Source organism: Phalacrocorax carbo, chromosome 10 (assembly GCF_963921805.1).
Source record: "Phalacrocorax carbo chromosome 10, bPhaCar2.1, whole genome shotgun sequence".
In the NCBI taxonomy this organism is placed as follows: Eukaryota; Metazoa; Chordata; class Aves; order Suliformes; family Phalacrocoracidae; genus Phalacrocorax; species Phalacrocorax carbo.
The window spans coordinates 7,777,660-7,849,748 of NC_087522.1; the positions used below are offsets into that span (position 1 = coordinate 7,777,660).

A 72,089-nucleotide genomic window follows, 5' to 3' on the forward strand; every position below is an offset into this window, starting at 1 on the left:
CAGCAATGCAACTGAACCTGTGACCCACCACCACCTGCCTGCTTAGAAGTAAAAAATAAATGAGACACAGAAACTTTCTCTTCATTTTCCTTGTCCCTATCATCTCCACGCACTTATCAACATTAGCATTGTTCTGTGCAAATGGTAGGGGTGGGAGGGTGAAACAGATGCAAGCATGTGTGAATTTAGGTATGAGCTTGGTAGGACATAGAGGAATGGCAAATTCAGCAATGCAGGATTAAGCAAATCAAAAAATTGAGCAAATGCAGAAGACAGACTGAAAGGGGAGCAACACCTCATGCTAAATATGCACTTAAAATGAGTGGGGGAAAAATATAAATATTACTGAACAGCTGCTGTTGGACTACAAATACAATGTCCTGTGAGAACAGCAGTGTGCACTTCTTCAGTACATGATTCCAACATCACCACCTGTTGTGGTCAGGGAGGTTGAATTAAACCTGAACAAGAGGAAAAATGACTACTTAGTATGCCCAGATTTCAAGGCACTGAGGAAGGATAATATCCAAGTCATGTCTGTTGGGCAGAGACCAGGAGAGAGAATATGTTGGCAAGACAGCTTTAGTTCCTCAATTACCATCCCAGGGGAGATGCCTCCAGCCTTTTGGTTGAGCAGAGCAGCCTCAAAATGTCATTGCCCATGATTGCTAAAAGCTGCACGCTTCACAAGCCATCCCCTGAATTTCTGCTCTATTTTTATCTTGTGCTGGTTGCTTCCTACCCCTGATATGAATATTGAAACAGAGTGATAACGGTGTGAGCTGGAATATATGTTGGGAATGTTGAAAGGAGTAAACGTGGGTTAGCAGCTTGGCTGGGGCAGAAAAACTGTGAGAAGCAAGGTGATGCTGTAGTAACTGGGAGTGAAGATAGAATCATAGAATCATTAAGGTTGGAAAAGACCTCTAAGGTCATCAAGTCCAACCATAAACCAAACACCACCAGGCCTCATAAACCATGCCCTGAAGTGCCACGTCTACACGTGTTTTGAACACCTCCAGGGATGGAGACTCAACCACCTCTCTGGGCAGCCTGTTCCAGTACCTGACCACTCTTTCAGTGAAGACATTTTTCCTAATATCTAATCTAAACCTCCCCTGACGCAGCTTGAGGTGATTTCCTCTCATCCTATCACTAGTGACTTGGGAGAAGAGACCAACCACCACCTCACCACAACCTCCTTTCAGGTAGTTGTAGAGAGCAATAAGGTCTCCCCTCAGCCTCCTCTTCTCCAGGCTAAACACACCCAGCTCCCTCAGCTGCTCCCCAGCACACTTGTTCTCCAGACCCTTCCCCAGCTCCGTTGCCCTTCCCTGGACACGCTCCAGCACCTCAATGTCCTTCTTGTCCTGAGGGGCCCAAAACTGAACACAGTATTTGAGGTGGGGCCTCACCAGTGCCGAGCACAGGGGCATGATCCCTGCCCTGCTCCTGCTGGCCACACTATTGCTGACACAAGCCGTGATGCTGTTGGCCTTCTTGGCCACCTGGGCACACTCTGCTGGCTCATGCTCAGCCGGCTGCCGACCAGCACCCCCAGGGCCTTCTCTGCTGGGCAGATTTCCAGCCATTCTTCCCCAAGCCTGTGGCATTGCCTGGAGTTGTTGTGACGCAAGTGCAGGACCCAGCACTTGGCCTTGTTAAATCTCATACAACTGGCCTTGGCCCATCGATCCAGCCTGTCCAGGTCCCTCTGCAGAGCCTTCCTACCCTTGGGCAGATCAACACTCCTGCTCAATTTCGTCTCATCTGCACTCGATCCCCTCATCCAGATCATTGATAAAGATATTAAACAAGACTGGCCCCGAAACTGAGCCCTGGGGAGCCCCGCCCGTGACCAGCTGCCAACTGGATTTAGCTCCGTTCACCACAACTCTCTGGGCTCGGCCATCCAAAGAGTTTTTTACCCAGCAGGTGAACAAAAAGATGGTGGTGCAAAGGAAACAGAAGAGAAAATGCAGGCTGTTTACATTCAGAAAAGCTGATTGACAACAAAGGGGTTGGCGTAGGGTGAACTGATAATAGAAGGCAACTGAGAGACTGAATTAATGGCTGAGCGAGGCAGCTCATTTTGGGGTTGTCACAAACACAAGATGGATAGAGCATGGAAATATCTATCAGTCAATGCATTATTTTGGGAAATTGTGAGGGAAGATGATAGACTATGGGAAGATAATTGATTAGAGAATACTGTAGAAGAGGAGAAATTGGGATGGAAGATACTGAGCATCAGAACCCACCTGAGAAGAATAGCAGAAATTAAATTAATAGGAATGGGAAGGAGGAGGAGTTGGAAGGAGGTGAAGTAATATGAAGGTATCAGAGATATGGGAACAGCACAGTCATACAACCAACAGAAAAAGGGTATTGGGGAGCAAAACCAGTAATTGGTAGAGTAACTGAGGTTGGAAGAAGGAAAAATGATAAATGTGTGAAACGTGCATGATAGAAAATGGGAGATGAAGCTTGGAGGACATAGTAGGACGTAGTATTTTTGATTTTATCAAAAGAAGATGCTCTTGGAGAAGGAGACAAGAAGGTCAGTACAGAACACTTTTTCATATCTATTTGGTTTAAAGAAAAACAACAAAGCAAAATTAAGAAAAAAGCTTTTAAACATTAACAGAATGGTTGGGACATTATGTTAAGAAAATATCATGCCCTTGTAAGGTTATTTGGAGAAATCTCAAAGGGACTTACATTGTATAGGGCAGTAGCTTAACAGTCGTCATGGAGGAGAAAAAACCTCATCATTTCAAAATACGGAATTTAAAAATGAGAAGCTGGCCCAGATTTCTAAGAATACCTCCACACTGCAGTGTATTATCTACTGTAAGACAAGCTGAAAAGGTTTATTCAAGGGCTATGAAAATTATGTTCTCTTTAAAGTTATTTATATTTAAACACTCAAAAATCATTAGTCACTTAAAAAAAATCTTGGCTACTTTTTGTGTACTACATTTTTCTTTGAGTACTTGTGTATAATGCAAAATATACAGTGTTTCTGAGCCAAGGGCTTTTGGTATAAATTGAGTGGGTTCTAAACTAAAGCAGAATTATAAATAAATGTAATTTATTGCACATCTTATGCTTTCTCTCTTCCCTTCCAACCCTTAGTCAAAAAAACCTAAAATACTGAGGATTGTGTGCTCCAGAGTTTGACAGAGGAGGACTCACAACTCCTGTGTGAAAAGATTTCTTGCGTTTCCATAATTCCCAGTTTGTATTTGCAGGCAATAGTACTGGGCATCCGGATCTTTGATCTTTATGGAGCCAGAAACTTTGAAGGCAGTGAACGACTTCCTATCTGCTGGAAAATCATGCCCATTCTCACTTCATGAATCTACAACAGACAATGAGTTCCTTCACGGCATTTCTATTTATTCCATATAAAATAAGGCTCTGTTGATTTTTGAAGCTCCTGTTTATGAAGCCAGAGCATAACAAGATCTTTCTTATAGCTTAGATCCTCCCTCTCAAAAGACCGTGTCATTTGCACAGGAAACTCTGCAAAAGAAAAATAAGTGTCTCCCAAATTAGTACCTGTCGAGGGAGAAATGCTTATCATCTCCCTTAGGCCTGCACTCACCAGCCCAACTCTTAGTGCGTGTGATGCAGACACAAGGGGGGTTTGGGTCGATGGGGGGTTTTGTGGTTTCGGGTTTTTTTCCTTTTTCTGCCACCTGAACTACCCTTCCATTTCATAGGCTATGTAGTGACACAGAGTAAATATTATCCAGTAGTGCTAGACAAGAAATAAAACAAGAAGAAAAATTAAGAAACACACCCATTTATAAACATACCAAGGTGGACACGTGTTTGTAGCACTACCACATCGTGGATCTGTACCTTCAGACCTTGACAGCCATTAAAAACACCCTCTTTCTCCTCATAAGGAAGGTTCAGTTTTGAGAGTTAATGTGCAGCTCATGCATACACCCAGATGGAAATGCAATGCATTCTGATAACCATATGGTGCAACCTGATAGTCAAGGATAAAGATTATAACAACCCAGAAATTAATTTAGTGTTGAGATTGATCTAGATCCCACTAAAACCCGGTGTAAGCTTCTTCAGTGATGTTTGGGTCAGGTCTTTCAGGTCTTTCTGTGCTCTTTGTGTGTGACTTAAGATTTTTTTTCAACGGTCAGCATAGCTAAGCATGAATAATAGATAGCCTTGACGCATTGCCTCCCTTTAAATCTGCCTACAAATCACCTTTTGGGATTTCAAGGGGTTTTTTTTATTGGTTTGCTCTCCCTAAAACAATAATCAGATAATGCTCCACTTGCAGTTGTAATTTGTACTGGCAGGTAATGAACAGTGACGTGTTCCTCTGTCAATGACCAGGTAAGACAGATGATATATCTGCTGAAGATAAATATATACAAATATAAGAAAAAGTACAGCATATTATAGACTGTCTATGATTCTAGGGCACTCTGTATTCTTTGCAACCAGGAAAATAACATTTGTTATCTAGAAAGCAGCTAATTTCTCCCTAGGTTTTGGGATACCAGTCACTTTCAGATGACTTTGGATCCTTCCTAAGAGCAAGGTGTGGTGATAAAAACACAGGCCTTTAAAAACAGGAGAGGAGCATTGCACAAGTGAAAGCAATTACCAATAGAGAAGCATTAGCTGAGTAAATATTACCACCCAGCTCCACTTAATTAAATACTTTATTAAACACATGCAAGTACTTTTATAGACACTAAATAGGCAGGGGAATGCCAGTTGACTTACTGGATTTTTATTTAGTATTTCCTGTTTTCCAGGTTGAAGTGCCTTAACAGAGCTGCTTTGTTGCACTTCCTTGAGATCTGTTGAATGTTAATGTTCATGGACCACAGTGTTGCTACCAAGCAGGTATGTGGAAAGTATATCAAGGGTTGAGTGAAATGGGGTTTTGCATTCCATGAGGCCCTCAGCAACACCTTCTATGGTCTTTTACAGACAGCATCACACTTCCTATGCTTCTGCATTGGTCTGGGCCTAAAGCGATGGCTGTCTGCCAGTTCCTCTAATGCAACAGCTTCTGTTAATAGTCTGTATCTCTATACTTACCAGTTCATCCCCTCTGACTGTTGCAGAGCAGCAGCCTTTTCCTTGGAAAGGAATGTCTAGATGGTTGAGTTTTAGTCCTGCCATGCTGTGTCTGGGGACCACTGTGATGTGTTGGTTGCAATGACCATGGCACTGCCTTTTACCTGGAATGTCTCTTGCACACAGGTTCCCTCTTTGGTTTTGCCTCCTGTCTGTTTTTAGCTTGTCTTGCCCTGTCTTCTCCAACCAGAGCAGCAGGTTGGGCATTCAGAAATGGTTGCCTTGGACAGGAGCCAACTTTTTGACTAAGAATGATCGATTTAAATGGATATTCATCAGAGTTTAATGATCCTTGTTAGCTCTGCGCCAGGGGCAAGATCGTCTCCTGACACCTCTGTGGGTATTATCACTGTGTGGAGGTAAAAGACAGCAGGAGATATCCTCATCCAGAATGGAGTTTGCAGTCTGACACACAGTCCCTGTTATTAATCACAGTTCACCTGTCTGCATGCAGACAGATTGCCACCTTTCACGTATTTCTAACATGAGTTGTTCAGAAGGTCATAGGTTATTTTTTTCCCTAAAGGGGATTTAAAGTTTATTATGGGCATTTATTATTCCTGAGGATTTCTAGTTTTTATTATGGACACTTGTAAGCAAGCTGCATGTTCCCTTCTAGCTCGGTAACTAGCAGAGTTTGCTCAGGCTGTCTATTTTCAGAAAGCAGACAATGTACCTACCACCCAAAACACATGAACAAACTTGTTCCCAGTTGGATCATAACCTGCAGATGGGGGAGTAATTTTTTCTGCAGTAACTTCAGTTTTCCTTGGAGTCTCATTAACACACATTTTGAAAACCTGCACAGATGCCTGAGTAGGCATTAGGAACCTCAGAAAATCCAACCTTTAGTTTTGTACTTAGTGTGACTTGACTTTTTGTAGTGTATGATAAGGTGGTGAGACTAATTGCTGTCAGAGTTGAATTCATTGGAGTTCTGCAAAACATACAGATTTGTGTGTAGTGTGGCAGTGGGAAATGTTATGCTCTGTGTGCAAGCGCTTGCAGATTCAAGTCTCATCAAATTCAGAATCGGTGTCCTCTTGAACTTGTAAACTTTTCAAAGCTATTAATTTTTTCTCATTTACATATCTATACACCAGGGTCATGGTCTTTAGTGCTTGCCTTTCTGCATCAGGGGTATATTCAAAAGGGCATAAGGATAGAAATGGTCCATAGGGTTTGAGCACTGAAATTACTTTATTTGAAATCTCTACCTCCTACTTTCTCTAGGTTTTCTTGTACACCTTGGCAAAAGAAAGAAGGTGTAACCATCCTTTTTGCTCCTGTCTTTTTTTTTTTTTTTTTTGAATCAACAGTTGAAAGTGATTTGCTCTTATTAAGCTCTCAAGAGTACTTTATGTTACAAGATTGCTGGATTTAAAACAGCGGCTGAATTTTCTGTGTCACTTAATCCCAGCAGAGTTCACGTTTTGCTTTCTAATCCTGAAAGGCCCCTTCTCCCACCTGAATCCCTGCTGTCATTCGTGCTGCTGTGATGGTGATCGAAGTATTGGGTGGGAACTACTGGGAATTTGCAGGGCCGCAGGTGGTATCTTTGGAAACTTAAGTCAAGTCTTCATTCTTCTGAGGTGAATACAACCAAATTCCCCATAATTAATGGTAGATGGGATTTTGCAGCAATAATCTTAAAAGCTGAGAGGATCAGGGAGGACTCACCTGGCACAGGACTGCCCATCAGCTGCGCGCTGCCTTTCTTGCAAGGGCTGGCACGAAGCACACCTGTGTGAAGGGCAGAGAAGAAAGCAGGAGTCCCCTGAGGAAATTGCCTCTAACAGCACAATCGGGAAAGAAAGGGAAGCTTCCCTGGTGTTTGCAGATTTATTGTGGGTGTTGTTTTAGTCCTGGGACAATCTCGAGGTACTCTAGTTTTGTACCCTGCCCTCCATAAGGCTCAGATAAAGCTTGGGCTCTCTGTGGTTTTTAATTCAAGGGGAAAGCAGTACCTCAACCTTGCAGCCTGAAAACTCCTTTAAGGTGTGACAAGTGACAGCGTGTGACTACGTGCATTGTTGTCCTGAAGGTTGACAGTGCTGTCCTTTGCACCCAGACTGCTCCAGGGAGGTTTAATTTCTTCTGATAAATGAAAGACATTAAGAAATGTCTCCTGCCCTTTGAAGATACGACCAAGAAATTTCACTTAGCTTAAGCACAATATAATGGGGTTGTTATTCCCAGAGAATACCCTCAAAATATGCCTTTTAAATGGTTTAAAAGTGCACTGCAGAAAAGTCACCAAAATGGCTTGTTAATAAACAGACATTTCTCATCATACACCAGAACAGAGAGCCTTAATTTCTCGGTGGTTAAATAGTAGCATTAGAGATGAGCTACTCTGTGATTTTGTTTGCAGGGTGAATGAATTTCCAAATATATTTTTACTCAGGAAGAGCTATCTCACCATTGCTGATAAATAAATGCAAATGTTAGAGTCATAATCTTCTTTAACCAAATAACGCACAACAATTAAGTTTTAAATTATTGATGTTATAAAAGGCAAAACAGCCGCTAGGCACAGGAGTTTCCATGACTTCAATACTGAATAATGAAAACTTTTTTTTTTCCCCCATTTTTGTCGAGAGCTTTATTAAAATGCAATGATTCTTTTTTTTTTTTTTTTTTTTTTTTTTTTTTGTCTTTTGAACTTTGAAGTCTATTTAAGCAAGGCCATTGGGGAAAAGTTAATTAAATTGGGAGAGTTAGCTGGCATATTTACCATTTCAGGGGACATACTGTATTTTTGCAGCGAGAGGTGAGTTGGGTTCACATCCGGAAGAGTAACATATACAAAAGTAGCCCTGAACAGCAACAAAGCACAGAGGCAGAATTCAGCTATTGAAAAATAAGTACGTGGCTGGAGAAATTTATATTTTCATTTCATCTTTAAGACTAGTCAGTCGTTTTGTGTATTGATAAATATCTATGAGAAGCCCACCTGGTGTTGTTTCTGTGGGATATCATTTTCTGTACAAGTTGGAAGACAAAGTTTGGGGTACAGTGGATTTTTTGTTTGGCATAGAAAAATTGTAGCAAAGCTTAAGAACTGGAAGCTGAAAGCACGTGAATTCAGACCGAATTAGACGAGTTAATTATGTAACCGAGTACTGAGGAGAGGTCTGAATGCTCCACCTCTACATGTCTTCAGGTCTGCAACACAGGAGTCCAGACTGGGTGACCAAATGGCCCCTAGGAACTGTGGCCAGGACATGCGTGGGCTGGGAGGGATGAGGGGCAGCCAGGGAGGAACAGCATTTTAAGATTTATGGTGCAAAGCTGGAGTTTGTGGCAGCTTGAGAAGGTGGGATCTAGGACAAAGCATGATGTCAGGGCTGCAGCAGGGTCTCACCACCTGCTTTTTCATAAACCTGCGAACGAGCTGTTGCATGTCCCATAAGCATGACCCGGCCTTTGGCAGTATCAGGCCATCAGTATTAACTGCTGCCTTTCGGGTGGCAAAAAAGCTCCATGGCTGGAGGTAGTGGGACCAGCTATAAATCTCTCACAAGAAATAAGTAATGTGTTGGTAATCTTTGATAAGTTTAATTTAGTAACTGTGCCACAACCTCGACGGGGGTTTTGTTTGTTGGAGACTTGTTTATTTTTTCTTTATTTTTTTCATAAGTCTGCTAAATTATTTAGAAGCTGAATTTTAAAATTAGAAGATGCAGCATTAAAAAAGCGATGAATATTTTATGAAGGATTCTGGGATTTTATGGTATCAAAATACATGTTGCAGCCTTGGAGACTCCAGTACAGAGCCACATGAGGCACTTGCTCCCCTCCATCCGACCTGTGGTGCCCATCCCACTGCAGCAGAGAGCAGAGGGGTCCCTTCTTCCCCCAGTGCAGGAGAGAGCCCTGTGTTGTCCAAGGAGCCCAAACTCCTGATCCACCTTGGTTCAAGTTTCAGCAGTCTTCCTTTTTGCTGGTAATTGGGAAAACAGTATTTTATGTCAGTGGGGTTCCTATGTATTATGAGAGAGTGATTTTTACATGGCAAATGTGGGGCTTGTTTTATATACAAAATGGGAGAGGTGAGGGGAGTTGCAAAAGCATTTGAGACTGTTCCCAGCAGCACCATGTGATCAGCAAAGCCACTGGAGAGTTCAGGGGACGCTGGAGGAGCGGGAGCCTGTGCAGAAAATGCAGAAGTGGGAAGCGTGAGCTGGTACAGAGAGAGTCTTGGGAGGTTTCTTTGCAAAGAGAGGAGCAGTAGGAATAAAATTCATGACTCTTTCTTGAGGATGACTGTCAGGTAACCTAGAGGGGTATGTTTGAGCAGGATGCTGCACACTGAGGTCTATCTGTAACTTGGTTGATCCCTTAGCAACCTTTCAAGTCAGACAAGATCTGTAGTGACTACTAATGGCTACAGTCAGGCTTTCTCCAGTGTAATTTACCTGTGTTTAAATGTATGTAAAATAATTTCTGATGACACCTTTTCTTATGAATTAGCAAGTCTTGCTGACACGAATCAGGAACCCAATACAATATTCAGCAACTACATTAAATCTCCTTCTAACATGCTGCATGCTGAGACTCTCTTCATTATTACCTTAAAGTACTAGAAGCTGGAGAAATGCCAGCTTCTCCCCTCTGATGGCAACAACAATGACACAGGCAGACATAATTAGCTCTCTGCTACAAGACTGGCAGGATGATGCTGTTCTTCAAAGCACGTTTCTCTCCCTTTAGCTGCTGTGCAGAAATCCTTGATAATTAATCTGCTCTTGGTGACACTGCATCACTTATAAATCCTCAAGAGTTGCGTTTAATGTGTTGTGCAGATATGGAGACCTCAGTATTGTCAGGACAGTTGTGCTGCAGATTGGGGTAACAGCATGGCCGCGCTGAGGTCAAAGGAACTCAGAGGACTTACCCATGCTGATGATCTGCCTTTGCATGCAATGTCAGAGCAAGTCCTTCTCCTTAAACCTGAGAAAGCAAGAGCCCCTTGGGTTTCCTAGAGTCTTTGACTACAACAGTTGGGAAGAAAATATTTTCTGGCAAAGAGAACCTATTCTGATTCAGTGGATTTTTAAAGGACCTAAATTATTACCCTGAAATACAAGCTGAAACTTTTTATCTTGAATTTTACAAAAATATGACTACTTTTTATTTAATCCCGTTTCATTTTTATACATATCTACCTTTCCTGCTTTGTTTTCCAAAGCAGGATACCCTCAGCTCTGTGCAAGGCTGATCTTGGTGGGATACTCTGGCAAGAAGTTCTGGCAGTAATCTGGGGCACGCACCTGCAAGAGAGCGTCACTATCTGCTGTTAAAGAGGCACTGAGGGCTGACTGCACACCCTTTCTTCTTATCTTTCTTTTTTTCAGGGATGGTTCCTTAAGAAAATGCTAATGAAAGTTCTGCTTGGAAGGTCTGATTCTGGAAAGAGAGAACAACTTCTTGCTGAGAAATGACTTCACTGAGTTCATATCCTAGGACAGGCAAGCTTGTAAGCTCATATGCTTGGCATGAGAGAGCACGTCAAGCTTACCCAAGCATGTCTTTATGATAGCTAAGGCTGGTCGTGGGAATCCTTCATTACTTAATGCCACAAATCAAAGCATCATTTCATAGCACCACAACACAATTCCCTCGACTTGACACAGTCAAGGGGTTAATTTTTTCTCACCAAATTAGGTTGCAATTGTAATCTGCACCAGAGAATAGTTTATTCCTCCATTGTAATGCTGGAGATGGTTTCTCACTTTTACAGCATAAATTTCTCCTACTGTTGGCAAATACTGTAACAAAGAGCAGGAAATGGTTTAAAATGTGTCCATCCTACTGACATGGATTGAAATGGGAGTAGGAAGAGGGCCAACGTTAGCTCTCACGGCGTCAGTAGCATAAGCCTAAGTGCCAAGCCATTTTAATTAATTATGTGCTAATAGTCTCTGGGCTGATACAGTGATCAGCATACTCTGTGTACAAGTTATACTCATCAGTTCTATTTTTTCTTTTTGAATAAAAATTAGCAGTAATCCTTCAATTCTGTGGAAGCCTTCTGTTGCAGTCCAAAAGTCAATGCAGCATTCAGGCTTCATATGTACTTTACCATTCCCTTAGGCCGTTGTTTAGATGGCATTTTTAGGAAAGTTAAACACCATTAGTATGCTGTGTCCTGCTTTGGCACGGCAAAGTCGCTCCGGAGCTGCTATGGATAAGGTTTACAACTACTCTGGGGCACCAGGCAGCCAAAGCAGCAGAAGCACAATGGCAAATAGGATCATAATGCCCACAAATTAATAAGAAAGGCTTTTATTTTGGCAGATACTTTTTCAGATTTTTTAATTATTTTTTTTTAATGCCACCTCTTTCCCTATGGAAAGGCTATCTTGGTCTCTTGGCCATAGACCAATGGAAAGTTTCTTGTTGCAGTGGATGGAGGGATGTCCTCTGTGGACCTTTTTCACTGTATAACCAAATATTTTAGAAGTGCATGGACTGATCTGGAGAACTCTTAGTATGGTAAAATATAGAACTGGAGGGAAAGCAAAACCTGCATGTGGTGCTGTGGCAAAGTCCCTGGAATTGATGATGGTTTCTCTGGTAGAAGACAGTCCTGGAGGAAGGAAGCTCACGATTCAAGGCTGATTTGGAAGGATTTGGGAATTTGCTGTCTGGTTTCTGTTTTAATTGTTGTTTAGCTCTAAACACTCCCTCAGCACAGAGCGGATGGCAAATATCAAAATCAGAATAATTAAATGATTGCAACTACTAATAAAGTTCCTAAATAAGCAATGACATTCAAATGCAGTAGGCTTTAGAACCACGTCAGGTCTTTTTATCTATATGATTGCAGCTTAAAAATGAGATACACACTTCTCCTAGCTTACCAAAGCACAGCTTTTCTTCAGACTAAAATATCTCTTTGTCCAGGCAGGATAGCACTGCAATACTTAGGGTATTTAGTATTATAGTAAATGTACAATAGTCATGGTTATTTTGACTATTCTCTCTCCCAATTAGTATTTATTTTGAAAAGACAGATTATAGCTTTCTGTGCAGGTGTTGTAAGGTAATGTGTGCTATAACCCCATTACTAGATTATATTTATAGCTTTCTCATGCAAGATCACATACATACAACAAGAATAAATTTAAGGTCTTTTCCTTTGGTGGACCTGCTTTTGGCTGTGAAGAATACAAAGAGGGCTCTGGTTAAAAATCTGCCTTCCTGATCCACATATTAGTTCCATATAAAATAAAGCTTGTTTGATTTCAACTCACAGCCCTACCTCAAAGACCGCACTTTGTCCTCTGGGTACACAACCCACCAGTACTTAAATTTTCTCATGAGCACCTGGACCTTTTCATAAAGGCAGGCCTGGTATGTGCCGACAAGATCATGAGGAAATCACTGCCCTGCTCATCGATGGAGGGCTGTAATTTCAGTTAAGGCTGTTCTTTGCTGCTTGAAATGAAGATGAGTAGAGTAGGAGGCTGACTTTGGAAGTTTCTGGTGGTAAATATCCGGAGACACCTACCCCTGTCAAAAGGGATGGACATTTCAACAGCTAGTCAGCCAATTTCACGCTGAAATTAAAGTTGTCAGTCATCAGGTGGCCTGCTTGGTAGATAAGTGATATTACAGTTTCACATACCCAACCTTTTTCCATTGGTCAGAATTGGATTCAGAAGCCTTGCTGGCATGCAATTGACACATAAAATGTAGCAATTATTGCTAGCATTTTTATTCTCAAGGGGTTTTTTTTGTGCACTGAGCTCACATTCCCATTTCCTTGGTTTAATACATGTAAACAATCCAATTTTTCATCAGTTCTGCTCAAGATCTCATCAGTGACTGCATATGGGTGTAATCAAGTAAGCATCGTTTACTAAATTGAAAGCTTAGTTCCTTCATTTCTATCAGTTCCCACTTCTTTTTAAATTTCCTAGAACAGCTACACATTTTTAAATAGTGTTAGTCAGGATTCTTTTTGTTTGTTTGTTTGTTTTACTCTTACCGATATCATTTCAGTTCATTTTTTACTGCTTTGCTTGAAGTGTAATTCTGCTTTCCCACATAATTTCTTTGCAAAGCCAGATGGACAGAAATTGTCCCATGCCATGCAGGAATACTCTGTCGTATTAAAGATAAGCAAGATAAATCTTGCTCCTAAACAATTCTGAAGAATGTGTTCATTATATAATATCTACTGAATTTGTCATTCAGCTCATTCTTATTTCATCTTTCATCATTATTCTGTTCTTCTCTGTACACGTGTACTGGAAAGGGGGCAAAAATAAAAGCTGTAGAGAAGATGATGGCAGGAATCTTATGAGATGGATGAATTTGTCTACCACGGTTTTGCCCCCATGAAAACAAACTTTTTTTTTTTCCTCACCCTTTTTCCTCTTCTCCCTGAAATACACAGAGCGCCCTTGGGTTAAGCAGAAAAGCTGCTTGGTGCCACTGCTGGGGAGCAGGGTACAATGCTTGCTGCTCAGTGCCAGGACTCCCAGCTGACTTGCAGATTTTCTGTGCTCAGGATTTCTTGTCCCTAAATATTCCTGATGTGCATCTGTGGAAATCCATCCATGGAAAAAAAATACATTTATGTCACTGGGAGTGTACCCTAGACTTTTTGGGAACATGTATTCATAGCAAGTTATCTGTGGTACATACCTGATATCTTTACTTTATTCATGTGTGGTTCTTCAAAGCAGTCTTTCAAAGGGCACAAACCCCCAGTGTGGTGCTCAAAGACTGAGGCTTCAAGGCAGAGGGAGTAAAAACCCTCCTGCTGCAGTTAGACATCTCAGTGGATTTCAGTATTTCTTCCTTCTTTCTGCAGTGCCTATTGCTGCACTGTTATGCTAATCACGCTTCTGAAGACAGACTATACTTCTCATTTAGTACAATGTCAAAAAGCCATTGATATGAAGAGGGTGGCTAATTTTTGGACCCCTCTGCCTCCTTTGTCTTTCAAAGCCTCTTGCGTTGTCCATGCCATCACTGATCTCAAAGACCAAAAGAAAGACCATTTTGGCCCTGCAGCACTAACAAAGCGGCACAGTCTTTCTGCTCACACTTTTGTCTCAGCCTAGGAGCAAGGTTGTACGCCAAAGCCTGTGCCCAGACGGGAGATGTGGTGGGGAATTTCTAACAATTTGACTTTCTGCCACAGATCACACATGCCTGGATCAGCACTGTCCTTAACTGAAATCATCCTGTCCTTGGTATGCTAATCCTACCCTTTGTGGGAGTTCCGTCCCCTCCCTTTGCTTTCTGCTTGCGTATTTGCAGCTGAGTGTAACCATTATGGGAAGTGGCATGCTGTCTTCCATTTTTTTCTACCTCTTTGAACTGAAATATTAAGCCTTTTCCCCATAGGCCTTTCTATTTCTCCCATTTACTGCATAAATGTTGTCATCTGGACCCACGTGTTTTGTGATGACTATTAAGAGATATCTTACCAATTACAAATTATCTGTTTTATTGCAAAGGTAAAGAATTCTGCGGTTTCACTTTTTTCCCTTCCCTGGGACAGAGCATCTTCCCATTTATACTTATCTTCTTGACTTCAAGGTGCTTGAAATTCTGCTTCCAACGGCAGAAGTTAAAAATTGAGTTAGAAAAAGAACACCTGTTCCTCCTGTCCTGTAGGATCAGATTCTTCAGCTTACTTTGATCATTGTTTATTTGTTTCACCATGATTCCTCATTTGATCTTACTATTTGCATGCTTTATTTGCCAGTCTATTACATAGGAATGCTGTTTCAAGGTTCACAGTAGCAGGCAGGAAATTACGTTCTCTCCACAATGTTCAGAGTTTCCAGCTCTAAAAGGTCATCTGTAGGAAAAGTCTGTGTGAGGAAGTACAATAAGGATGTGGAAATTATTATCCAAATCAGTGCCACTGGTTCACAGAGGGCACACAAGATTAGCCATCCCTGTTGCTTTTAAGATGGAAGAGGAAGATGCCCCCTAGCTCATGAGTTTCCGTATTAAGCAAAAAGTGTTGTGTCAGTTAGCAGAAGTGCAACATGAGCTTATACTTTTCAAATTACTCATTTTCACCAGTCAGTCCTAAGGCCCTGATTCAGCAAAGCAATAAAGCTGAAATCATTCTCTCCCAGCAAGCCTCACCATCCCGGTTACAACACAGGCATCTCGAGAGCACAGCTCTAACATGTGCTCTAATCATTTGCTATCATGATTAAAGGAAATAACCCAATCCCTTTGACTGCTTCCTAAAATAACTTCAAAAGACTTTTTACATGGAGAATTTTTTGTGGGGACACGCTACAAGCAAACAGCAGTGTGTTTGAGGAGTCCATCTCAGAGATACGGCTGCGTTGCAGCATTAGGACCATGGTAGAGCCTTTACTGTATTGTTCTAGAGGTCAAGCTGAAAACCCTGGTTTGCTTCTTAAATCCTATGTTTATAACTCAATGATAAAAGCATTTTTTGAGCAATTTGTCATTGCAGTGATTTGTTGCTTAAGTGATTGTACAGATAGTTAATTCAGCTTGAATTCTATATTGAGAAAAAATCATATAGTCTATGGAGCGATATGGTTGAAAATTCTTTTGCAATGAGACACTAACATAGCATTTATAATATTGGATGAGCTGGTCATGTAAAAATGGTAATGTAAATGTAGAAAACTACCATTCTTTTATGCTGTTTCCCTCCCAGTCATTATTTATGCACCTGTGTCTTAGACTCCAGTTATTTGTTTAGTAACCATATATATTAGTAACTGTAGTTGTAAAGTACCTTTACCTTTACGGATTGTTAGGCTTGGGTCCAGTACAGAGTAAAAACAGAGCTTTATCCATTTATACTATTTTATATCAATAGACTAAGGCAGACATTTCTTTTGTCCGCCCCCTCATCTTTAGCTATGGGCAAATGTTAATTAGTCAGAAGCAGTGGTGAACAGCACAGTGGAAAGTTCTTATGAATAAACTGTGTGGAAAAAAATGTGACCTTAACAAAACAGAAGTTGGAAGCATTAGGCACCCTGTAAATAGTTTGGTTTTACAGCTGCTAAAAGAGTGAGTGGAAGAATAGATTGCAGTCCCTACGCTAAAGCACTGCCATGGCCAATATTGCTCAGGAACGTAACGAGTGAAAGACCTTCCCTTAAACACCCTAAACAGTGTCTCAGGGGTCGGAGGAATAGACAGGATAGTGCTATGGTTGCTTCCACGCATGGCTATAAGTGTCTGTAAGCTGCAAGGCAAATGTGCAGTGAGAACTGCTACAAGCAAAGGCTATTAAAGTGCTTGGGACCAGAAGAGGTTCTTGCAACATGGACAATGGTTAAACAACATTAAAAAGTGTTAACACATTAATAGAGTGCATGTTTCTTCTCTGAGTTTCAAATACAGCAGTGTAAGATGGGCCCCATATAGCTATAAATAACACAGAGCAGTGGTGGCTGAGGCCTCTAAATGGGTAGGTCAAAATCCAAGAGCTAAGCGGTAAGAACTGCGGCGCTTCTGGTCTTATCAGATGCCCATAAAAACCTGACCTCTTGCTGTGCTAAGATCTGCATTGTTCGTAGCCAAGCATGTGAGAAGGAGAGAGGCTGTTTATTCAATGGATTTAAAAACTATGACTGTTGTTACCACCTTGTTTAACAAAAAGTATGGAGAATTGTTTCCTAAGACTAAATAGCAAATAAACACACGTGTTAGAGCTGTGGCTTGATGACGCTGATAGTTGGTGCTTTAAAAGACACCGGTATTAGCAATTACTCGTAGTTGCTAGGACTTTTTGAAAAACTATTCTTGCCTCACACAATTTGTTGAGACGGCTGTTCTCTGCTGGATCATTCGACCTGAAAAGCTCCTCTCTCTTTTGAAGTTTTCTAAGTAAAGTTTCAGATGCATGAGACAAAAATAAGCAAAAAGAAGCAGTGATTTGTTTGGATGTTTCAGAAAGTTTAAATTCAAGTCAGGGACCTTTTTATATACAAAATGAAACTTCTTGATTGATATGGACCAAGATTTTTTTATTGTTTTTCAGATATTTTTTCTTATTTGCAAAAATGAGTTGACATTATAAAATTGCATCTTGACTTTGACAGAAAAATTGTCTCCTGCCCAAACCTGCCTATTATCTCAATATGATGATAAGGTTTTCATGTCATTCCGTTCTTTGAGAAACAAGTGTCAGCTCACTTTGACTCACCACTGAGTCAAAATACCAGTTCACTTCAAAAGAAATCTGCACAGAGCTGCAGACACGGATGCTGCGAGTTAAGCACAGTGACCCCACCATGCTCAGTCAGGCTGTGATTTTACAACAGTAATGACATGCCCATGTTAGTAGAGAACAGAGAATTCCTGAGCATCTGATCTGTGTCTCTAAGATCTCTTGCTATGTAATTTAAGAAATGAATTCTCTTTCATGAGTAAAGAATATTAATCAGGAGTTTTGAGTTCTGTTATTTTAAACACATTGTAAAAAAAAAAAAAACAAAACACCCCAACCCACAAACACCCAGCCTTTTCTTCCTGATTCCAATTAAGAGCTTAAATAACTTCCTTGAACAGGATTTTCTGTGTTTCTGTCTCAAGTGAATTCCCCCGTTTATATCACCTCACCCTTTGCAGAGGATGGTGCTGAGGTAGTACAGCGCTGCTTCATCTGGAAGCCATCTCACATCTTCATGCCAAATCACTCCCGTGCTGCCTGACGTCCAACCTCCCACCAGCACGCCCAACAGCAGCACACCTGCCTATTGACGTGGTCAGCATCTTGCGTGCGGCAACACGAAGGGAACATAACTCCACTGACCCATGACTGCATTTTACAGATCTCCCTCTCTAACCAGCACTGCCTGTTTTCACTTCTGAGAAATTAGATCAAATAAAAGTTCAATTGTTTTGCAATGAATTGCAGCGAGGCAGCACTGTCAGTTTAATTAACTTTTAACTCCAAACTCAAAGCCTCTAATAAAGGTGCTCAGGAGCAGACAGTTAGTGGAAACAAAACAAATGATGGCAGTGTTCTAATGGAGCTGAGGTGGTGCTCTTCGGAAGGGAACGGTGTACAGAGAATGTCTCTTTACTCACCAAGCCTGTAAGGAGCTGAGCGATCCAGAGCAGAGAGAACAGGGAAATCAGCAGGAAAAGGTTACGTGTTGAGGTGGGCTTCATACATATTATGTTAGGGGGAAAATTCCTCCCATACAAAAGATCAGCTTAAGTTGGAACACAATATAAGCTTTATTTTTCAATGTTTTTAGTGGATTTTTACAACAGAGACCCAGTGATGACCTGTTAAACCATGTCAGATATAATCTTCAAGGATTTTAAAGGAAATATCCCTAAAGGCATGTCCTGGATAATAACAAATCATTCAAGAGGCTTGAATCTGCAGAAGAAGAATTGACTAAAATCATCAAATTCATGGTTGCTTACTTGTTGACCACAGCCCCATGGGCTGTTTCAGCCCCTGCTGTAGGCTCAGAGGGTGGGAATGAAGGCAGGAATTTAATTTCTCTGACAACCCCGTCACTGTCACAGTTTTCTCATAGCGGATGCAACTATAGGCAGTGTGATGGTGAGGGTGACTGAGCACTGGCATCGGTTGCCCAGGGAAGTTGTGGACTCTCCATCCTTGGAGATGCCCAAAAGCCATCTGGACTCAGGCCTGATCAACAGACTTTAGGTGGCTCTGCTTGAGCAGGGGGAATGGACCAGATGACCTCCAGAGGTCCCTTTCAACCTCAACCATTCTGTGATTCTGTGGACTGGAGTAGCGCTCAGTGCAGAACAGGCTCAGAAATCCCTGTTCACTCCTGTAGTAATGAGCTGCTCTACTCAGTCCTAATTTCCTGAAGTGGATCTGCTTTTAGCTGGAAAATCTTGGACATAAGTGACTCTTGTGGTTTAACCCCAGCTGGCAACTAAGCATCGCCCAGCTGCTCACTCACTCCCCCACCCCTAGTGGGAGGAGGGAGAAAATTGGAAGAGTAAAAGTGAGGCAACTCATGGTTTGAGATAACGACAGTTTAATAGGTAAAGCAAAAGCCACACATGAAAGCAAAGCAAAGCAAGGAATTCATTCACTGCTTCCCACGGGCAGGCGTGGGAACACCTGGAGGTGTTCAGCCATCTCCAGGAAAGCAGGGCTCTATCACGCATAACAGTGACTTAGGAAGACAAATGCCATCACTCTGGACATTCCCCTTTCCTTCTTTTTCCCCCAGTTTTTTGTGCTGAACATGACGTTGTATGGTGTGGGATATCCCTTGGGTCAATTGGGGTCAGCTCTCCCAGCTGTGTCCCCTCCCAACTCCTTGTGCATCCCCAGCCCACTCGCTGGTGGGGTGGGGTGAGGAGTACAAAAGGCCTTGACTCTGTGTAAGCCCTGCTCTGCAGTAAGGAAAATATCCCTGTATTATCAGCACTGTTTCCAGCATAAATCCAAAATGTAGCCCCGTACTAGCTACTGTGAAGAAAATTAACTCTTTCCCAGCCAAAACCAACACAGTGACATATTCTGTCATGATGCTGACAGGTGGATGGTTTGGGGAAGTACGAATAAATGTTTCTCTGAAGGAACAGAGAAGCCTTATTCTACTTTTACCTCTCTTCTTTCTCCCTGTAGGGAATAAGTGAGGTGTAGCCAGTCAACTGGGTCACCTCTGTGGATGTCAGAAGAGGGTGAAAAATTAGTAATTTTTATTTTATTCATTTTGCACCTTTTCTCTACCCTGGCCACCTGAAGTTCTACTGAGCAGATGATAACTTCCCTGGAAATGAGTCATCTAGTAAAACCTTCTGCTGACAGTTTTTGGGCTGTAGCTTGTGGAACGTAGACCGTGTAAAACATTTGTTGTTCAAGATTAAAACTGTTTTTTCTGGGCTTTTCAGTCTTGGGCAATACTAAGATGCCCTCACTGGAGGGACAGTAAATGCGTAAATCAGATGTTTACCATGATGAATCATCCATTATGGCTTTTAAAAACTTTGTTTTCTAAAAGTACTTGCTCTCTTTGCTTGAAACATACTGTTCATGCCAACACATTTGCTAAGAAGCTTGCAAAAAACCCAAAGACAAAACAGATACAAAGGAGGAAAAGCATATGTTTTAAACAGGAGACTCATTCTTCCAAAAATATTTCTATGTTTGTCTAAATCTCCAAATGTGAGCAATTTTTTCATTTTACTGAGACAGACTTGCAGCCCAACTAGATTTGACATGAATTAGTAAGAAAGACCCTCCAAAATCTGCTGCTACAGGAGAAACAACATGTTGCTGTATCCAAAACGTCCAGAGAGGAATTATGCAAAGAGATTACTCATCACTGGAGCAAAGTCTTTATTTCAAGTTCCCAGCACTGATTTATGTCTAGGCCACAGCACCAACTTTTCTCCCTGTGTGTGTTCCCTTGTGCAACAGGAAAAGCCTTTTACCTCCCCTGCAACTACTGTTGGCTGAGACTTGAGATTGATCTGACCCATGATGAATATGTGTGTATCTGTGAACGGCAACAGCACAGCGCTGATCTGAGGGTGGTCCTGTAATACCAGCCCAGGCTGGTGACAAGCAAGAAATTGAGCCCTGACTCAAGAACAGAACTATATGCTCACCTTTCAGCTGTGACTTTAGTTGGCCATACGCACGACAACATCTCTTTTGCTGGATGAGAGTAAACTAAACACAGTCAGAGTTCCTGTATAAATGGAGATGATTCAGGATTGCTCTCTGTCACAAACCTTCCGTGAATTTCAGGTATTGACTGACAGTGCCCATTTCTAGAACACGCAGTAAAAACAGTTATTAAAAAAATGCTTTTACTTTGGTGGTTGCAGAGAAAAGTCTGAAAATATGACATTGAAGTATGTGGATGGCTGAAAAAGAGGGGGGAAAGGAAAAAAAAAAATAAATTTTCCTCTCCTAATCCCCTCTAGCAGGTTGGAAGCTGTTCCCTGGGGGCAGGGACATCCGGTTCCCTGGGGGCGGGTACATGCTGCTCCCCTGGGAAAGGGCTGTGCTCTATGGATCAAGGCGCTTGTCTCTGCACGCTGAGGGGGTGGGAGGCCAGGGCATCCTGGGGCAAGTACAGCAGCAGGGAAAAAGGAGTAAGTGAAAGATAGAAAAACAAAACTGAGAAAGGAAGCTTGGAGAGGGAGAAACTATGGCAGCGCTGTCAGGAGCCAGTGACCCAAAGACATCCATCTTTCCCGTGCAAGTTAGGATCTGATAACACACAAGGTGGTTAAAAGCAATGTCTTTGCGCTCTCTCCTGTGTCCTCTAATAGGTATATGAGAGACCTGCAACTCCACAGTTCGCGTTTGGGGTTGTCAGCTCAAGGAGCTTTCACTTCCCATTCATTACTGCCTAAGTGAGCTGCTGGGAAGCCACGGAGCACAAAGCAATGCCACTCATGCTGCCATCGCTCCTATTTTCAGCTCCACAAGCTCCAGAGCAAAGCAATGTGAGGGGAGGATGGAAGAACCAGGCTGCCCGGACACCTCGTCACAGCTGTGACTTACCCTCCTCTAAGGTAGCTGATGGAAGAGGTTATGGCTGGGTTGCTCTGCGTGAGTAGCATTTGGATTTAGAGAATTCACTGGTTTGGACTTGTGTGTTTTATTGAGTATGGAAAAAAAAAAAAAAAGAAAAAAGTCTTTGATTTTCTGCCTGTACAAGCATTTCTGAAAAAAGGCGTAGGGCTAGTAGCAGACTGCAGAGCAAGTGAGAGCCTTTCTGCACCTACTCCATATGGAACTGCAGTGGCACATGCCTTTCTCTCCTGCATTGTTGCAATGGGTCATTTTGCCTGCTTTTTTGGGAAACAGCAGGGTGCTTCTTTTCCCCAGTTACAATTAGAATAATTAGATCTGTTTCACTATTTCAGAGAGATTGCTAAACACTTTAATATCAAGAAATCCAGGACAGCCAGCTCACTTGAGGTGACGCTGTAAGTGGGTTGCAGTTATATGGGTGAAAGAGAAGGGTCTGACTCAGGTCTGTACCAGGAACTTTCTCAGGAGGGGAGTTAATCAGGCTCTTAAATGTGCTCAGGTGGCTTCTGACATGCTCAAAGCTCAGGCTCAGCTGCCTAAGGCCCTCCATTTGCAAAGGTATCTGGTTTCTGAAATTGCCTTTTAGCCAGTCACTGTATTCTGCTTCTATTTATGAGGCAGCCTGAGTTACAGTGCAGGATCAGGCCCTTGTACCTTCTGAAAACTGGGCCTTTATCTTCTACCTGTAAATTAGGAGTCCCAGCACCTCCCTGCTTCAGGGGTGTGCTGCAGACTGAGTGGTGATGGAGGCTGTGAAGTGTCGTGGTGGATAAGGCAAGAGAGATATTGCCGGTATATGTGAATTTACTTTGTTACAGACTCTGCTTTGCTCCGTGCATTGCTGGAGGATGAGGTAAGGAATAAAAAAATTCACTGATAATTTTTTTTTTTTCTGTGGCAATTACTGTACATTTATTGGGTTTATGCTGCTTTCTTTTGGCCCTGTGCTTCTGAGGTTTTGTTTAGTGGCATGGGGCCTCTTGTCCTGCCTTTTGAGATTGAGAGCCATGACTGCTTACAGACTTGTTGATCCAATATGCCCTATGGGGCTTAATTTTGAAGTGCCGTTATTGATTTGTCACTTAGGAGTGAGGTGATAAGCTATCCTTCTTACTAGTCAAGATCTTTCTAGCTCTCTAGCCTCAGCACAGCATCTGCTGCAGTCATGTCTTCTGCAGAAAGTTGAACATCTGTTTGGAGAGAAGTCCCAGGGTTTTCAGGCCAAACCTCATTAGCTCATTTCAACAGGCAGTGAAAACAAAATGTGATGCCCATAGGACTGGGATTTCTTTTGTTACTTGTCCGTGACTCTGGGTGCAGCAAGACCTCGCTCTGCACTTGGGGACCTGAAGCATCATCTGAAGAGCCAAGGGTTCATGAGGCTGCAAGTTACATCCAGAGGTCAGCAGATTCATGCCTAAAGGCCTGCTCAGCTGTATCCACGCTGCTTCTGACTGTCATTTCTGTTATCTGTCCTCAGAAACATCCTCCAACAGAGGCGCTGATGACGCCTTTGGCTGGGGATGTGATGCTCCAGTCTCAGGTACAGTCAGCACTGAGCCAAACCGAGCAGCTTTGCAGTCCTTATGATGTATTTACAGAGTGATACCTAAAGGAAAAAGTTTGAGTTAAAGCAAGAGGTGTTATGATTGGTTTGGGCTTTTTTTCTTGGACAAAAACTATTTGAGGCAAATTTGCAAAATTTCACTCAAGAAAGCTGGTCAAAACTTGGAAAAGAAAACAAAGAGTTTAGTCCTCTTTTTTTTTTTTTTTCATTCCAAAACACTCCATTTTTAAATGTGTCCATGATACATTTTTTTTTTCTCTTTTTGCAGAAGTTCAAACAAACCAAAAGTGTTTCAGCTTGGGGCTGAGCAAGAAATCTTTGATTGGCCCCAAATGATGGTGTTTTGTTGTTCAGTATTTCATCTTCCCGGGGCCAGCAATACAATCATTTGGCATCAATCAAAAAAAACCCAAACTTTCAATTCTTTGTCCATTTGTGGTCTGATAGATCCTCCCTGCTTTCCTAACAGTTTGGCCTGTCACAATGCAGGACCTCCACATTTTCAGGGCTTGTGCCTTCAAGGCTCAACTGCTCTAGGATTAGAGAAGTCAGCATTTCCAGATGCCTGAGGCAGTGGCTCCCCATGCTGTCCGATTCCAACCCCCAGTTTGTTCCAACCATAATTTCTCATGCCCCCATCATGCAGCATGAAGGAATCTCACCCATTAATACAGTAAGAATATTTCTCTTTTCATCACTGCAGGATGTAGTAACTTTAAAAAAAAAAAAACAAACAAAACAAAAAATCCAAACAAAACTTCTCAGAAGGAATTTGTTCCATTGTTATTTAGAATAGTGGTAGTAATAATACTAATGATAAAATATATTAATAACCAGACAAAGCCAGTGCTAGGGGCAGGCAAAATTAATGCAACTGCTGGGAGCAGCAAAATAGCTGTGACCCAGCTGTTTTCTGTCCTGGTTAGCAGATGTCTGTGGAAGAGCCCTGGAAAGCCAATGCTGTTGTGGCTGCTACTTCAGAGAGAAAAAGAAACAGCTGAGGGGCACCAGTGGCTGCCAGAAGCATCATCCATCTTACCCCCCTCGCCATAGGGAGGTAAGAAACTGTTTTGGTTACTTGACTGTGAAGCCTTGAGCTGCTTCCACTTATGCAGTGTTTTGCACTGAGGAGTTTTATAGACTCACATCACAATCCCTAGACCTGAGAACAATAAAGCGGAGCATTTTGCAAATATATCTTTTTTTAATCATTCCCTTTAACATAGGAAGTCAAGTAAAGTAAGGATTAGTTGGCTGACCCTAATGAATCTACCAGGCAAGTGGCAAAGAGGACTGTGACATTAATCTTCATTTATAGAGCCATAAGAGCATCTCTGAGTCAATAGCATTGTATATATTCCCATCCTACAGATAAGAAATGGGACAGTCAGTCGAAGTTTTTCTTTATTTGTATAACAAACTAGAGATATTACTTATTTTGGGGTGTTGTTTTCAAGGTGGGGCAGGGGAAGTGTTAATTTGTAATACATCATCCAAATATTAGTGTGCTAACTGCAGAAATAACTCGTCAATACTCAGATAACTCAACGTGTAACCTGCAGCAGGAGTGAAGAACACTGTCATGTTACATGGTGGAGTGGAAGGGGAAGGGAGTTGTGCAATTAAGTGCAGTATGTGATGTAAAGGGCTTTTATTTTCTTCCCAACCCCCGGTCCCTGGACATAGCAAATCTCAGTAGATGTCATGCATGGGCAGGGCGAGGAAATGATCCCTATTTGAATTTTAGGCATAGCTCTCAGTGGGTGGGTTTTTCAAAATTAATCTATATTTGCAGAGAAAGACAAGTGCAGAAAGCTCCTGGGAGTTCAGCTGCACCATGTCCCTCAGCTGGACAGGCTTAACATGACCAAACACATGTGGACAGGATGAGAATTCACAGGCTTAAAATGCCTCTCAGGAAAGTTAGGCTAAACATTAGGAAAAACTTTCTAACAGTGAGGACAGTTGAATATTAACAGAAATTTCCATGGGAGGTTGTGCACCTAGTGTCACTGGAGGTTTTTAAGAACTTGTTAGAAAAACATATGTCAGGAACGATGTAGGTGGAGTTAAATGACCCCCCAAGTTCCCTTTCAGCCCAATTTCCTCTGCTTCTGCACTGTTGGGTAGTAGGGGTTGGCAAATAAATTATATTTCTTTTCTAAAGTAGGTGTTATGAGTTCTCTCTCCAGTGTAGCATGAATACAGGTTTCAGTGAGGAAACATCCATAGGCAAATCTCAGAATTATTAAATAGGCAAGCAAGAAGAGCACCTTTTTTTTTCTTTTTTTCAGAGGGAATGAATTTCCAAGAGGAAAAAGGAGGAGAAAAAAGGCTCCAGAGAAGATGCATCAACTTGTTCATTGTTAAAGTAAGAAAAGAAATCTAGAGTGAATGAAAAGTTCATATCTTTGGGGAGAAAAGAGAGAGAAAGAAGAGGAGGAAAAGCACAGATATCATTAGAACAAACCCCTAAAAGAGGAAAAAGTACTAAACAAATTAAATTATACATCTAACGAGCACAAACAGACATCTACTTTCAAAAGAGATTTAACCCAATTCTTCAAAGAAACAAAACCCAGCAGTAATTAGTGAGTGCTTTTATCTCTTCTGGATTAGAGTATCCAATAAAGCTGAATTCCTAGAGGTGATGTTCCTCCTCCCCAAAATATAAATCGTTAGAAGATGTTGCGCAAGCCTTTTTCTGCTTCAGCCCAATAGGATGCCACCGAAGTCGGGCTCCTTGGGCTGTGTTTTCAGAAAATCAGCTGCGACCAGACTCTGAATGTAAAGCTGAGAAAAAGAACTTCAGGAAACTGGGACTTCTCATTTGATGCTCCCACCAGTTATGAATCAAGCCTTGAAATCCTGCTGATTTTCAGTGGTTTGAAACAATACTACATTTTTGTAATTTCTAGAATTCTGTAACTTTAGGAGAATGAAGTGGCAGCATAATGTGGGAAGGAAATAGGGTAAGCAATAAAATTAATTTTCTGTCTCTCTACTTGGGTGCCTGTACCCTGTCCATGTAGAGTGAAACCAGTCTCTTGCTTGCAAAGTGCACGTCATGCCATGGCCACAACAGGCAAACCGTGTGGCTACAGAGTGCAGACCTTTGTTTCAGATCATTTTAAAATCTGAGTTCAGTGCTCTCAGGCCAAGCAGGATGCAGAACCCTGTTGTAACCTCAAGACCTGGGTAAAGCCCTTATTTACCTTTCGTGGGAAGTTTCATGCCAGGGCTGACCTGCAAGTGACTAGTGCCTGCCACTCAGAGCTCTTTTTATGAGATGAATAAATATGCCATAAATCCCTGAGGGAAAACCCAGTACATCTCACGCTCACATGGCCTCGCACAGTGACTATTTCAAAGTGTATTTGACTTTTCTTTATGCCTTTGAAATTTCTGGAGCATCCCCTTACCCTGTAAGCAAAATGGGAGGCCAGTGGTCCAGGAGTGATTTGCCCCTCAGGTGTGACTGTAGCACGTGGTGCTGCTTATTTTCCATGTGGCAATAGGCGGTGGAGGTGGGAAAACCCAGCTGAGGCTGGGAGCGTGCAGAGCTTTTGCAGTCTGCCTTCCCTCAAGGAAAAAAAATAAAAAGAAAAATGAATCATCACTAGAAATATAGGTTGGGGTGGAAAAATACAACTCAGGAAATGTTTCCAAACTACTTGGGAAAAAGTGAAGATCAGTTCATGTGCTGCTGCCTTTGACTTTTCAGCCAATAGATATGATGCCGGCCACCCAAAATCTGCACGCTGAGCCGAGAGGAGGTTAAGCACCCAGATAAAGAGTGGCAAACATTGCCAGAAATTTTCTCCAGCCAATTCCTCCAGCCCAAACATGCTCATCACTCTTCTATGGATTTAGACATTTCCCAGTGGGCAGCTTCTTTTTCTTTAGTTCCCATGTTTCAAGAGACTAAGTCAATCTGTTTCAGCAGAGGTGGCCAGGCTCTGAGCTGTCAGCAAGGTTTATATTGGTAGCATTAATCATCTGGTAGTCGCTGTTTCTTCATTTCCTTTTGCTAACTTGTGTTCTCAGCTGTCTTTGCTTTGAAGGCAGAGATCTCTCTAACTGACCTATATGAGAAGGAAGAATAAGAAGCAGCTTCAGACTACATGCAAGAAGGGAGACCTGCTGCTGCTGCAAGGGGCCATGCTGGTCCACTGGGGGATTTAGCTGAGCTTGAAATATGGGATGGCTCCAATCATCACAAAATCCTCCCCAGTTAAGCCATTTCTGTGAATTTTGGTGCCTCCTGTTGCTCTGCAGTGCAGGACTTTGCCAGGGGTGGGATGCCATTTCTGAACCGAAAACTTGTCCCTTTCCGTGGCTTGCAAGCACGGAGCCTTGCTGCTGTTCAGAGCGCTGCAGTCTCCTGCGCCGCCAGCCGAGTAGCTCATGGTTCCTGTGAAGCCAAAGAATATCCTCACCTTTCTAGCTTTTTCCTTGCATAAGTACATCAGTGTAAGTTAGAGTTTTGGGGTTGGTGTTTTTTTTTCAGACATATACCTGAGCAAGAAGGCATGCTTAGTTTGGCCACCACAGTTATCACACAGAAGAGATACAGTTCTTCCAGGACACTTGGGCACATTGTTCTTTTTTCTATTTCTACTTCTAATATATTTTTTCTTATTATTGAGATAAATTCTTGAGATTAAATGAGATGAAGTAATCTTGGGAATAATGATTATTGTTATTATATTATTATAAGTTAATAATATTAATATATTAAAATATTAATACTATTGTTATTATAAGCTCCTGTCACTAGTAACAGGGGTAATTAATAGTAATAGTGCCATTTACTGTTTATAAAGTGTTCCATGTGTGCACAGTACTTTCTAAACAAGTGAAAATTATTGTTGTCATTTTATTGAGATAAAATTCACAAACTCTGCAGCTGTGATCACTGCCCTCAGTTTGAGAATGAAATAACATCTTTGTTAAACAATATCCTCTTCCAAACTAAAATGAACCATCATGACACTTTCCAAGCCAAAGGCATGTGTAAAGTGAGTTATGAATCCAGACTGTCCTGGAAGCACGTTTGATCACATTGTGTTTGAGAAGTATAAAGGAGGGAGAACAAATGAGTGAGAAAACATCACAGGAGGAGACAGAAGGAGGAGCAGGCTAGAGCTCAGCACTGACCCTGGGCATACAATGGGGACATGTTTGCACATTTTTTTACTTTCCAGGTCAAAATGCGTAGCAAAACTAGTGGTAATTAATTCATTTCTTTCTGTGCTTTCAGCTTCATGGCCAAAGTAGTGAAAGGCACCAAATGGCAATGTGTGACTGCTGTCTTAATGAAACACAGGGTTGTCTTCATCGGAAACACAGAGATGTATCGCAGCCCAGCTGCATCCAGGTGCGATGAGCGGAGCCTGAGGCCCTGGGTCATTGACCCACTTTTGGTCTGTTTGAACTGCTCCTTTCTCTCCTCCTCTTTCTCCATCCAGCAGGTGTGGCCCATCACGCTGTGCCAGAGGTGACAGCAGCTTGAGGAAAGGTGGAGTGAGGATATCCTGGTGCCAACCTGAGCAGCAAAACGAGAAGTGACAGTGAAAACACTCATTGCTTCACCAGAGCACGTATAAAACTAATGCTCTCTGTTATCATAGGTGTGTCTCTAAAGCAAGGCAGCTTCCAGCTGGAGGAGCCCGTACCCATAAAAGTTACGTTCTTCACTGTCATAAACTGTTGAGCTTGATGTAGCCATCGTTAGGGTTCATTTCCTAGCCGGGGTTATGCAAAGAGGCAGCCAGGACAACCACAGCATTTGGTCCTGCAATTACAGTGTCTGGTATGGAGTGGTTGTCTCAAGTGCCTGGGATTTTTCTTTTTATTTATTTGTATTTCTATTTTTCTTTAGGCATCTCTCCAATACTTTATCAGACCACAGTGGCACTACTTTTAGTACAAGAAAACCAGGTCTCATTTAACTTCGACTGAAGCATAAAATTAATAAATAAAGAACGTTAACAGTAAAGGTCATGAAGGTGAAGGCAGATTGTTGAGGTCTAGTGTTCAGAGGAGTCTGACATACCTACTTTAACTATATTTCAAAATTAAAATGTAGAGAGCCTAAAAATACATTCCTAAAAGCTTTTTCTTATTCCTAGGCCAGCTTCAGAGAGGCAGGAATTTAACTCAGCAGCAGCAAAATGGACTGCCACGTTTCTGAACTGTACTGGGAGCTCCCTTGTTCTGAGGCCAAAGCTGGTCTCAGAAATGCAGACCCAGCAGGGTTAAGCCTTTCCAAGTCCAGTATTTCTCAGAAATGAACTAAAGTCCTGGTGAGTGGTCAGCACTCCTAAGCAATGAGAGGCTGAGCAGTCAGACCAGGTGCTGCCTCTCTTTGCCACATCCCTACATTTATAAAATCTGCAGAAGCCAGTATTTCTGATTCTGCTGCAGCATTAGATAATGCTCAGTGGCTGCTGTTGCTGCTCTCCCATAATTACCAGAAACATTGCTTTAAGAAGTTACAACTTCCTGGAATAATGTGAAAAATGAACCGTTTAAAGCACCAATGAGTAATAGGTAATTGCAGGCTGGAGAATCTTTAATCACTTTCAACCTTAAGTACATTTTTGAAGAGTGCAACTCATTATTACCTTGCAGATCTTGATGGAGTTGTACATTTCTGGTAGCTGAGATTACAAATTAAATAAGAATTTTGTATACAGGTGGTACTGGTTGGCAATTACGGCACAGCCTGGTCCCCAGGCACAGAGGCTTAACTCCCTGCTCTGCTGCAGGCTTTTGTTTGACCATGGAAAGGTTATGGAGACGTTTGTGTGCGGAGAGTGTAGTGCTGCGGTGCCTACCATTTCAGGTCCCCTAAAACCTGGGTCCTGTGAGATCTGATCCCTAAGGCATATAAATGTATAATGAGAAAAAGAGTGACCCATGAGACATTGTGTGTAGACTAAGAATTATGGATGGTAGCCAGCAGAAAAGGTTGCACATCAGCTTCATTGCTGCCCAGAGAAAGTGCTGAACAACTTCTGGGACCTCCAGCCAAGAGCTCGCTGAGTCCTGTTGTTGATTTAGCTCTGCATTTCCTGTGGTACAATTTTTGATCTATAAAATGAAGATAATAAGTATCTTCTTATGTATGCAAGTAAGTACATTGATACAAGGAGCTCAGCTCTAGCTTTCAAGTGGTGTATATGTAGACATTTAATAGAAAAAGGGTGAAATGGACATTTTGATATCCACACAGCATGTTTTGCAGAGCTTGGGCATGCTCTGTCCCTGTGCAATATGGAATCTAGGAGTAACCAGGACTGGAGTGACTGAGTTTCCTTTACAGAAGGCTCCCAGACCCCCCGAGTGATGCCCTTCCCACCCTTTTTCTCAGTGCCTGCCCCTCTCTTCTCCCATCTACTGGCTGCTCTTTCTCCCCCAGCATGAATATCAGCCAGCATGTTCTCAGCTAAGGCAATATTTCAGCCTGAAACTTTGAAAGTGAAGAAACCACACCACTTGGCTGTAGTGAAGAGGAGAGATGAAGCCATGCTCCGGCCGCAGGCAGATGCCCTCAACCTTCATTGCATATTCCTGAGAGGTATGTCTCGAGAAGTAGGACATGTGCAGTCTGCATGCTGCATTCCGACTCATTGGCCTAAAACCTCCGAAGCTGCATTACAATCCCCATTCTTGCTGTTCATCTGCAAATGCCCTGAATTCATTACTACCATGTTGATGAAAACTGTTTTCCTCCTACATAAAATATTTCTGAAAACATTTTCCCATTGTATGCTCAAAACATCTCTTGCCAGCAAAGGGAGTCCTCTTCCCCCTCCTCTTGTGGCAGTGAAAGCCCGAATGGGAAGGACCGATCCTCTGCTTGTAGCAGTGCACGGGGAGGTGTGATGCCACAGGTGAGCCTCTGACTCCCTTATGCTATGTTTCCAGGCATTATATACTGCACAGTGACCTTTAGGTGAGCAAAGGGAGGGACAGCAGCCCAAGGGTTGGATGAATTATGTCTTTAAATAGGACTTATATTGCTGGAGCAAAGGAGGACAGTGTTTAAAGGACTCCGTGCACCTGGAACCTGGCACCATATATGATTGGCATTTGCACTGCTAATGAGACCATTTCTATTTTAATGAGCTCATTACTATTTTTATTGCTATTTTATTTTGCATGTTTCACAAATCATGCAGGGAGGTGCTTTTTATTTCCACTTTCTCTTTCTACCTTGGAAACTCTCAGGGCGATCCCAGTGTCTGCATAACAGATGAATGAATTAGCTCCTGTGGAGATACCGAGGAGCGATGGCTGCTCTTAACTGGTCATAAAGGGAGAAGGACAGGACTGAGTCGTGCCTGGAAACTAATTCAGTAAGGAGTTTCCATGCTGTTCTGAATCCCATGTGGTTCTGAAACCCAGTGACAAGATGTTTTTATGAATATATCTTCTATTCAGAAAAGTATGCATAAAATTAGTCTGTTCCTAAGAGGATGCTTGGCGTATATATTATGCTTTTTGTCAACTGTTTCTTCCAAATATTGATTTGGATCAGACTTTGTTTCTCTGCCATTTTGCAGTATTTTGCTTTAATAAGCTTTGGATATGATAAGGCAAAGAAGTTTTGGCTTTGCAGCAGTGTTCAAGTTCCCGGTGTTGCTCAACTAGTCTGATTCATGTCCCTTGAGATCCTGCTTTCTTATTTTGAGCTCTAAGCATATGTAGGGTAGGGCAGCCCCCAGGGACAGCTCTTGCTGGCTTCCAGTGATCCTGTTGGCTTGGATTGCTTTGGCTTTAGGACCTTACCATTACCTATTCCAGTTGGCTTCTCAGTAGCCACTGCCTCAGCTTTAACTCTCAGTGAAGAGCCAATACCCTGGAAATAATCCTCTGCTGACTTTCAGGTTACTTGGTTTCAATGTTGCACCATGAGATGCAACTCAGAGAGGGAATCAAAAGGGGTGACTGACTCCACCATGACCCTGTGGAGGTTTCCAGACACCTCTGAAGCAGAGTGCAACTGAACCATCCCTGTGAATCGGCTGGTGGAAAATCATGTTGCTATGTCATATTGCTGCCACTAATAGGTGTAAACACACCAGTTTCTGAGGGAGCGCAGAAGAATTTATGATGCATAGTTATGGAGGTGGTACCTGTATCCAACTTCAGAAAAAGATTTATCTGCATGACACCTCTAGACGTTTTTTTTTTTTTGACTTTACAGTTCAGACATATTCTGCACGTCATGTGCAAAGTCCAAGAATTGCTTAAGAATACAAATTGCATCCAAAGGACACTAACTAAAAAAATGTATGTGTGTACATTTGCTTCTTGTTGGCGCTACCAAGCTACATTTTGAATCTCAGGTTTGTTATTTTGTTAGTTTGAAGTTGTAACTCTGACAAGTTCCTTCTGTCCCACCCCTTTCCTCTGTGTCCTCTGGCTGCTGAGACATCATCACTCTTTCAAGCCCAGGGTTAGGGCTGGCCTGTTTTTAATACTCTGTAGACTTCGGTGGCATCTGGCAGTAGTACTGACAGCTGTTGCAGAGAAGATGAAGAAGAAAACAAGACATCAGAGTTAAAAAAAAAAAAAAAATCAGGCGACTGGGTGTGTTCAAAGGCTGTCTCCCAAATTTATATTGAAAGAAAATATGGATGCAAAACTTCCGTGCCTTTCAGATGAACCTTCTGCTACCTTGCTTGGGTAGCTCAAAAAGGGCACAGGAGATAGAAATAATGTAAATATGCGGAGAGACAGAAGTACATGCTGTATCTCCTTCAGGAATTTAATAATTGTTTTAGTGAACCTAGAGCAATTTTCTTCCAGCATCTGAGAAATGTCTGTGGTGGTGTTCTTTTGTGAGCTTTGTGCTGTGCTGGTATTTTATGTTTAATAACGTATGCAGTGAAATGGGAGAATTAGCAAGAATTTTGCTTCTGGCAAGATTATCTACATGATCTGCCTTTGGCTGGATGTAACAAGTGTCTTTTCTGCAGGTGTCTGTGGGTGCTTTGGGGTTTGTGACAAACTGTTGCGGGATTTGAGTGTGGCACAAACCAGCAGGAGTCAGCTGAGGTTGGATCCTTCCTTAGGAAGTTGTGAGAAGGGAAAGGAAAGAGAGGGGAGCAAACTGGCACACTTTAAACAGGTCCTGTGCAACCAAAATCCCAAGGAAGTTTCCCAAAATAATGCAAATAGTCATCCATCAGTCTTTCCTCCATAGAGCTGCTACAAGCTTCAAAAAGGAGCTTTTCCTTTTCAGCTACCCGAGTCTGGTACCTCTTGGTGGGCTCCCATCAACTCATTAGTACTTTGCAAACCAGTGTTGGATACTGAGGTCACTGTATGATATTCATACAAGTTACCTCTCATTGCAGGTTGCTAATAGCTGTAAACAGAAAATAATTTTTTTTAAAAAAAAGGAAAAAAGGAAAAAGAAAATTTAAAAAAGAAAAGAAAAGAGAAAAGAAGAGAAAAGAAAAGATAAGTGAAAAAGAGGAGAAAAGAGAAGGAAAGAAAAATAAAAGAAAAATAAAAAGAAAATAAAAGAAAAAGAAAAAGAAAAGAAAAGAAAAATAAAAAGGAAAATAAAATAAAAGAAAAATAAAAAAGAAAATAAAAGAAAAATAAAAAAGAAAATAAAAGAAAAATAAAAAAGAAAAGAAAAATAAAAAAGAAAAGAAAAGAAAAGAAAAGAAAAGAAAAGAAAAGAAAAGAAAAGAAAAGAAAAGAAAAGAAAAGAAAAGAAAAGAAAAGAAAAGAAAAGAAAAGAAAAGAAAAGAAAAGAAAAGAAAAGAAAAGAAAAAAAGAGAAACTTATCCAGGCTGGGGTTTTGGTATTTTTTTGTGTGTGTGGTTTTTTTGTTTTGGTTTGGGTTGGTTTTTTCTGTGTGTGTGTGTTTGGTTGTTTTTTTTTTCTTTTTTTCCCCACAAACTGGCAAGCGTTTATATGTGAGTGCTATACTGAGAAACTCAGTGTTTGATCCTGGTCGGAATCCAGAAGTATGGGGTAACAGTGTCAAGCTCATCTTTTGCAAACCACAAGAGGGTTTTGGTAAAGGATATGTCAAAGCAGGAAACCAGTATGGAAAAAAACCCCCATGTTAGTGGATGCTGGTTAAGTCTTCCTTTCCATTATTTCTTTGTATATTTATTACAGTTATTACCAAATCTCCCTGAGTTTTCCAGTCCCTGGGGTTCAATATGCCTCACATTGGAACTTATCTGAAATGCTTGTATCACACAGGACACGGGAGTGATGCAGGGGATTAAAGTGACAGGATGGCCAGCATATAAAATGGTCAAGAATTCCAATAACTTGTTGACAGTTGAACTTTATTTTTAGAAAGTGATTGGCAGGTGATGATTGAGTAGTGCTGTGTCCAGTTAGCTCTGATTGACCCAGTAAAACAATGGCGGAGACTCCGACAAACTGATACCATTGCTGACTGAAGACAATATCCTGGCCCTGTATGGCATTTCTGACGTGTAATGATCTGAGTGTCATCTTTTGCTCTTTTTTACGGCTCATTTCTCTTTCTGGTTCTTTTGCCTCCAAGTTCATGACAGAAGGAAGATAAAGTGTCACCCTTTTTCCTTTGAAAGAATGAATGCATTTAACAGAACGAAGGTATTACTCAATGACTGCAGTAAGAGCTGGCCCAAAAACTGGCCTAAAGCACCGATATCAGTGAGTGCTAGTGGGCGTTGATTCTGAACACTCCTTGCGAAGATGAGGGCAAAAGATTAAGTCAAATGAAGAGGCCAAGAACCACCATATTTTTGCAAAGTCAGTTCCCCCTGTGTTTTTGCACAGTTTGTTTTCTTTCCTTTCATTGTCAGTGAGGGAATGTTTTGTTTTCTCTATTCCTCTAAATCACAGTTGTGATTCAGCTGTCATAACAATTTGGATTTGGGACAGTAGAAAATTGCTATGCATTAATGCTTATTGGACTTGACCTGATGAACCATTACTTTGTAGAAGATGGTTTACAGCTTTCATTCATGACCTGGACTGGCCTAATTTTTGCAATTCTAAGAGCAGCAGTATTGTAGTTAGGATGTTAGCTTACATTTGTTTGTTCCTTTTCTGTAGGTCCTCAGCAATGAAGAGATATTGCAGTGCAGCGTTTCTCTGGATTACTCTGCCACATATGTCGAGTCGGAACACCGAGGATATAAATCTGCCATAAACCTTTGGCCTTATTTCAGCCAGTTTATGCATTATCTGAAGTCCGTGTAGCAGCAAATTGCACTGGAAGCTATTCTTCTGGATTTCCTATTTGTGCAATACAAGGTGATGTGAATTTGAATTCACAGCAATGATCTCATCAGGTTTGCTATAGGTAATTATATGCAGACATACAAGATCTTCCTCTAGAACATGTCTATGGATGGTCTGCAAACAAAATTGAAGTTTACCTCCCACAGGTAAGTTGTTTGTTTGTTTGTTTGTTTTAAATATGGCCCTATGCATATGGGCTCCACATTTTGCATACTTAATTTGGCTATTAAAATCAATCATGTCTTGAGTTCCTCCAGACAAAAACCACCTCTCTAAATTGACCCATACTGCGATATTAAGTTGCAATGTTGAATCTCCTAGCTAGCCAACTGTGCTGTTTAATTAGGGTGCCTTTCCAAATCACCTTCAATAGCATCATTGTAACATATGGGTTGAGATTTAGCCATACGGTCCAAACACAGAAACAAAGCACATCGCTAATTGTCTGAACACACAGAGAGGCACAGCACAGGCGCTCAGATAGGCAGAGATAGAATGACATGTCCTGTTTTGTAGGAACAGCATATTTATTTATTTTTAATATAATTTATGCATTTATAATAAACAGCAGTGTTTTATTGCTGGAGAGAGATGTTCAGAGTTTAAAATCCACTTGCATTGCTCACTAGTCTAGTTGACTTAGGCTGTCCTTGGAAATGCAGGGCTGCCTTTGAACTAATCGCCAAAGCACTGTAGGAAGGACGTACATGCAGCAAAGGTTTTACTTTGGGTGGGCCTTTTCCAAAGGTTGTAGTTTCCTTCTACTTGGAGTTTCAGCTGAATGAGTGCGGCCAAGTTGCAAATAATCATTGCCTTTTCCTGTATTCATGGCGGACCAAATCCTACAACCCTCTGCAAAGCACAGTCTGCACTTACTTGTAAACACACCTTGAAAGTGGATGGTTTATTCAACAAGGGAATAATAAGCCTCAAGCAGAACATTTCCTTTCCTTCTTTATGCACAGGCAACCATTTATTTTCTTCCAATATGTAAGATGAAGAGACTGCAGTCCAGTCAGTCACTTTGATAGGATAACAGAGCGAACAGGTAGTGATGTCAAAAAAGAGAAGCTGTTACTTAAATTAAATTAATGACAGTTTTATAAAGAATATGGAACTGTATGAACCACTGAGGTACATAGATCAAAAAATACATTAATCTGAGTAGGTACCAGTCTAGTTTCAGGGGTGATTTGTGTGTCATACACGATCAGCTTGAGATTAAGAAAATATGTATTACTTTTATGTGGGTCATGGTTATCAAAGAAGTCTGAGAGTGTTTCAGGGAGACTGTGTGTCAGTAAATGCCTACAAAAATCTTTTCCTGATTTATTAATTTGAAATAGTGTCCAGAGGTATTAGTCAAGGTCAAGGGCCATTTCTTATTAAGTATTTCTAGACCTCCCTGGTAAAGATGTTAAAAACAAATCTTAATATTATTTACTTCTTACTATAGCAACATAAACTGATCTTCCCCAGCCAGCAAGAGCTAATTAGAGTTTTAATATTGAAAAGTTAATCTTATCTCAGAGTTGTTCATCAGACTCCTCCACTTTAAACTTGTATTGAAAAGAGACACGAAGCACTTGCCATACCTTTCAAAGCCAGAACCTGAGTAAAAATCTGGGATTGTACTTGAGTCAGTCACTTTGGAAGTCTCTGTGTATTCACCAAGGATTTTTCCCTGTTTTAACATTGGTGTCTTTATCTGGACTAAGCCAAAGACAGTAAAAATGTCCCAATTTCAAATTCTCCAAATAACTCCTTCTCTTTGTTTTCCCATTGCTATTAAACACAGACAGCAGTAGAATAGGGGCAACGAAAGCAATCCAAGCTGGAAAGTTTGGCCTTTCAAGGAAGATTAAATTTTGTTTACCTGCAAGGCTGCCAACTGTCCCACATTCAAAGGGCTGTGGGAACCACTGAGTCTTTGTGGCTAGAAATCTCAAATCCCCCTTTACCAAAGAAATAGAGGGCATCACATACAGGCCTCACTTGCATGGGAAGTTTGCTCAAGCCTTCAGTCTCCTGGGACCGGCAAGGAAAGGAGTTTGCATGTGGCCCTGAGAAACAGAAAGCAGGAATGGAGACTCCAGGGACCAAGGATCCCCGCCTGTCCAGGTAAGAAGGAAACATTTGTTCAGTTATATTCAGAAAAAAAAAACAAAACCAAAAACCAAAAAACAAAAAACCTGGGTTTCTTCTCCTTATTGCCCTGGAGTGAAGAAACCAGGATTTCCCTACTCATTTCTTAGGTGTTTTTTTTCAGATAAACAACCCATCTTTCTCCTTTTTCCAATCTCATTGGGAGCTTCATTTAACCTAGCAGTAGTTCAAGGTGTGCCACCATGGGGCTCAGAGGGAGGAAAAGGGGAATAAATCCTTCCAGGAAAAAGAAAGCAAGCAATAGGACTTCATCCAAGGACTTTCCTGAATCCAGAAGGCATATGGTGATTGAGTTCTGTAGCAGCTCATCTGAAGGATATCAAAATGCTTTTTTTTCCAGGAAAATCTCCATGCCAGCAGTATGGAACTTGAAGGTGGGATACACTGGATATATTTGGCGGGTTAATTACTTGTGATTCACCCCCAGTTTCTTTCAAAAGTAAGTCATGTGGAGTGCACATGAAACCATATTTATTTCCTGCCACAGCACATGCTGGTCAAGTTTTTCCTGCTCCACTTCCTTGGCCACAGGAATTGTGCAGTCGTCAACAGATGCGGGTCTTAACTTCACATTTCAGTCACTTCATTACCCTTCCCCTGCCTTTTCAATCAACACAAGCCAGGAAAGCCTTGTTGAATGTGACTAACATTTAAAACATAGCTGGATGTTTCACAAGATTCGTAGCTGTGAGCAGGCTTTCAGTTCAATTAATAATAGACCCCCCCACTCTGACTTGTTTCCACAACCTAATTCAAATTTTAACCCTGTAATGCTGAGGCTGTGGATTTTCTGGCTGATTTTTGGTTTTTGCAGTAACATATTTGTTCAAGGAGAATAGATTTAATCTATAGATCCAAACTGGGATTACTGGAAAAGGTCACACACGCCCCCTCAACTCTGCTCATCCTCACAGTCTCTCATTTCTTTTTGACATCAGAAAAGCCTGAATTTTAATTTATTTGTTATATTTAGAGCAGATGACCTACCCAGTCAGAATCAGGGATTAGGAATTTATTTGGTAAAGTATTATGCAAAAATATAGCAAAAAGTTGACTGACCCTGGCGCAAACTCTTTGAGTCCTCTGGTATGTAACTGTAAAATCATGATCAGAATCTGAAAAGAAGAAAATAAATTGTTGATAGCAGACATTTTTTCATTTAATTACTTCCCCCGCCCTGCCCCCGAGAGCTTCTGTACAAAGAAGCCTTGAGATAGTGGATGGCTTCTTTGCAAATTCTGATATTTTGTACCAAACAAGATTACTCAGGAGCAATAAGAATGACCCCAGCTGTTGTCTGCTGCTAAAAACCTTTTAAATGTATAAGGACATAGAGTCACTCAGTAATTACAAGGAAGGAAGACCACACGACTTAAAGTGACCGGTTAATAACCAATTCCTGCTGTGAAAATTTTTGTCCTAGCTATACAGTATGTTTGGAAAACTGAAAAGCATGTGAAAAAATATTGACATTGCTTCATAAATGGAAAAAATGAAAGTTCATTCAAAAATGAATAATGTGGCTAGCATGGTATGAAATCCCACTGTTTTAAAATAATACCTACTTTAATTGTATTGATCTTTTAAAATAATTAAGAATGTGGAAATAATCAGGTTTTCTTGCATTGTTGAGCTTTTTGTGTGTATTTTGAAATATTTTGTATCTGGTTTTCTTCCACAGCTTCAACTTTAAAGACTGTCTTGTTTTATCAAGATAGTATTCTGTGACAGCTTTTTTAGTATTCTCGGGGGTACAAACAGCACACAGTGGCCGATCTTTCTTCAGAAACAGTAAGGGAAGTAAGTGGTATATACTTATAACCTAAAAATAATGCTTATTGCTTTTGCATCTTAATTTAGCACTGGTTAGCTGATATTTTTCACATATGTATTTAGAACACAAGGAACAGCTCTGGCCGCCTGAGTAGATTTTGTCACTGAGTTTCAGGAAATGAAACAACTTTATTAACCTCAGAAAAAGAGGACAACTGAATGCAAGGAATGCTGCAAAAAAAATGAAATTGTGATTTTAAAATTCAGTGATGTAGAAAATGACAATGAGACTCAAACATACATGAGATGTTAAAGAGCCCAGATTGCCCGTTGGTAGCTGCATACATGAAAAGTCAACACAGAAATCAAATATAAAAATACCAATGTGTTCTGGATTAGTGGAAACAAGTCACCCTTTGAGAAGAGGAGGCAGCATTTCTTCACGCTTTCAACAGCTGCCCACTTGCAGAGCATCACGTACTTTGCGGTATTTCAAAAAAACATTGGCGTGAGGTCTTTTGTGTAAGTAGTAACAGATCTCAGGTTTCTCAGCAGTACTTCCAGCTGTGAAACTTAATTTTTTTCCTCCTTTAAATTCACCTGAAATGGCATTGTCCTTGCTTATAGCCAGTCCTTTCCATCCAATACTAATAGAATTGGCTGCAAGAAGGAGCAAGGCTGAAAAAAGAATTGAGAGGACGGTGTCCCAGGGCATACTGCACTGCCTGTCAGCTGTTCTCTTACCTTCAAAGAGGCAAAGTCAGGAGTAAATGTTTTATAGCACTGGAAAAGTTACCAAAGAAACAGTATGGAGGCTATACCATCATTACAGATCCCCTGTTGGACCTAGCCTTTGAAGAAAGGATGGCGGGACTGAACAGAGGCTGTGGAAATCCTGAGTTGGTTCCCAAGGCCAGCAAAGGCTCTGTGATTCACAGGGAAAAATCTCAGCCTCTCTCTATTCAGTTGCCTATGCATAAAACCCATAAAACTCTTTGAAGTAGAAGAGACCTCCCATTATTTTTGTTTTGGTTTGGTTTTCTTAAGGGAGATTGCCCCTTGGCTGAGCCCTGTTGTGAAATAGTTTGCTTCAGAGCAGTGCACAGACCCCGGTGCTTGTGTTGCCTTGTTCTTAGGACATTTTGAACATTTTACTTTTCTTCAAAGGATGTTTTTTTCTTTGAGATTAAGCCATTTGTTTAAGAGTATTTCATATTCTCTTCTTTCTGCTTGGAAAAGCTCTCAATAAGAGTCATGGTATAAATACGGTTTGTAAATGAAACATAGGCCTGGATCAATACCCTTCTCCTTGCCGCAGGGTAGCATAATAACTGGAAGATGTTCTCATAATTGTTATGAGGACCGGGGATTCTTTCATTTATGCTAGTGAAATGTGTTGTTAAGTCATCTGATCATATGAGTTGAGTCTGAGGTTTCTGTACTTGTGGCAAAATGGCAATATTCCTAAAGCATCTTACAGTCAGCAGTTTCAGAGGACAGGTTATTTGCAAAATAGCCTCCACATTATAATCCACTGACACATAAATCTGCTGCTCCCTAACTTCCAGCTCTGGCCCTTCCAAATCCAAAATTAAATGGCTTCTACCCCAAGAGCTGAATTGTCACCTAAACTGCAGTGCTTGAGAGATTTGCTGTTACTGAGGAAATTGGTCTCCTATATATTTCCATTGGATAATTTCCCAAGGACCTATCTTCAGTGCATGTTAATACAGTATATTGCAACGTTGTAGCTTTTGGGTAGTCTAATAGACATGTAATCTTATTTTAGCAGAAACCCGGATGCTCACAGACTTACTTGTCCAGCGCAGTAATTTGCCCTACAAATAGGCTCCCTGAAATCAATAGGAAACCTTGTGTAGGTATTGTTTAGTATATGAAAGTATATTCACACCTCATTAGCTTATACATATGACTTCAGCAGAGTTACTTCTTGACTTCTATTATGGCAAAGCTCATGCCCTTTTCTAGTGAGCAATGTATTTTTTCTTTGTGTAATAGAAAAAATGCGAAAATTGCATTTGAGCACGGTGACTTTCCAACACATTTCAGGCGTTCTTAACCCATGTTCATGAAATCCCACCTGGTCAGAGGATCTTACTCACAATTACTTATTTCTATAGTTATTCATCCTTAAGGTGAACTCCTTGCTACATATGGCACCACTTCTGCTCCCCCATAGTGAGCTGTTGGCCAATTTTTGTCTTAGACCATTTCAGATAGGAGAGGAAAAAAAATGGTAAATTATGTCTATTTCTTAGTGTAACCATGTTCATTTCTTAGATTGTGCTACCCATCTCGCACTTCCCTGAGAACACTGGAAAAAAGCAGCAGACACCATTTCCCCTAGTTGTCCTCTCACCAGCTTCCTTTTGATCTTCCATAATTGCTTTTTTCGCCCTGAAACTTCTACAGATTTATGGATATGGGGTACACTTTGCTGCTGAACAAATCGAAGTAGGCATCTCTGAAAGACATGACTGCAACTTGTCCCTGGCTTTTATTTGCAGTACAGGATGAAAACTGGGGCAGTGACAAGTATTTACCTCAGCAGGTGGAGTGAAGATCACCCTCTGCTCTGTTGTTTCCCTTACACTCATCACAGGAGCCGCTAACATGAGTGGCTTTTCTTTAGCATTGCTATTGTGCTGTGCAACGCAGTTGTCATGTTCAAATGTTATCACAAGTACCATTCTTGCCATACCTGGACTTTCCACTCATATCAAAGAGGCTTTTCAACACACACCTGTGAACAATCTCAAATGGGACCTTTCCCTGACCTGTGACAAGCAAGCTCACATCTTAACTATCACATGCTGGCACTTGCAATTGCCGGGGGTGCGATGCTTTAGGATCACCTTGGCCTATCAAGAAGGCCAGTGCCCAGCAGTTTCACTCTGATGAGCAAGGCCAGGGACCCTGTATAGTAGTCTGACTATTTGTAGATGCACTGCATGGTCTCAAGCTCGTGTATGCTCAGCTCTCACCCGGATAAAGTAGCCTGTGATGAATTCCACAGCAACAGGCAGTAAAGAGAAGCAGTGTGAATGGGGTTTGGACAACCAGATCAAATAACTCTAGAGAGCACTTGAAGCAGCCTGTCAAGAAAATGTGGCCGTGCATGAGTTTCAGAAGGCTCACTGGCCTCTCTATTGCTCCTTGTAGTAAACTATTCTCTCCTGCAACAAGCGCTCTGCTGGCAAAAGATGTCAAAGCAGGTCAGGTGCCAAAATCAACCCCCACTCCCTTTATTCAGTTTGCCAAATACAGCTATAATAATGAACTGCATTCATTTAGTACAGGTCTCTCTTACCTTGTGTTTGATTTTATGTAATAGATGTACTACAGATAAAATAGGTGCAAATAGTACTTCATTGTAATCCAATGGTATGGAGAACTTAAAATAATACACACTAATAATGAAAGCAGTTTTAGACATGTACAGATTCAAACCCACTTAAGGAAACTAGCTATAAATCTCTTTTATTTGCATTGGTATGGTATATTTTACCCTTATTTATTAGGTAAGGCTCACACTTGTTTGAACTGCCTCTCTTCTATTTATTGTGACTTAGTTCCTTTGCCATAGCCTTAGAGTCTATCTTTATAGAAAGAACTATTGGACTGTGTCCCATTCAGGAAAAGCAAAACACATTAGGATTTTTGCAGCCTCAGTCAGTTGAAACAACAGTAACTCTCCTACCCAGGCATGTATTACCACCTAACACTCACAAATGTAAATGGAGGAGTTTTACCACATACTGTATAGCAAATTATACTGAGATTTTTTTTTTTTTCAGCCAAAATACCTGCGATGGAGAAACAGAAATAAAAATTTCAAGGAAGATATAAAGAAGCAGCAAAGCTTAGGACACAACCTGAACAAATAGTGGCATTGTGGGCTTGCTGAAAGCCAAAACATAGAGCTTTTTTCACTGAGTGCTGGCGCAGGGAGGCTTGGGGTGGTATATAAAAGTACTTTCTCCTATGACTTGATTTCTGTGGTAACAATTAGGATTTTATGTTATTTTCAGATAAATAGAACTACATCAAAGACACCTGACTGTCATAATTTTTTTCTTCTTAGGGAAACAACAAAGTTGTTTTCTGACCTTTAGGGGCACAAAGAAGTAATGTTATTGAGTACCTCACCATATCAATTTCCTGTTTTGTTTGATGGGATGACTATGATTTACAGGATTTCTTTATGTGACCCAATTAAATATAGAATTTATAATATTCATGCAGTTTCTGTGCCAAATATACATAGTGCTGATACAGCAGGGATCTCAAAATATCAACCACCTGCTTGGAAGGAACAGAATTATGAATACATCTCCTTAAACAATAATTCATCATACTCAGAAGCCTAAAGTTAAGCTGCTCTAGAGCCAACACAGCTGCTTTATCATCTTATTTGGGGGATACTGCTGACTTACGATGCTGGTTATCATTCTTGGAACTCATGACTAAGACTGAATTCAAGGATTTAGAAGCCTAGGAAGCAACACTGGCTTTATCATGAAGGATCTTATCTTTCAGAGGGGAATCCTGAGCTGTGAATGGCATGTCCACACTTACTTATACAATACACCTGCAAACCAAATCAGCCAGATCAGGGAACCACCCAAAGTTAACACATTCACAGTGTCTGTGCAAAACTGGGAGAACCTTTGCATACCTCACTGAGGACTGCAGGGAAATACCCCCTCTCCGCAAAGATCCTCATCCTTGAACACCCACCCCACCCCACCCCCCCCAAAAAACCAAAGATGGTTATGGGGTAGGGTCTTTCCTAACTGAGGTCAGCTGAGGTACCAGCTCAAGAGAGTCAGGAAGAGACATTTTTCCCTAGGGAAGGCTGCTTTACTCAGAATAATGAAATTATTTTTAATCTGCATGGCTTTCTCATGAGAGGACTTTGATCTCACATAATTTAGGTTTATGATTTTTTTTTCCCACACAGGCTAGTGCTGTAGAAGTGAGACAGACTGAAAGCACTCACAGCTGAGCTTGGAGGGCTTGCATACAGTCTAGGGGTATATATGTGTGTAGACAAAATGAAATATCAGGACCTGAGTGGGGTTCTGGGGGATAAAAGATAGCACCACAGTATGATAGTGGCTTTAAGTCTATTTTTCACTGCATGGAAGCAGACTACTGCTGTGCCCATTCTAGATAGTTGTTAGTCTAATTGGTCCTTTATAACTTAGATTTTACAGCTTCCCTTAGCAGCCAGGTTCACTGATTAACTATCCTTCATTAGGAAGCTTTTCAAAATCTCTAATTTAAACCTTTGCTGCATGTGGTGCCAGGCACATTTCTTGCCCCTTTGGTGACCAGGACAATATTTCAGAAGCACCTTTGTTGCAGACTTTTTTGAGGATTGGAAGGCTATTATCTTGTCTTTTATTTCAAAGGACTACAAATTCACCACTTTCAGTTTTATCTTTATGAAAAGAAAAATTTTCTTAACTTCTTCATGATGCCTATTGCTCTCCTGGAACCAGGGATACTTTAGCCCTTTCTGTCCCTTTCTCACCTATTAAATGTATTTCAGGATGACCACTTCTGTGAAGTGGTCATTGAAAGCTCTCTTAGTCAATAACTGGGGCGTCATGATGCTTAATGAATGTTGCCAAACTGTAAATATAGTATCCCAGACATACTGGGATAAAAGCCTCCTGAAGAATTTAAAGTAGTCAGAGCATGAGGAAGTCTAACACTGCAAATACAATCTGTTGAGAAATACCAGTCCTATCAGTAGTAACCATGCTTTAGTACAGCTGCTTATAGCAAAAAGGAAAAAAAAAATTAAAATAACCCTAAACCACAGTGCTGCTTATTTTACTTCTAGCAGGCTTAGCTTATTGCTTAATCACCAAACCTTCCTCTTGGGAGCATGTTCCTGACCATGAGCTTTTTAGCCACGTGACGGGTTTGTAGGTGCAGCTCTGAAAGGCACAGACATCTTTGAGGGGATGATTACTAGCTAGTCTTTAAAAACCACTCTGGACCAAATAGATCAAGTCTGTTTATATTAAAGAAAATCTGTGCCGTTGTGAAGGCAGTGACCACCCTCTTATTGTCAGGAAATAACCTTTAGGGTTTTAACAAAAAAGGACAAGGAAGAGTCTTTTCATCCAGACTGTTATTGCCTGAAGCATCCAAATAGACTGAGGGCTGTTTGCAGAAACCAAATGCACAATGGACTTAGGATCGGGTGAGAACACAGCAAGAAAACTTCAGATTTATTTGCGATTACAAGGAGATTTGCTTATCGCATCCAAAAAACTCTTATAATCAGCATCTTCATCTCATCTGCTGTCTCATTTTACCTTTTGCTCCCAAATAGTGCTGGAGGCTTGGTTCTAGGATGGCTCTCTTCAACGTCTGCAATGTCTGCCTTCCCCATTTGACTGAAGCTCCATTTCAGCGATGCAGAAAATTAATTGGGGCATTTTATTTCCTTCGTATGTCAACCTAAATACTGTTTCTAAGGCTGCAAATATGGTAACTCTGTGAATGAGTAAACACAAAATTAGACTCCTTTTGCATGATTTCTGAAGCTGACAGCAAAAACAACCATGAAGGAAATGACACAGAATCTGCTGTTTTAACTGTACTGGAAAAAATTCTATGTAACAATTAGAGAGATTATGTTGCTCAAAGTGACGCAGAGAACTAAATAATCAGGCAAATATACTAATGAGATGTCACTTTATCAGACAAGAGGAAGGAGCGCTCCATAGTGAATGGAAGATGGTCTGTGGGATGCCCATTGGCTCATGCATAAATTTCCTTTTATTCCCATAACTGCTCCTTCTGTGGCCTTTCTTCCAGCCTTTGCTCATGAGTAGCATGACTACCTCCACTGCGCTCAGGGGAAAGGGCTCCTATCTGCATAACGACCAGCCGTTCAGCTGGGCCAGTGGCCATGTGTACTGAGGAGGCGGTGGCTGCCTACAGGTTTATTGACCCCCGGGTCCTGGGCGGCAGCGCTCACCTCATCTGCTCTGCTGAGGCACTGCAACGAAATATTAAAATGTCAGTAGGGAAAACGTGGATTCATGCCCTCAGCTTCACTCATTATAAAGCCCTACATGGCATATCGTGGCGAAAACAACATGCCACTAAAGATACAGAATGCAATAAGGCCAAAGAAGAGGTTAATAAGAACAGAGACAACTAGGCATCATCACCTGTGCTCAGATGTTGTTGTTCAACAAGCCTTTGGAAATATTAGCCATATTTGGCTTTTTAGAAGTCATATATTTCACCAGATGAAAACTTCTGTGATATTAGTACTCCACTACTGAAAAAATAGTTGTTTCCACCCATAGCTAATAAATAAGTTTGACGCTCAAGTTGATCTAATGTGAATTCATGCTCAACTGTGCATGTGATGTTTGGATATAAACATCCTTTTCACATTGTACAATACCACCCCACTGCTATTGTGTGTTTCCTCAGATTTAGTTATGTGTCTTTATGGTATTTTTGTGTCAGTGGCTGATTAGATTACTTAATATGCCTGCATTAAAATCCACTGTCTTTAAATTGGGCGAAAGATGTCAAAGTGTATCTATGTATAGGCCAGTTAAATTACTTTAACTCAGCAAACTTGCTATGAAATGGCACTTTTTCCCGAAATTGGCCAAAAGGTATTCCACTTTGTATTGTTGGCAAGGTTAAAACAAACAACCAAACAAAATCCAGCCCCGGACCCTGCTTACCTGGAAATCGTCTGTGTGATCTTTGCTGGGAATTATTTCAACCATGCGCTGGGACACAAGTTTTGCCCTGCAACCAGTTCAAGGTGGAGCATAAGAGAAAAATGCAGCCCTGCTCAGGATTTCAGCGTACAGTTCCTTTCTGCTCAACTCCAAACATGTGCTGAATGCTCCCCAATCATTTTAGCCATTACTGTGTCCTTGTCTGCTTCAAGACAAGGGAAAGAATTTCAGCCCATTTGAATCATAACAGCTGCAATGACTTCAATAGAGTGATGAGTACTTATTCCAGCAGGAAGTTTTACCCAAAATCTTTCCTAACTGTAAGATCACTCTTATTGCTAAACAGGATATTCCATAACACATTATGCTAATGTAGTGGCATGTTTTCAGCAAGCACAATTCAGTAATTTGTCAAGAGCACCATGGTGACAGTAATGCCCATGATCCCCTAACTCAGACTCATAGCGTATCTAGTAATTGTTAATGCATCTTGAAGTCCTCCATAGGTGCTTTTTTTCAGTGGCCACAGAATTAACAAATCTGTTAAGTTCCACGAGTAAGAATTGTATTCTCAAAAAGGTAAAATATTAGTTAGGGCAGAATCTATCTGGGGACAACTTAACCTATGAAAGACTCATTGTAGTGTGGATACTGTCTTGAATTATAAAGCGCTTTTAAACAAGAAAAGACTACGTAGGGGAAGAAGACAAATATTTTTACAATACCTTTATATTCTCTTTATTAAATATCTAAAAAAATCCCCAACCCCAAAACAAACAACCATTCGTATCAAGCCACATGCCATACTATGGCAATGGACGATTAAACAAAGAAACATTTTTTAAAACTTAAAAAGTATGGGTTTTGTTTAGTAGGTGGAAGGTTCAACAAGAAGGTTCCTATTGACCACCCTTGGGCTTCACATCACCTGGTACTTCTATAACCCGTTTTCATGCTCCCCAGCCAGTCCACCCTGGTTCCCACTGCCCGAGCTTTCGGCTCTCCAGCATCCCCTGCCCAGTTATGGCTCTCCTTGTTTTGTGCAAAGGCAGATTAAGCAGAGCAGTAAGAGTTGAGGGAAAAATGCATCTCTGCAGTACACACAGCCTGCGGACATCAGTTTCTCTCAGCATTGGGTGGAAATTATTTCTGTATAATAGGCAGTCACCTGATGACCCTCTCCTTCAGCATGCAAGGCTTTTACTGTCAAGTGTTAATCCCTTTGTTAGCTAGTCAGCTGCACATTCATTTAGAAGGGCTAATGACTTACACTGTTCCTTCTCTGCATGATTTCAACAGACATGTAATTAGAGGTGAATGGAGTCTTCAGAGGTATGGCAACCACGAAAGCCAGGGGCAAAGTCAAAGCATTTGTCTAATTTTGCAATCGGCTGTTTCAGTGAATGAAACCATGTGGTCAGCTTCACACAAAGGAAAAGAAAGTAGAAAAGGAGAAGCCAAAAAAACAGCCTTTAAAAAAAAAAAAACAAACAGAAGTTGGATTGCCTGACAGTCACAAAGCTCCGAGATGAAAAGGAACATGTTTCAAAATATTTTTGGTCGGGGTGGCAGAGAGCACGTTGTAAGATAAATGCCAGTGAGGAGCCTGTTTTTCTCACACAGATTGAAAAAGTATCTAAAGGTGAAAAGCTTTGTTTCAAAGTGCTTGAGATCCTTAATCATTAGCAGAATAAGAGTGAGAGCTGGAAAGCAATAGAAAAATATGTGAAGGTGAATAGCCACCAGCACTAGCTTGAAGTTTTGAGCATTTTTTATGAAAGTTGTTGGTGTCTGCAACACCTCAGGAAATATCCTTACACCAGGTGAATACGTCCTTTTGAAGCCTAAGAGATTTTTGCATATGTTTTAGCAATGCAGGATGAAGTTGAAAAGTATAATAGGGAGCTATAGTCCTGGTAGACTTTAGATGAAAAAGTCCTCTCAGCTCTGATTTCTGAGTATAGACACACTACAGAGAAAGGCTCATTTTGCTTCAAGCTGTCGCTCCCTTTCCACCATGCAGGGTGAGGCTGGGTCCCAGCAAGAAGGGTTGGCTGCCGGCTGGCCGCTTATGTTGCTTCTACCACAGCAACACACCGTTTTTTTTTTAAAGCTCCTCTTACATTTTCCACCTGCCCATCACTGGTTTCCCTCTACGCTGCCTGGCCATCACTGGTGCACCACCTCCTTGTAGCACAACCCTCAGGCAGGATTTGTTCTCTTGTCTCTTTTGGAGTATGTATTCTCTTTTCTCCATATTGATTATGCAAAGGTGCATTCTTGGATGATACGGTGTTTGCATTAAATAACACCTACTCCTAGTCTTTCAGTTACACAGCAGCCAATCAGAGTGAGGTTTTTATGACTTAAAATAATATATTTTCACTAGCACTTTGAATTCAGGAGCATAATTTCATTAAAAATTAAAAAACCCCATAATAATTAATTAATAATTGTTTTAATTCAGTCTGGGCTTATGAGCTAATATCTCTCACACAGTTGTCTAATACAATTATAAACATAATTTCGTGCTTAATTAAATATAAATGAAGGAATTGAATGGCAAGCTCCAAAGAAATCACCCTATCAATTGGTTGCCCTCCTAACCCTTCCACCTTTAGTTAGCTATTTTATTTGTAATGTAGCTTGAGTTTTGGAAAGGTTTGATTTGAAGCCTCCAAGCAGCAGATAATCCATCATGCCCTTAGGGAAGTAGGTGTGATGGTGAATTGCCCTCACAATGCAAATGGAGTGTCTTATTGCTAATATGAGGCCACTTTATTTTCCCATTCTTGGCCCCAGTAGCACTTGCAATGTTGCAGACCAGCTCTCCAACAACAAAGACCGATCCAAACAGCCTCAGACAACCTGATGTATGCTGGGCTTCAGTTTTCCCACCCAAGCCGATGTGTTCCCTGCTCCACATCTGACTGCCTGGCAGCTGCATGCCTCAACATTTCAGTTCTTTGCAAGAACCGCCTCTTGAGCGAGTGCAGTGTGGCCCATCCTACGCCCCTGCAGCAGCCAAGTCCCATGTTACCTGCAGTGACAGCACACATCCACGAATAGCTCTATTTTCATTGCAGCCTATTTCCCATCACACCAGCAGAGACAGAATGTTTTGCTGCTGGCAACCTTGGGTAAGGTGACTATGGGCAGCTGGTGAGGGTATGTGTTTTTTTGAGTGATTTGGGATCTATTGATAATCAAACAGAGTAAATGTACACTTTGGCTATTTTTTAATTTATCATCTTTATCACTAATACCACTATTCACTTTTTGAATTATAACAGCAATTTCTCTCTCCTTTTGCCTAGCTGGATAGCAATGCCCAGTGGTGTCATTGTGAAAAACCTTGTGTGTAGTTGCATGGCTTGCAGCTACAAAAGGGTAACATGGTAAAATACTTTCTCACTAATTTCTCATGCACGTATTCCAAAAAACTCAGCAGTGCCCATCCTCACTGTGCACCTGCAGAGTGGGAGGGAGAAGGAAAATTGACCCCTTTTGATCAGAGCTGTAATGATCTTAATGGAGGTGGACAAGGTGAGAGGCCACCAAACCTCAGTAATGCTTCCTGTGGCTTGGGTCTGTGCAGTGCACGTAATTTTTATTTTGCTGGGACCTGGATATAATGGAATCAAACCTTGTTGGAAACTTAGCCCAGACCCATTGAAAGCTTCACCCAGCTCAAAACCAGGCAGTTTTCTGGTACAGGTTTAATTATGAATGGTTCACTCAGCCTCAGTAATGACTCATATTCACTAACTATCCTATATATGAGATGTGACAAAAGTGTAGTTCAGATACACAAAGCATAATTATTTAATGATGAAGTAAAGCTGATTAGGAAGCCTTTAAGCTATTACACTCATAGTAGGGTATTTTGCAGTCGCTGAATAAATGAACATAACATAACTCTTTAAAGCTATATAGCTCCTGCTGCTTTTGAAAATGATATGGAGCTAGCAAGTTAGGTTTTTCCCATTATAGAATTCTACATACTACAACAAAGAGCGTACAGAATTCAACATGTTGCCACTAAGAATAGCGAAAACCATTCTTAGCGACTGTCGAGGCTAAAAACAATAGAACTCTCATATCCAGTAACAATCATGAAATCAAGCTTGTAAGCCTGTGGTGTGATGTGAAACCCTAACAAGCTTCCAAGAAGAATCTCTGATTTAAAAAGACATTCTTTCTTTCTGGCTTCTTTTTATTTTTTCCATGAGATGTGCAAGACTGAACAGCATGAGAACAGCATGAGAACGGCTGTGCCATTGAAGGGGTATATTTATATATTATGTAGCTGTGTTCCACTTATGAAATTGATCCATGGATAAAAAAATCCCTTAAGGGTGGCTATTAATGAGATTGCCTGCTCTGAGTGCATCCAGTAATAAGATTAGGTATGCATTTATCCTGAGCAGAGATAAACCAATGACAAGTTTGTGCCAAGATAAGACAGTTTTGAAAGGCAATTAAACATGGGACATAATGTGCATCCATATGTCTGTGGGAGGTTGCAGAATGGAAAGTTGGTTTTCATCTGCAGAGCGCTTCTGAGTGTAACAGGTAGGGAGAAACAGGCTTTCCACAGTAGTGAGATTAAACTGGAGTTTAAAAACCAAAATATTTTAATTTGGAATTTACAGATCAGTTTTACAAAATGTGCAGCCTGGCCTTTTTGGCTTTTCCTCCACTTACAGAATGCTTGAAAGCACCCTTGACAATTACCAGCTGCCCTGTGAGGCAAGACTCAGTCACTGCACTTGGACATATATCATGCTACAGTTCAGAGCATAGCGCACCGTAACAGCATCCAGGTACCTACACAGCCTCTTGCACTGCTTAATGGGGCAAACCAGACAATAACGCTCTGAGATAAAAGATCCCAAGTATTTCCTGCGCGATTTGCTGTAGAAATAACTGTGCCATAGTTGTGGCATCATACGTGGGTCACAAAAGCTTTCACCAGGGATTAAATCTAGACAGTTCAGGTAGTGCTGGAGGAGCAGCCAAAGCAGCACAGAGCTCAGCACATGCAGAAACGCACATAAGGCCAATTGCTCTCAGCGCAGCCATTGCAACTGCTCGGTTACTCATCACGCAGCTACTCAGCTGAAATGTCTCCTAAAATCTTCTTTTAATTTTACATCATTAGGAAAAATTTATCCTTCTTAATCTGTTATTACTGCTGTTGCTCAGGCCATTGTCTTGTAGCATCTCCAATAACTGGTGTACGTGGGGTGCAGAAAGGCTAGAATTCCTCCAGAAGCAGAATCCTCTCTTGCACATAAACTCAAGCTCAAATCAAAATTTGAATCACTGGGCTGATTAACTAGAGCTTAAAATCCTGCCTCTGCTTGACACACTTCATATATCTGAACCAGAGCCAATTAGCCAGAGCCTACGCCTGTGCAGCTGAAACCCCTGGGCATTGCTCTGGACATTGCCAGGCATCAGGTAAAATGTGAAGGAGGAGGACAATTATAACCCAGTTTCTGGAGTAATCCCTAAGGAGATAATGGACAATGGCTGGAGTATAAAGGGTGGGAACGAAAGTGAACAGTGTCATGATTTGTGCTCCCTTCATTTTGTGCCCAGTCAGCTCAAGGCCCCTCTATTAGCACAAATGAGAGCAGCCTGGAGGCTTCTGTAAATCACATCAGTTGGCAAAGTCTTTAAACAGGAAGGTGTGGAGAGAGAGGGGAGCGCTTCCAATAATGAGCATGATCGCCTGTCTCAGGCCATTTGGAAGAATTCTTAAAAGCAAGAATAATATTAATTTGTAATAACAGACTACCTTCAAATATCCTATACTCCAGAAATGTCGGCATTTCAATGATGTGTGAAAGTAAAGGAAATTGAGGTGCATAGGGAATTCCGTTCCTTATTTTTTAAAAATACAAATACCTCCTGTTCAACTGTCAAATATCCAAATTTCTTAAATTAAATTACATAAGAAATTTGGATATTGGACATTTCATCTAGGTGTGATTGATAGGAATAAACAGGTTTTGACTATATATTCACAGAGCTTGAAGGGATGGTTGTAAGTTTTTAAATTTTCCACTAAATGAGGATTCTGGCTATTAAGTGGTGAGTGTATGAAGTATATGCAGAAAGTGTGTGTGACTGGGGAACTCTTGAATGTAGCCGTGTCCTTTTATGAGCCTTCTGTTAAAAAGCTGCAAAAACATATGGTATCTATTAATAAATATATTTAGCATTTTTCCTCCTGAGTAATTTATTCACAGGTAATTATTTGCCTAACTTATTAAAAGTGGCCCAGTTCTTATCTGCTGCAGAAAGCTGTTGTATTTGCACCTCTCTCCAGTAAAACACTGGGATCCTTTCGCCAGCCCATCTCATTTGAGAGAAGCTGTGCATATGGCCAAGCAAAGCCGCCTACTCTTTCTCACTCAGAAATAATTCATAGGCCTGCCTTTCTCTTAGAAACCTTATTACAAAGTACTAAGAAATTCAGTAATTCAGTAAGATACATTGGATTTAGCTGCTCCTCCCATTAGGCTGCCTGTTCCCTGCTAGGACAGCTGGTTCTTCCAAAGACTGTCCTTTGTGTCACACATGGACACGCAGTGCTGAGCAGTGACATAAATTCTCCTAACAGCTATTTTGAATCATCAGCTTTGTTTTGCCTCTTGGGGTCTCTCCTTCAGAATTTTAGAAAATCATCTGTCTTCTAAATTAGCATCAAAGATTTACTAGTTGGGTACAAGATCTCTGAGCTCTTTCTGAAAACTCTGATACTTTTCCTTTTCTTCCTATGTCCTTCCTTCACTGCCCCCTCCTGTAATCAGGATCCTGAAGTATGTACTTTCTGATGACGATTAAGTCATGACCTATGCATAATTGCAGGAAATAAGCCTTTAAAATATGCCTAAGTGCTTTGCTTGTTTGAAGTTACTGATCCTTAAAATAGATGGCTGGAAAAAAATGTGTAATTTCAAATGTTTCTGCAGATATTGTTCCAGTATGTGTAACAAGGAGACACATCAAGCTAAGTTACATCAGTTATGCTCCATTATATCATGAACTGAGCCAAATGAATCCAAATATACAGTAATACTTCAAATGCAAGCCTTGTACAGTTTCTTTCCCTAGCTAGCACTTACAAAGCATTAAAATATTCAGCTTGATTTTGGGGGTTTGTTTTAGCTATTTACCAAAAATCTATTCAGTATAAAAAGTATTTCATGTATTGTGAGAAAGGATGAATAATTGTCCCCTGCTTCTGTTCTCAATATTATTTATGATTTGAAACCCCTGTAGGGTATCCTTTGCCACCAATGGGTATGATGTTCATTCAGCTCACCTCTTATGGACCATTTCGTTCTTCCAGACCCCGCCCTTGTTTTCTTTATCTCCAGCCTGTCTTGTTCCCTTTTTGCCCTTTTCAGAGAAGATGCTCACACGTGGTGCTTGCGAGCTGGTAGGCCACAGATTGATATAATCAAAATTAAGAAATACCATTATTTTATTCTTCAGCACTTTCTGTATTATTCCTAGCATCGTTTCCCTGGTTGATCACCTCTGAGCTTTGAATTGCTTTTGCAATAACTCTATGCAATGACTCAGAGATCTGTTTCTTAAGTTTTTATAGTGAGGCCATGTAGACTAAAAATTGGCTAAACCAGCACAGGAAAATGGGGCAGAGGGTTGTTTCTTTCTCTCCTGTGGCTCAGTGCGCAAGAGCAGTTCTGGGAAGCTCTAGAAACTGGAGAGAATGCAGTGTGACTAAAGCTTCTCCAGGAAACCCGGTTTCCCCCTTTCTGCTCAGAGATGCTGGGAAAAGAATGGTTCTGTTTTTTCGTGTTTTTTTTTTTTTTTCAGGGATCTTTTTTCCTTTTTGAGATATTAGTTATCAAGTGCCACCATTGGAAACTCAGTGAAAGAAGTAAATGCCTTAAAAATCCTAAGGTACACTCTGGCATTTTCAGATCCCTGCATGCTTGCTAAGCTTACTGGCAAAGCTCTTTCACAGTCATTTAATGTATTGACCATATTGGTAGAAGTAGAATAATAATATTACTCCCTCCTCATTAGTGTGTCAAGGTAGTTAGTACATAATCTTCATAGAATGGTTTCGGTTGGAAGGAACCTTAAAGATCACTTAATTCCAACCCCCTGCCATGGGCAGGGACACCTTCCACTAGACCAGGTTGCTCAAAACCCCATCCAACCTGGCCTTTAACACTTCTAGGGATGGGGCATCAACAACTTCTCTGGGCAACCTGCACCAGTGCCTCACCACCCTCAGAGTGAAGAATTTCTTCTTTATATCTAAGCTGAAGCTACCCTCTTTTAGTTTAAAGCTGTTACCCCATGTCCTGTTGCTACATGCCCTTGTAAAAAGTCCCTCTCCAGCTTTCCTGTAGGTCCCCTTCAGGCACTGGAAGGCTGCAATAAGGTCTCCCCGCAGCCTTCTCTTCTCCAGGCTGAACAAACCCAACTCTCTCAGCCTGTCCTCATAGGAGAGGTGCTCCAGCCCTCAGATCATCTTCGTGGCCCTCCTCTGGACTCACTCCAACAGGTCCAAGTACTTTGTATGTTGGGGGCCGCAGCGCTGAATGCAGTATTCCAGGTGGGGTCTCATGAGTGCAGAGAAGAGCAGCAGAATCACCTCCCTCGACCTGCTGGCCATGCTTCTTTTGATGCAGCCCAGGATACAGTTGTCTTTCTGGGCAGCAAGTGCACATTGCCGAGTAATGTTAAGTTTCTCATCAAACACGCCTAAGTCCTCCCTCTCAGGGCTGCTCTTAATCCATGTTCCCCCAGCCTGTATTTGTGCTTGGGATTGCCCTGACCCATGTGCAGGACCTTGCACTTGGCCTCGTTGAACTTCATGAGGTCCACATGGGCCTACCTCTCAAGCCTGTCAAGGCCCCTCTGGATGGCATCCCTTCCCTCCAGCAGGCTGGCCGCACCACACAGCTTGGTGTTGTCTGCCAACTTGCTGCTCAGTCCCACTGTCCGTGTCTCTGACAAAGACGTTAGTGCTGGTCCCAGTGAGGAACACCACTAGTCACTGGTCTCCACTTGGACATAGAGCTGTTGACTGCAGCTCTCTCGAGTGCATCCATCCAGCCAATTCCTTATCCACTGAGTGCTGCATCTATTGAATCCGTGTCTCTCCCATTTAGAGGAAAGGATGTCATGCAGGACAGTGTCAAATGCTTTGCATGAGTCCAGGTAGATGATGTCAGTAGCTCTTCCCTCACCCACCAACGCTGTCATAATTTGCCCTTAGTGAAGCCATTTTGGCTGTCACCAATCACCTTCTTATTTTCCATGTGCCTTAGCGTGGTTTCCAGGACGATCTGCTCCATGATCTTGCTGAGCACAGAGGTAAGACAGACTGACCTGTAGTTCCTTTTTTACTTTTTAAAAAATGGGTAGGTTTGTCCTATTTAATGTTACTTTAATCCTAACCAAGTCAAGATAAGGTCAGATGTTTCACCTTTACTGAAGCTCTCATTCCTCTTATGCCTGTCTGCATACAAACCTATGAGAAAAACATTTCAGTCTTTTCCACAGCAATGATCAAAGAAAATCACAAATGCAATGGACTTCAAAGAAAAGGGCAATGACCTAGACCTAGCTCTGAGGCAGTGTGCACAAAATTGGTGAGATCTGAACTAAATTGCTTAAAAACAGCCCCTAGTTTCCAGCACTGGTTATTTAAAGGGCCTGTGGGTACCTGCGGCTCATCAGCAATGGCAGTGGGCCTGGCTGCAATGCCTGTCCTGCAGCTACAACCACCTCTGGACAGAGAAGCTTCAGGCACCGGGGAATTTTAAATAGTCTGTGTGCTGCAAAGCTCTGACTTCTCAGGTCTGGAAATTGAGGGTCAATGGAAGAAAACAAAAAAGTACAGTCCCAAGAAGAGAAATGGAGTGAAAAAAGAGCTGCCTTTCAGTGCATCACCTATCCCAGTATGATGGATGGATGGATGGATGGATGGATGGATGGATGGATGGATGGATGGATGGATGGATGGATGGATGGATGGATGGATGGATGGATGGATGGATGGACAGGTGGATGAATGGATGGATTGAAATCCAAGGAACTATCACCACCTCTGGGTCTTATTCTGGACCTGTAAAATCCTCTCCCCATTTTCACCAAGAACGTTTATATTCCCACAAGTGATACAAAGGGAGGGAATTTGGGCACTAACTGCCCAGCAGGGTAGTGGGAAGGCAGTCCATGCCCCTCCCCTTCCCTCCCCTCCCCTCCCAACTCTCCCCTCCCCTCCCTTCCCTTCCATTCCCTTCCCAGCTCTGCCAGGCCCAGGGCTCATAGTCACACCAGCCAGCAGATGGAAGAGGAGTGGGGCTCTGCTGCAGGCTGGCATGTATTTGATATCATCTACCAGGGCTGAATAGTTATAGCCTTGAAAAGCTGCAGCTACAGTCTGCTGTGGGCCAGCATGGACAAACCCCTGCAGTAATAGGTCAAATGCAAATTTATTTGCCTGGGTACGCTATTTAAATCCACCCTACTAATGTGCATCACTGACAAAGGCAGTTTTCTGTAGGTGCTTGGAGAACAGGGGAGATGGGAGAAAAGGATGCGTTGGTCCCACTGAGCCAGCCTGGCGAGCTGGGAGGTGAAAACTCAAGAGTTTCATTTAACAGAGTTAAAGACTCCATTTGTGAACATTGTGGTGCCTGCACAATCATGGAGAAATAAATCTTGGTTAAATTTTTTATGAGCTTTTGGCTGTTCTAAATAATTAATTAGGACCTCTCTCATTTGAACATGGGTGCAACTTTTCATGTTTCAAATGCTTCCCGCCTTAATCACAAGGGAATTGGTCAAGTTATTCAGGTCACTTCATATATTTATTTATTTTTAACATCACTAGTCCAAAGAAATTTTGAACCTCCATGCAGGGAAGGGAGAAAGGAGTTTCCTTTTGATCACACTCCAGGTAAATCCCCAGGAGAAGTATGAGTCTCGTTTCTAGTAGCTGAATAATAGAGATTGATAGGTTAATCAGTTCCAATACAACTTACAGAGTAAGAGCGTGCACTCATATCCTAAGTTTTGACATTCCACAAGTCCAGGATGTTTCAAAAACAATACTGCAGGATATCACAGGATAGTTTTTGAAAGACAGATGAATTAATAAGGATACTCCTGTAGCCCCTCATGTAAAGCACAGGAGATTGAGCCTGCTTTTGACAGGCTGATTGGATGGCAGTATTACTACTGAAGTCAGTCCTGCTTCACCACCATGTAACAGCATAGAAAATGAGGTCTTAAAAACACTCATTCTGTCCCTTCATTAAGTGTCAAAAGGAGCTTGGATGTTGTTTTATGTGGAAACCAGGCTATCTTGTGAGTATATAAAGTGGGCATTAAGTATATTAAATACTGGATTCAGTACCCTAATGAGGGACTTTGATCTCCTATCATAAGACTCAGATGTGAAAATTGGACTCTGAAAGCAGATTAGTAAAATAGCTCCTTCCTAACCACTCCATTCTACTGCCACTCGATAAGTCACAGACTGTGCCTGAACTTGTGTAAAAAACCTGCAATACAAAACCAGCAGTATCCAGTCTGCAAGTCCAGTTTTCTGCAAAGGGAAAAGAAGGGACATGCAGGTGAGGTGGTGAAAATTTAGTTTCAAGCCATAATTCACCATAGCTACCTCTGAGCTTCAACAACCCATCCTCAAAAATGGGACTCCCCACACGACCCTGTCTCAGAGACATCATGGAAAACAAACATATCTAAAATTGCAGAGGGCTTCAGGAATATTATAGACGCAGGATCAGATTGCACTCTCAGCTGAATTTCTAACGAAGGTCTACCTGGGGCTTTCAAACTTGTCAATAAAGCCAGGATTAATGATCTCAGTCTGTGCCATTTCGTAACTCATTACTTTAGGCACCAAAGCTAGTGAGCTGTTTTAGTCCTGCATGACTTTCCTTTTTCTATTGATGGTCACTGAAAAATGTAAGCCAGTTAGTTATTTCCCAGGAACCCTGGTTACTGTTGTTTAGCAGTTATCGTAACCAAGTTTCTATATATGCTGCTTTCACTAATTTGTCCCCTTTAGCAGTGAAAACTGTCATAACTGCTTGATTTAAAATGCAGACTGCCTGAGAAAGAGCCTCCTGAGCAGTGACAGGTTCAGAGAAGTACTATGTGTGGAGGAGAGCACTTTCAATTTAAAGTGGGTGCTCTCATGTTTCTGCAATGAGACTGGCAGAGCTACATGTTATTAAAACCAGAGTCTTAGAAGATTTTCTTCAAAAAATGTCCTTTGGTGCTATCCATCTCTTCAACCTGTTTCTCTGAATTGCTTATGTGTGGATGGCTATAGATCAAAATCTATTTCTTTTTTATTTCATGGTGTTGTTGCCAATGCTTATATTTGGCCATAGGTACGGAAAGCATCAACCATGACTGAGAAGTTCAGAAGCAATAGAACTGGGTAAAATCTGCCATAGTTTCACTGTCGCAACAGTTAAGTTTCTTTACTCCAGCTGAGCAGCAAGCCATTAAAAGCTAACTCAGAACCAACATCTCACAAGAGAGGTACTGTGAGATTTTTTTCTTCTGTGACGGCATTGCACAAACACACCATATTTGTGAGCCATACACATGCCACAGAGGGGCGTCAACTGCAAAGCAAGCCAAAGAGCTGCTTTTCTCCAGCAATTACTATGGATATCAGATATGTCCAGCTCAGGCAGGTGGCCACATGCCCACCAGCCTCCCAGCACTAAGGACGCAAATTTGGCCTCAGGTCTCCACATCTGCTTTTCATCTTTGTGTCAGACTCATGTGACCTCTGCAGGTCACAAAGGGCATCTGAGACTCCTCCAAGGTTTCCATCTCGCTCAGCAAGATGCACTAAATATATTTGGAGATCTGGTTTTTAATCTGCCTGTGCCACAATTCCTGATCCTCTACTGTCTGCTTATTTTCTAGTCTAGTGTAAATGCAATCTCCCCACAGCAGCAGCTATCTCTCAAGCTATGTGCTCAGGGCATGACAGTTATTTAGGAGCCACTGCAATCCAAATAAGAAAAACAAACTTCCCCACTATCTCAGTGTCTACATTATCTTGGACAGACTGGATATTAAGAAAAGAATTTTCACCAAAAGGGTTGTCAAGTGCTGGAACAGGCTGCCCAGAGAAGTGGTGGAGTCACCATCCCTAGAGGTATTTAAAGGACATGTAAATGTGGTGCTTAGGGACACACTTTAGTGATAGACTTGGTGGTGTTAGGTTAATGGTTAGACTCCATGGACTTAAGGGTCTTTTCTAACCTAAATGATTTTATGATTCTATGACCTTTTTCAGTCTTTTTGTGGATTAATTTTTATATATCTACATACAATAGGTCATCTACTATTTCTGTGGTCTAATGCATTGTCATATTTTCTATTTCAAGGCCTCTTGAGTGTGATTTATTAAAATCACTGACCACACTAGAGTTTGCAGTGCAGGGCTAATTCATTCCCACTTTTTCATACAGTGCCTCACATCACTTCCAGCATTCTAGAGAATATGTATTTATTTTAATCACGGTGTGCTGCATATATAATTTTTTTCCTAGGTGAAATTTCCTTTTAATGGAGGCTGGGTCATGACAGAGCAATTATATGAGTTATGTGCACGTTACAGAAGAATTTAAAATCAGCTTTCAGGTCAATCTTTTTTAATTATCTATTTTATCAACTGTTTTTGACTAGCAATTTAAATAATTCTATTTGCCTAATACCTGGAAATGTAATTGCTTTTAGATGGCCTTTATTCTGATCTTGGTCTCGGTGTCTTTTTCTGCATACTGTGCATGTTTGCACCTGTCTGCATGGTGACAGATTTGCAGTGACAGCTTGTATAACTTATTTATAAAATGACAAATTATTTTAGAATTTCTTTACATTCACACACTGGGAATATGGAGAAACACCTGCTTGCTGCAGAAAGCTGAAGAGGATCTGCTAAGTCAAAGGGAAACTACATGAATTGGCGAAGAGCACATTTCAAGTGAAATAAAACCCCGTGGGCCATCCTTATGCTGGTCCAGGTTTCAGGGAGGGCTCCATGGATGTAATTTTTTAGCTACAAAGTCCCTGTTGCTGAAGCCAGAGATCACAAGAAATGTTCCCAAAGCTTTTGGGGCATGGAAGTCTCGCCTGGAGTCTGGGGGGAGAAAGAGCCTCCTCCCAGGATCAGTTCAGAGCAGGAGCCACGTGGAAGTTCCTTGAGTGGCGTCTGGCAAACCCACTCCACCAAGCCTAGCTGGGCCCAGGCAGCCTCCTGTGTCCAAAGCATGCTTTCCCCTGTCTTTCTCTGTCCTGCAGGGAAAATACCTCACTGTCCTTCATTTTGTGCTTGCTTGAGCAAAGACTTCAGCAAGTGGCCCAGCGCTGTTTTGATCCCAACATTAAACACGCCAAGCCTGTCGCTGTAATTGCAGTAGGAGTGTCGCTATGAAGCTATCTTGTTAACATAAAAGGATTAGTTCATCAGCAGGCGGTTTCACTAGGTAATGGAGTCTGGGATGTCCAGCTGATGTGTTATAGAAGGAGTAACGAGATCCTCTGATAGCAATTAGTCCTCATTCCCAGCAGTACAAGCAGAAATAAACAAGTGAATTGCCTTGTAGAAGCCATAAGGACAGAGCAAATGCTACAGACACAGACTGCATTGCACAACCAGGTAACAAGTACAGAGCACACCAATAAAGGACCACTAAAGGAGCAGTGCACATACACGGTATGTTCTGACCAGCTGCTACAGCAGCAGTACCCAGGACCACCAGTTTGGGAAGGCCTATGCAGAGCAGGCAGTTTCTATACTTGAAAGAGTCATTGTAATAACTAGCGGTTGGCTTAAATGTAAAAATGTCTGACTAGGTGTTATCCAGAACAGCAAACACTCTTCTCTTTTTCTGTTGCATTTTTGGTATCTATAATGTCTTTTGAGTCATGCCAGTAGTACTGTTGCTGGCTCATTTTAGACAGAGTGATTCCTGGAGTTGTGGCCACAGCTGTACCACCTACTGTGCATCCTCGCGGCACAGCAACAGCAATGTTCAGTGGATGGGTATTAGGACAGACAATGAAAACAATCCTCTATACCCTAGCTGGCGGTGTGGTTCTGTGTTTAAAAAGAAGTTATCACATGTCTGAATGAGGCCTATCTAGACATGCCCTTCTAGATAACCTGTTACACGCCTTTCTCATAAAGTTACTTGCCCAGTCACTTCCATACATAATAAAGTCACTTATCAGCACCACTCAAAAAAAGGCTGTTGTTTGAATTTAGCATCCTGAAATTCTACTCATAGAAACATCCATTTATCAGCTACTTAATGGCCTCCTGGTTGGAGGCAAGCTTCTTTTTGAATGTGATGTACGGTTTCATATCGTCCAGATAAGTTCTTGGTTTCATTAAGCAGCCATGTGTAAGTTAGTATTTCTGGCCCAGAATATTCCAAACTGTATTCAGGCCACCAGTGGACATCAATCTTTACGTTCTGTGCCAGCTCAGATTATTGTTGTGTACTGGTCAGCCTGCTAGGTACGTGGCAAATGACCGCTTTGGTGTTAGTCCAAGTCTGGCCTGGACCTGAATGTTTAATGCTTCAACGCTCATATTAAAGCAATATAACAACATATCAATTACTACAAAATTAGCTGCAGAATTTCTGCTGGATGCAAATGTACATAACATTGACATTTATTTTCCTACCGAGAAAGACTAAATTTTATTTTTGAGAGTGACTAAGATATTGGCATAGCGCTTTGTGCTTTTCAAATTGTCTTTATTTGAAACATGAACTATCCCTCAAGGTAAATTAAATGAACCTTTTTCTTTGTTCTTTCAATCCTTCTGCTAGAAGCCTAGTGCTGTTCAGCTGGAACTGTGTGTAAGTCAGAGATACACAGTTTGCTTCTTTAAGCACTGATTTCCCAAGAAACATAGACACAAAGAAAACCTAGCAGGAGTAAAACTAAACAATTCAGACTCTCTGCATTGTCAGAAGAAATGCAGGTATTTACTGTGCTCGTGAAGGAATATGACTTGGTCAGGCCATGTGATGATGCACTTGATAGCACAATTTCAGGATTAAGAAGAGAGAAAGGGGTATGTGAACTTGCAGAAAGGATGGTGGCAGGGAGTCCCAAAACCTAGACATCACCCCCACACCTGATGTTGTGCCCTTGGAAGGCAAAATTTTGTCTCCATTTGAACTCAGTCATCCTACTTGCAGCATCGTTTTGATGGAACATAGTAGTGTTTCTGAGTAGCTTGTTCCTATTAGAGTTTGCAAATACTGTGGAGTGTTTCTCCATCAACACAAAACCTTCTTCCTGGCTTTATCTGTCTCAGTGAAAAAGAGTGCAATGCACACAGGGTAAATACAGCTTCCTCCCAGCCCAGAACCAGAACTGCCCGAGTGGGCTCACCTTCACATAGTTGCCCTCTGCCTCTTTGGGAATGTTTTCTACCTGCAAACACATTTTCTGCTTGTTCCTGTTGGCATCCTGTTTATCGATGAGACTGAACACGCATGTCTGCACACATATTTGTGCTTTTTTTCCATATATTTGTATATGCAATTTTATGTTTGTATTTCACTTGTAATTGTTTCCTTCCGGCTGCACTGAAAAGCTGTAAATATTCCAATTTCTTCTGGCACATACAAGCAGTTGTGATTACAACCGTGCAAGTTCGGAAATAACAGCTGACACATCCATTTCTGATCACAACTTCTGTGGGAAGCCTGCCTCTCTTAGTCTGTATTTGGTAAGGAAAAATAAGGGTTCTTCAAGAAAGGTAAAACTGTCAGCTTATACTCACCTACGATGTGCTGAGCTCTGAGACAGGTGAGCTTAATGCTAGGATTGAAGTTGCACGTTATTAAGCTGAACGTTACAAATATATTTTTAGGTATGTTTGGATCAGGGAGTTACATGACTCTTGAAAAAAATTCCCGAAGATCTGCCTAAATAGTAGAATGATATAACTAAAGTGAAAATACATTGAAGTGGTATTAAAAAAGCATATACTTACATGGAAAAGGTTTCTTCTGTAATGACACTCTATCTCCATATAAACAGATGTTTTTAGCACTTAGTCCTGAAATGGTGCAAATCTGAAGTGCACCAAAGACCTCAGATTGCTTCATTTTTCTTGGATGTGCAGCTGTATCAATATTTCAGTTACCTCTACATTTTCATATCAAAAGCAGCACTGTGATTAGAAACAGGTCATTTGTAACAGACAGTTCATTGAAAGAACCTCTCTTATTTTTCTTGTTCTTGTACTGTATATGAATACATTGCAGTTTACGTGACTCTAACCCCAGTTTCCTTAGCAAAAACAATGCAGCTAAAAAAAATTAGCAGAACTCAGAAGCTGATATCTGAAATCTGACACCCTAACTGGACTGGAAAGACGTACTGTGACACTGAAATCCCATTGCTGAATGAATGGATAAATGGGTTAAAAGAACAGGTAGCACAGATGATGGAGATTTCAAAGAGAAAGATTTCTCTGACATTTAAAAGGATTTCCCCTCCCACAGCCAGTTGCACTGCCAGGACTTCAGAAGGGAAGCTGTTCCCTGCCTACTCTGCATTTCAACAGTGCTTAATTTAGCTTAACTTCAGCCACTGGACCTGAAACTGCCTCAGGCACTTCAGAGATTCTGTAAGATAAAACATAGATTTGTTTATCTATTTGCTTTATTGTTCATTGCATAAAATAATGAAAATACGTGATTGAAATCAGGCTTCACTAGTTGAAAATAATCATAATTTGTGAAGTGCCCTGCATTTACTGCCCAGCATGAAATCAAAACACATGACCCATGGGTCCTCCATCAGCAGTGAAATGTACATCTCGGCTGCAGATCTGGAGGGCCTGAGGTCAGGATAAAGCACTCAGGAGGTATCCGATTATTACAGGGAGATCCTGGACAACTATCTTGGGCCCATTCCAGCAGGAAGGCTGAGATGCCAATAGGTCTGCCTCACCCTGGGGTCTTTGCCTGCTGCGTGGTATCTGTAAGTATACGTACAAGCATGAGAAATCTCTGTCCCTGTGGGCCGTGATGAGGATCCAGGAGCCAGCAAGGACTGGGGAAGCCAGGACCAGCAAATGAACAGAGCCAGCAACACATCATGAGCTAGTTTTGCCCACAGAGCTCTTGCATGGCTTTTAAAACCACTTCACCCACAAAGGCTTATGGGGAAACAGAGCCACAGTTTCTGGTACTGTTAGCGAGGGTCAAGCTCCTATTTTTTGTTCTAGCAAGCATACTGCAAGCCTGTCCTTGCTGCAGGACCTCAAGTCACACTAAAAGCTGCACTGTGCAACTGTGGTGTGCACCAAACCCCTTGGATGAATAATAGCCCATCCAGGCCCAGACAGAGCCATTATGATATATTAAGTCAATACAGCACAGAGTCCTTCGCATTTTTGTCCTGATCTCCAGACGTTAATTGCATTCATAATAGCTCCAGGGGGCCTGCAGACTAAACGCAGTTTCAATGAACTATTAGAGCTCTTTCTTGGAAAGGACCATTAAGATTGCAGAGCAAGCGCTCAGAATGAGATGCCATTTGTACAAACTGTGTCACAAACAGTGGAGAGGGACTTGCAGTCTCTGTAGCGAAAACAGCATGTGAGGCAGTACACAGCAAACAGCTCTTCTGAAATCCTTCCAGACCACCTTGTTTCTGCGCGGTGTTTGAGTTAGGGCTTAAAAGCAACAGGGTACATGGACAAGTCCCACGGCAAGACCTTTTGGCAAACTGAGGTGGTTTTAAAAAAAGTGGAGCTTAGTAATCAATCCTGTTCCGCTGCTGTGCTATTCACAACCATTTATTCCATCTCCACAGAATTAATAAAAATAGCTACCACTCCTTTGGGATTCAATATTCAAACACAAATAACTCATATGTGATGAACATTCTTTTAGCAGTATCAGAAAGCACTAGCACTGCTTAATCTTTTGCTGATTGAATTTAGTGTTTGGCTTTTAAAATATGGGTATGAAGAGTCCTTAAACTCCAGCAGCACAAACAGCAGGGAAGTGCTTGCAGAGCAGCTTTGCCTACTAACTGCGCCAGTTTGGGTTTGCTGCGATGCATCGCTCTTACGGACAAGAGCATGTGGAGGAAACAGCAGCACTAAAGTATTAGGGGAAAACGTATCTGCATCATCACAGATTTTCAGACTTTCCATACATTTATTTTATGAATATGAAAACAGATTTATATTGTGTTTATAAGCATGTGTGGCTAATTTTCATATGTTGCCTTAAGACAGACACTGGGCCACCTTTGAAGAGACATGAAGGAGGTTACTATGAAAGGGCGGAACAACACGTAGTGGTTTCATATAAGACACTGAGGGTGATGTTCCTTGCATAACAAATTGCCTGTGAGATACTGCGATGAGGCCCTGAGACTGTTTTTGAGGCTTTAAATGAAACAAGGTTAAAATCATAGTGTTAGCTTAGTCATGTTAAATGTGTTTTGTATTACATCTCTGCATATGCTTATAATCCATTCTTTTCCTTTCACAGGCAATATGACCTTGAACAAGAGACATCCTGTAGGACCACAGTAGTGACAATATAAATAATATGAAAACAATTCTGGGTACAAAAAGATAAAGACAAGATCAGTTTTTACTTCCATCTAAAACTTACCTGGCACTCCTTTAATTACTTTACAGGATGCAAAGAGGCATAAATGTTGCCACCTCTCTAAACTTGGAGAAATGCAGAACAGGGTGCATAACTTTGTGAAGTGCAGAAGAATGTGGGTTCAGGTAACGCTGTTCCCATCCCTGCTGTAGTGCTGCAATGTAATGAACAGTTCAAAGGTGTCAAAATCTGCAGTGCGATTAAAGGCCAGGAGCAGTACATATAGCTTGTAAAAAAGTAGAAAACCAGATAAAGCTGCTTCCTATCAAGGGGCAGATCTGGTAGTTTTACAGCCCTGCTTTCTGTACAATTTTAGGTCACATGAACAATTTAATAATGTCTTCTGGATCTTATATGAAAACCTGGAAATTGTGTAAACAGCTTCTCTGTTTCAGAAGGAGCAAATTTCCCAGACACTGGAGGGCTGGATACTCTTCAGACTGAGCACTCACCATTACAGAGACCGGTATTTAAAATATTAGACACCAAGAATTTCCAGTCTTTCTCAATTCCAAATAGATTCCTTTCCTGAATCCTTAATCCCACCATTAGGCACAGAAGTCTATTAAAATAATGTGGGTTTGGACATTCTGACTTTTGCCTGGTTTAAATTATCTATATAAACCATACCAAACCAAAAGTTACTGTCTGAGAGTAACCTGGTTTACACCAGCCTGGATATATTGTCTTCTGCCCTGCAGGTACCGCTTGCGTAGGTACGCTCTGCGCTACCCAATCACCAACTTGGTCAAATACCTTTCCTTAACACTGTACTTAATACCCAAATAAAGAACCAAATCTGCATTGCTCCTCTGAGCTCTCAGTATCTGAAGTTGTGCTGACTTATTTTGGAAGAGGCGATGCTCCTTGGAGGGCAAGAGCACAGATACAGGGTGTGGCGTGGCCGGACAGCACCAGGCTGCAGAGTCATGGTGGGATTGTGGTATATTTTGCTATTGTTTCATCCCTAGGGCATTCGCTTTGCTAAGCAAAGCTGGTGGGTGACAGCCTTATATAGATACAAATTTAATTGCTGATTTGGATACTTACAGTCCAGGTACAGGTATTTTCCTATATTGTTTTTATCAAATAAAGCAAATCTAAGGAAAGAAGAAAAGGCAGGGATAGTCAGTAGCAATGGGAAGCAGAGTTTCCTGCACGGAGGCTTTCCCCAGCCGTGGCTGGAACAGACGCAAACTCACTTGACTCACTCGTGCATCCTCCCACCCGGCCAGCTCCCTCCTGCACCGCCAGGTTGCCACCTTTTCATTCTGCCGCCTGTCAATGTGCTACCAATTCATGTACGACACAAGACTTAGCAAATGACCATGACTGATCCTTTGCATTTTGGGACAAGAGGGGTTAGGAGATGGTAGTGACACTTGAGCACAGTGGCCTGCGTCTGCATATCGATGGCTGGTGCCATATGGGCCTCTTGATTGCAGAGTTTCCCTTCTTGTCTTTTGTTGAATTCACGGTTCAGAAGTGAGTGGCCGCTCCAGCTTTCTTCCACCCGCAGCATTTCATGTGCTACAGAGCCCATCACTGCTGTCAGATGCCAGGCAAAATTCATTCCCTTTCGTAAAAGCTAATCTCTTTATAACAGCATTTATACATAAATTAATGAAAGATCAGAATATAAAGATGTTCATTTTTTATTATTTGCCCATTTACAGGAAATTCAGTTAGAACTGTTTAGTTTTATCATCACTAGACAAAATAAGCATGACAGGATATTCTAGCCTCTGGATTATGTAGATAACACACAGAAATGTCATTTACATTTTCATTCTTTTCACAGAGCAACAAACCCGTGCTTGCAAGCAAATTAAAATTCAGAACTTAATTGGATTTTTATATTCTCTTTAAACAGGTAATATTGTTTTTCTTCTTTTTATTATTGTATCTGAACACTGGATTTCATTTTGAGAGTGTGCTACTGAAGGTGAGAGGCCCTCTGTGCTAAATGGTTCATTTAACACCGTTAAAATCTACCTTTCTTCTACACGTTTGAGGATTTAGATTGTTGAATGCCAGTGTTTCAGTATTATTGTTAAACAAGAGAAAGGCTATGGAAAATTATTTCCTTGGGTGTATGCATGAACATGCATATGTGTATATATATCCGCACAAGCACATACAGCTATATATTTGCACGCATGTGCACAAATACACTTATACACATTTATATGTAGATCTATGCATGAAAATGTAGAGAAAAGGTTCCCGTAATTTATCTCTGCATGCTCGGATTTTTGCCATCATCTGACAAAATATTTGAGAAAAAAAAATAAAAGCATAATTTGTTTGAGTCTTTCTGAAAATTTACTATGGTATGAAAACAATGGAAATCATTCACTATTTCACTGGGGTTTTTTCTGCTTATCATGAGCTTCACCAAGATGACACTCTCTGATACTGCATTTAAGACCCTATCTCTGATGTTGGCCAACAAGGTCCAAGCAGCTGCTCTGAAACTGCAGATTATGAAGCACAGGTCTCCCACTATGGGTGAATGGCATGCCCTAGCTAGGGGAAAGATCCTTATTAGGGCAGAATAAGAAATATCCTGGAGAAAACTTCACAAAGCTTTTCATATTTTTGTTGAAGAACATACTGAGAATGGGTGTCTGGAAGGAAACAGTATTTGTAAGGGTGACCAGAGGGAAAAGTCATCTTGATGAACTCCATGCTACCTGGCCACTACTGACTCCATTTCAGAGAGGAGCGCTGCAGTGCCAGGCACCCTGCACTTAAGACCTCCCCACACATTTCTGTTTTGTGGCACTGGAAATCAAGGTTTCACTTCACACAAGTCATTTGCTATCAGGAAATGATGAAAATGTTGAATGATGAGAAAAGCATTTCTTGGCCAGCACTTCTCGCTGCTCCCTTTGAGCGCTCTCAGCACAGTGGGAGAGCGGGAAGGCATGAGGCCATTCCCGTTGTGTCCCCAGGCAACACGGTCATGCTTTATCCCAGGGTGACAAAGGTCTTCTTGCAAAAATACATATTCTCATTCATCTAATGAATACTTCATGAGCCTGAAGAATTCACTGAAGTGGAAGCTTGATTCAAAAATCCCCAGTGCTAAACAAACACACTTGGACTAATCCCAGTTCTTCATTTACTCCAGTTACTTCTGGTCAATGTGTGTCAGACATCACACCCACAACTGAAAACCTCCACACTGCAAATCTTTGTGGGGTGAGGCATGAGCAGAAAGGCAGTGTTAACTGAGGGCCTAATTATAAAACTGCCGTTACCTTTGGGAAATAATTGACCACAAATGTCCCCAAATGGCAGCTAATCAGCAGGGGCAGGAGCATTCCTGCTGAAGGGCAAAATTCTCTACATTAACTCTCTGCATTTCACATTGTATCGTTTTAAAGTGCATGACTTAAAACTGATAATGCTAGACACCTTACCATACCTTTTTGCGTTTTCCCTTCATCAGTGCCACCAGTTTCGACACCTGCCACAAGATACGTATGTAAATTAAAAATGTACTTTGCCTACTCTGTGTTCACCTTCCTCACAGACTGTCAGTTGCACTTACATCTACCTAAGACAGAACCTCCACACATTCAGTGCAGCAAATCCCTTGCATCATTTGAAGGTTTGCCCCTCATCTTATAAGTTATGTTTATTATGGATTGCAACTTGAGTAAGGATTTGGAATAACTTTTCAGAAATGAACCTTTTCCACACAAATCCATACCTAAGTAATAAGGAAGTAATTGAGGAATGAGTCACAGTTTGGTGTTACTTGTTCTTCAGGCTTTTGTCTGGCTAGATCGCTGCATTCCCTGGGTGTTCAGAAGCAAATGTATAAGTCTGTCAAAAAGCCATTTTCGTGTTATTTCTGCCCAACCTAGAGTAAAAAAAAATCATTAAATGAACATATAATGGGAAAACCTACTCCCACTGGAATATCAAGTCCAGCTTTGTAGACATCAAAGGTTTGTCTAATTCAAATTACTTCGGCAGAGCTGTCAAAATTTGCTCTGCCATGCTTATTTATCTCAGCCATGTGGCACTTTTCTCTTCTGATTAGCCCAGTGATGAACCTGGCCAGCCTCACTCACACGTGATTTCCAGGACAGCACTGTGTGCGCAAGATGCAAACATAAACTGCTCTTCCCCAGCCTCTGTGCTAGCCTTGTTCTCTGCTGAAATGTCCAGAGGACGCAGACATGAAAGGGGCCCACAGAAACAGCCGCAAAGAAAGCAATTTTTGATTATGAAAGAGTTGTCTAAGTGTTTTTTTCACACTCTCATTTTCTTTGTATTTAATGCTCTCTTTAAAGCACAACCTCCTCTGAAGTTAAAAAATAAAACACAGCTGGTAAAAGAATTTTTCATTTGTATCTCCTGCGTATCCTGTGCAACGATAGCCAAAGACACATTTCTACCAGAAGTATTTTTGATGTATAGCTGTTGTTTTGAGTAAATAAATAAACTGAAGAAAGTACTGGGTTTTGGCATAAAATTCTGACTTTTCTGTTGAATGCCAACACTTCCCCCTTCCATAGGGAAACACACATGAAACAGAAGGACCTATTCCTTTCCTTCTGGTCCTCGTCCTTCAAAAAAACCCAAGGCATTTTTAGTCTGGGAGAAAATCCTTCCTCTTTCTATCAGCCTAGCAAGACTACTGTGCCTTTCCAAATGGATAATAAATTTATACTAACAGGTTACCATATGCTTACCTTCAGCTCCTGCTTCGCAGAGGAGCTGGTTAGCTACTGCCCTATAAATACCATCAACTTGATTCACAAATACCATGGGAACAAATGCATCTCAAAAGCATATGGGCAGAGTAGATGCAGGGTTATACAGCCACGATCCCACTATGCAAACTTTTATAGCAGAGCAATTCTGGCACTTCGGCTGCAGCTCCCACCAGCTGTATTGGTACCGCAGCCATGTACCACAGGCCAGGAGGATGGAGAGGATGCTGAGATCTCCACGGGGCAAGTGCCAGTTGGAAGTCCCCGGTGACTACAATGCTGATGTGTCGTGATTAAAATCCCCAATACTAGTGACGGGAAGGATTTCAAAAGCCTGTTTAAACTAAACAAAATTTACAAACATCTTTTGTATTTATAGATTTCCTAATTTTTCTTTTTTCTTTTTTTTTTTTTTTTTAATAGAGACTTCCT

At 41.4% G+C, this 72,089-nt stretch overlaps 3 long non-coding RNA genes across 5 annotated transcripts; all 3 read left to right on the forward strand.

Moving 5' to 3' along the window:
- The first annotated feature begins 20,535 nt into the window (after window positions 1-20,535).
- LOC135315114 (uncharacterized) lies at window positions 20,536-22,917 on the forward strand. The gene is made up of 3 exons (XR_010374559.1): window positions 20,536-20,863; window positions 21,394-21,639; window positions 22,480-22,917. It is a non-coding gene; the product is annotated as an uncharacterized LOC135315114 (long non-coding RNA).
- A 222-nt stretch (window positions 22,918-23,139) lies between these two features.
- LOC135315115 (uncharacterized) lies at window positions 23,140-26,446 on the forward strand. The gene is made up of 3 exons (XR_010374560.1): window positions 23,140-23,204; window positions 24,158-24,285; window positions 25,523-26,446. It is a non-coding gene; the product is annotated as an uncharacterized LOC135315115 (long non-coding RNA).
- Window positions 26,447-28,492: 2,046 nt separating this feature from the next.
- LOC135315181 (uncharacterized) lies at window positions 28,493-43,522 on the forward strand. 3 transcript variants are annotated; one of them, XR_010374617.1, is made up of 6 exons: window positions 28,493-30,813; window positions 31,028-31,129; window positions 35,319-37,628; window positions 38,014-38,112; window positions 39,355-39,473; window positions 41,975-43,522. It is a non-coding gene; the product is annotated as an uncharacterized LOC135315181 (long non-coding RNA). The 3 variants fall into 3 exon arrangements; XR_010374616.1 differs by having other exon boundaries at window positions 28,493-28,608; window positions 28,703-30,813; window positions 39,355-43,522; XR_010374615.1 differs by having other exon boundaries at window positions 39,355-43,522.
- The last annotated feature ends 28,567 nt before the right edge of the window (window positions 43,523-72,089 follow it).